Source organism: Haematobia irritans, chromosome 4 (genome assembly GCF_050003625.1).
Source record: "Haematobia irritans isolate KBUSLIRL chromosome 4, ASM5000362v1, whole genome shotgun sequence".
NCBI classification, from domain to species: Eukaryota; Metazoa; Arthropoda; class Insecta; order Diptera; family Muscidae; genus Haematobia; species Haematobia irritans.
Window position 1 is genome coordinate 32,042,650 of NC_134400.1, and position 71,130 is coordinate 32,113,779.

Sequence of the window (71,130 nt, forward strand, 5' to 3'; positions counted from 1 at the left end):
CATTTTTTGATCTTAGAAATAAGAGGCTTTTTTTTCTTAAGTGAAAGTCACAATATATGTTTATTATATTACTTAATTTATCATTATATATTATTTCTTACTGTATATAAACCATATTTCAAAGATCTTAACAAAAAATAATACACTACCAATTACTACACTCAAATGCGCTAATTGGTTGGGTTTCATTAATATAACGTTTGTGTTCATTTATACAACGTTCGCCTTTCATTCATACAATGAATAATTTTCATTCATACAACGTATAAGCTGCACCCATACAACGAATAAATTTCATTCATACAACGAATAATATTCGTTAATACAACGAAAAGGCTACGTGATAGCAACGTAATTATTCGTTAATACTACGAAATGTATTCCACAAAGTGCTTCGTAAATATAACGTAAAATTACGTTGTTATAACGAAATGCTACGTTGGCTGACTATTAATGAAGAATTTCGTTAATACAACGTAGAAATTCATCGTATTAACGAAACTTTTTCTACCAGTGTAACCACGTACAAAATTTCAACCAGATCGGATGAATTTTGCTTCTCCAAAAGGCACCGGAGGTCAACTCTGGGGAACGGTTTATATGGGTGCTATATATAATTATGGACTGATATGAACCAATTCCTGCATGGTTGTTGGATACCATATACTAATATCACGTACAAATTTTCAACCGAATCGGATGAATTTTGGTCTTCCAAGAGTCTCCGGAGATCAAATCTGGTGATCGGTTTATATGGGGGCTATATATAATTATGGACCGATTTCGACCAATTTTTGCATGGGTGTTTGAGGCTATTTATTAACACCACGTACCAAATTTCAACTGAATCAGATGAATTTTGGTCTTCCAAGAGGCTCCGGAGGTCAAATCTGGTGATCGGTTTATATGGGGGCTATATATAATTATGGACCGATGTGGACCAAATTTGTGTGATTGGGGATCGGCTATATATAACTATAGCCAAATTTGGCATGCCACCTTGCAATCAGATGAATTTTGCTTCAATATATAATTATGAACCGATATGGACCAATTCGTGTCCATATCGTGTTTGTTAGAGACCACACACTAACACCACTTTCCAAGTTTCAACCGGATCGGATGAATTTTGCTCCTCCAAAAGGCTCCGGAGGACAAATCTGGGGAACGGTTTATATGGGTGCTATATATAATTATGGACTGATATGAACCAATTCCTGCATGGTTGTTGGATACCATATATTAACACCACGTACCAAATTTCAACTGAATCAGATGAATTTTGGTCTTCCAAGAGGCTCCGGAGGTCAAATCTGGTGATCGGTTTATATGGGGGCTATATATAATTATGGACCGATGTGGACCAACTTTTGCATGGTTGTTAGAGACCATATACTAACACCATGTACCAAATTTCAGCCGGATCGGATGAAATTTGCTTCTCTTAGAGGCTCCGAAAGCCAAATCGGGGGATCGGTTTATATGGGGGCTATATATAATTATGAACCGATGTGGACCAATTTTTGCACGGTTCTTAGAGATCATATACTAACACCATGTACCAAATTTCAGCCGGATCGGATGAAATTTGCTTCTCTTAGAGGCTTCGCAAGCCAAATCGTGGGATCGGTTTATATGGGGGCTATATATAATTATGGACCGATCTGGACCAATTTTTGCATGGTTGTTAGAAACCATACACTTACACCATGTACCAAATTTCAGCCGGATTGGATGAAATTTGCTTCTCTTAGAGGCCTCGCAAGCCAAATTTGGGGGTCCGTTTATATGGGGGCTATACGTAAAAGTGGACCGATATGGCCCATTTGCAATACCATCCGACCTACATCAATAACAACTACTTGTGCCAAGTTTCAAGTCGATAGCTTGTTTCGTTCGGAAGTTAGAGTGATTTCAACAGACGGACGAACGGACGGACATGCTCAGATCGACTCAGAATTTCACCACGACCCAGAATATATATACTTTATGGGGTCTTAGAGCAATATTTCGATGTTCTACAAACGGAATGACAAAGTTAATATACCCCCCATCCTATAGTGGATGGTATAAAAAGGCCGACTAAATATGTTACGTATATAATTAAGTTTGACAAAATTTTTTATAGAAATAAAATTTTGACAAATTTTTCTATAGAAATAAAATTTTGACAAAATTTTTTATAGAAATAAAATTTGGACAAAATTTTATATAGAAATAAAATGTTGACAAATTTTTCTATAGGAATAAAATTTTGACAAAACTTTCTATAGAACAAAAAAAATTTACAAAGTTTTCTAAAGAAAAAAAATTTTGACAAAATTTTCTATAGAAATAAAATTTTGTTGGATTATTTTTGGCTCGAGTGGCAACCATGATTATGAACTGATATGGACCAATTTTAGTGTGATATGGGATCGGCTATATATAACTATAGATATCGGTCTACCAATTTTGGCTGGTTATTAGCGGCCATATACTAACACAAAAGGCTACGGAGGACAAATCTGTTGATCGGTTTATATGGGGGCTGTATATAATTATGGAGCGATATGGACCAATTCTTGCATGTTTGTTAGATACCATATACTAATACCACGTACCGAATTTCAACTGGATCGGATGAATTTTGTTCCTGCAAGAGGCTCCGCAGGTCAAATCTGGGGATCGCTTTATATGGGGGCTATATATAATTATGGACCGATATGGCCCATTTTACCATCCGACCTACATCGATAATAACTACTTTTGCCAAGTTTTAAGTCGAGAGCTTGTTTCGTTCGGAAGTTAGCGTGATTTCACGCTAAACCTATGGAAATAAAATTATGACAAAATTTTCTATAGAAATAAAATTATGACAAAATTTTCTATAGAAATAAAATTGTGACAAAATTTTCTATAGAAATAAAATTGACAAAATTTTATATAGAAAACAAGTAAGGAAAGTAGAAAGTCGGGCGTGGCCGACTATATCATACCCTAAACCACCCCTACTGAATTAGTAAACATAAGCATTTGTGGGGTATCATTGGTATAGGTTTTGGAGAACATAAGGGGGGTACATGTTTATGGGTGTCTTGAGCAGAAATGTCTAATATTAGGAGCTATAGTTTATTTTGCACCAAAAGAGTTAGTATGCCACTAATATTGAGTCCATTATTAAAAAAGAGGAAATCGGTCAATTAGTTGTGGGTAATAAATTCAAATTTCTGCAAATAGGGCAATAGATTTATGTAAGAGCTACATGTAAGTCTAAATACGATCAGCTAGTACATCAAAATTTGAAATTTGAATAACATAGGTTAATAAATAAGAGTATTATGGCCAAATATGACAAAATCGAGCGTTGCATATATATGGGACCTATATCTAAATCTGAACCAATTTGTATAATATTTTGCAGGTATGATTGATACCACAGAAGATCACTTTGTGTAAAATTTGAGTACGATCAGTTAATAAATGAGGCCCCTATGGTAAAAAATAAGGTTATTAGGGGCAAATTTTTCAAAATGGGGCGATACATACATATGGGAGCTATATCTAAATTTGAACCGATTTCGATGAAATTTTGCACATACAGTTAGTTCTATAGAAGATTACATTTAGCCAACCTTGGTTACGATCGGTTGATAAATAAGGGTTTTACGGCCAAATTTGGCAAAATCGGGCGATACATATGTATGGGAGTTTTATCTAAATCTGAAACGATTTCGATGAAATTTCGCACATACAGTTAGAGTTATAGAAGATTACACTTAGCCAACTTTGAGTACAATCGATTGATAAATAAGGGTTTTACGGCCAAATTTGACCAAATCGGGCGATACATATATATGGGAGCTATATCTAAATCTGAACCGATTTGGATGAAATTGCGCACATACAGTTAAAGGTCTAGAAGATTATATTTAGCCAACTTTGAGCACTATCGCTTGATAAATAATTGGATGAAATTGCGCACATACAGTTAAAGGTCTAGAAGATTATATTTAGCCAACTTTGAGCACTATCGCTTGATAAATAAGGTTTTTACGACGATACATATATATGGGAGCTATATCTAAATCTGAACCGATTTCGATTATTTTTGGCACATATTGTCAGTACCAGAAAAGACTAGAGTAAGCCAAGTTTGAGTAAGATCGCTTAATAAATAAGGTTTTTATGGCCAAATTTGGGAAAATCGGGCGATACATATATATGGGAGCTATATCTAAATCTGAACCGATTTCGATGAAATTTTGCAGACATAAAGGGTGATGAAAAACTTTACTATGTGCAAAATTTGATGACGATCGGTTTGTAAAAAAGCGCAACGTGACTCCATTAGTCGAAACCGGACGATACATATATATGGGAGCTATATCTAAATTTGATCCGATTTCTTTCAAATTCAATAGCGTTCGTCCTTCTGCCCTAAAAACACCCTGTACCAAATTTCATCCAAATCGGTTAATAATTGCGACCGGAATCCTGTGAACAACAAATACATGGACAGACGGACGGACACCAAGCGCTAGATCGACTCAGGAGGTGATTCTGAGTCGATCGGTATATATTTTATGGGGTCTAAAATCAATATTTGTGGTAGGCACATTTTTGGCCGATCAAACTTATTATACTCTGACCACTATGTGGTTTAGGGTATAAAAATTGTAGAAAAAAACATTTTTATAGAAATAAAATTTTGACTAAAATATCTATAGAACTAAAAATTTTGACAAACTTTTTTCAAGAAATAAAATGTTTACAAATTTTTTATAGAAATAAAATTTTGACAACATTTTCTATGGACTCAAAATTTTAACAAAATTTTCCATAGAAATAAAATTTTGACAAAATGTTCTATAGAAATAAAATTCTGACAAACTGTTCTATAAAAATAAAATTTTAACAAAATAGAAATAACATTTTAGCAAAATTTTCTATAGAAATATCATTTTATTTTAGCAAAATTTTCTATAGAAATAACATTTTAGCAAAATTTTCTATAGAAATAAAATTTTGACAACATTGTCTATACACACAAAATTTTTAGACAATTTTCTATAGAAATAAAATTTTAACAAAATTTTTTTATAGAAATAACATTTTAGCAAAATTTTCTATAGAAATCAAATTTTAACAAAATTTTCTATAAAAATAAAATTTTAACAAAATGTTCTATAGAAATAAAATTTTAACAAAATTTTCTATAGAAATAAAATTATGACAAAGTTTGCTATAGAAATAAAATTTTGACAAAATTTTGCAATAGTATTAAAATTTGGACAAAATATTATATAGAAATAAAATTTTGACAAAATTTCCTATAGAAATAGAATTTTGACAAAATTTTCTATAGAAATAAAATTTTAACAAAGTTTGCTATAGAAATAAAATTTTGAAAATGTTTGCTATAGAAATAAAATTTTAGCAAAATTTTCTATAGAAATAACATTTTAGCAAAATTTTCTATAGAAATAAAATTTTAACAAAATTTTCTATAGAAATAAAATTATGACAAAGTTTGCTACAGAAATAAAATTTTGACAAAATTTTGCAATAGTATTAAAATTTGGACAAAATATTATATAGAAATAAAATTTTGACAAAATTTCCTATAGAAATAGAATTTTGACAAAATTTTCTATAGAAATAAAATTTTGAAAATGTTTGCTATAGAAATAAAAGTTTAGCAAAATTTTCTATAGAAATAACATTTTAGCAAAATTTTCTATAGAAATAACATTTTAGCAAAATTTTCTATAGAAATAAAATTTTAACAAAATTTTCTATCTAAATAAAAATTTTTATTTAAATAAAATTTTGACGAAATTTTCAATAGTAATAAAATTTTGACAAAATTTTCTATAGAAATAAAATTTTAACAAAATGTTCTATAGAAATAAACTATTGACCAATTTTTCTATGGAAATAAAATGAAAAATAATGAAAAATTTTCTATGAAAATAAAACTTGGACAAAATTTTCTATATAAATAGAATTCCTACTTCATATAGGTTTTGGGGATAATTTTCATTGGGTTCATGTTCTTAGCGACACATATATCCCAATCTACGCCAGCTGTTGTCAGTACTAATTTCTCCCAATATATAGCCCGTCTAATTTTGAGGCCCTGTTAACATTTTTTTCCTAAAATATTTTAATGAAGGGTATAAAATATTCGCTATCATTGAATCTAATCTGCAATTTAAGCTTTTATCACGGGATGGGATAGAGATGGTGGGAAAAATCTGACTTCTCTTTTGAACTCCGGTAACAGGTTTGGTCTTTGGCGTGTCAACGAAATGCTGGACAATTGAGAAACAGAAGCAAAAAAAAAGTTGCCCGAAAAAGGAAACTTTTCCTTAACGGAAACTGTTGACTGTTTGAAGCTCTGTTGCCCACCATTGTAGTGTTAAACTGTATTGTTGGGGCCATGTTAATGTCATTGCTGCAACTATTTGCTCTAGGTTCTGGGTACTGGTTAAGGCAAAAGGCCTTTTGTGTATTGTTAAGAGGTCAAAATGTAAAGTTTCTGGTGAAAAAGGCATTTTTGGTTGCGGGTGATGGTGGTGGTGGTGGTATTTGTTGTTTCTGTTGGTCCTTTGTCGCCTGGTTCTCTTGTTAATCTGTAAGGACATCCGACAATCTCTCAAACTACAAGTAACACACACACACACACATACAGACACCAACACCCACTAACACATATACCCTCAACCAGCATAACATCTTTGGGTTTTCTTACTATGACTTGTGGTTGAATGCTGTTAACACCATCAGCTAGGACCATAGCGTTTTTGTTTGTTTTTGCTATAATTTTCAGTTTTTTTTTTGGGTAAAACGAATGGCCAACAAGATTCCTTGCTACAATATATCGCAATTTGGACAAGATTGTCAAGGCATGCTGTTGCAATTTGCCTAGCAAAACATATGAGTTTATTAAACTTTCATAAACAGACCTAGGAAGAAATTTTCTGGCAACATGGCCAAAAGAAACCGAAACAGAAACAGAAAGAAAACAAAAACAAATTCCAGCACTGTATAAAATGAAAAGGACATTTCAAATTTATAAAGTGTTGATTGCTATTATTTTTAGACCAAAACGAGAAAAATGTATGACACATGTTTTGCATTTGTGGTTTTGCAACTGTCTCATGTGGTGTTGTGACATTTAAGTAAAAATCTTAAATCTGGACACCACATGAACACATTTCACTTTGAAAAGACCATTAGAATGTCCAGAATATGAGCCAAACGACTTGTGCAACAAAATTTTCCTATTAGTATTGGTTGTCTTGATTTTTTGGGAATACAGAAATTTCTTATATGCTTCAACACTTATGGTAATAACAATGACTTAAGGTGGGTACTTGGTTTGTTGTTTCCCCCCTATAAACTCTTGTAATCAATCCATGGATTGAGAACTTTGTGTTCTACCAAAGACTGTGACCCGCAATCGGCATGAAAATCGGAAATGAAATTTGGACAAAATTTTCTATAGAAATCAAACGTTGACAAAATGTTCTATAGAAATAAAATTTTTGAGAAAATTTTCTACAGAATTAAAATTTAGACAAAATATTCTATAGAATTAAAATTTTGTGAAAATTTTTTTATAAAAATAAAATTTTGACAATATTTTCTAAAGAAATAAAATTTTGTGAACACTTTCTATAAAAAATAAATCATTGAGAAAATTGTGTATAGAAATAAAATTTTGGCAAAATTGTCTATAGGAATAATTTTGACAAAATTTTCCATAGAAATACAATTTCGACAAAATTTTCTATAAAAATAAAATTTTGAGAAAATTCTTTAAAAAAAAATAAAATTTAGACATAATTTTTATAGAAATAAATTTTCTATAGAAATAAAATTATGAGAACATTTTCTATAGAAATGAAATATTGACAACATTTTCTATAGAAATAAAATTTTGAGGAAATTTTCTATAGAACTAAAATTTTGAGAAAATTTGTAAGTCTGATATATACGACAAAGATAAATATCAGCTCGAAATAACAAATCTAATTTATGTCAAAAGACATATATTGGTACTACAATGACAAAACTCAAAACCAGACTATCTTCTCACAAATCTGACATTAAAGCCACTGACAAACCCATGGAGCAGAAAACAGCACTCGCGGCCCACTGTGCGCAGACTGGTCACAAGCCAAACTTAGAAGAGGTAGAAATTCTAGACCACGAAAACAAGTACAGACGCAGATTTACTCTTGAGATGCTACACATTATCAACACTCCACCTGACGAGAGAATCAATTACAAGAAAGACATTGAGAACTGCGCTCGAATATATAGACATACAATACAAAAGCACAATAGAAAGTTAAATTCAGTGTAAAACAGAGTGTAAATCTGTGCACACCAGAACAAATGTAAATTATAATAGTTTAATAATTTATTGTTTGGTTTTGTTTGTTAGTGATTATACCCTTCACCACTACTGTGGTACAGGGTATAATAAGTTTGTGCATTTGTATGTAACGCCAAGAAGGAAAAGTCTGAGACCCATCGTTTAGTATACCGATCGTCTTAGAATTAAATTCTGAGTCGATTCAGCGATGTCCGTCTGTCTGTCTGTCTGTCTGTCTGTCTGTCTGTCTGTCTGTCTGTCTGTCTGTCCGTCTGTCTGTTGATGTATTTTTGTGTGCAAAGTACAGCTCGCAGTTTTAGTCCGATTGTCCTAAAATTTGGTATAGGATCCTGTTTCGGCTCAAAGACGATCCCTATTGATTTTGGAAAAAATCGGTTCAGATTTAGATATAGCTGCCATATATATTTTTCACCGATCTGGTCATAATTGGCGTGTATATCAACCGATCTTCCTCAAATTCCGTACATCCAAATATTTTATGAGTCTCGAAAAACTTGCAAAATATCAGCCAAATCGGTTCAGATTTAGATATAGCTCCCATATATAGCTTTCGCCCGATTTACACTCATTTGCCCACAGAGGCAAATTTTTTGCTCCGATTTAGTTGAAATTTTGCACAGGGAGTAGAATTAGCATTGTAGCTATGCGTGCCAAATTTGGTTGAAATCGGTTCAGATTTAGATATAGCTCCCATATATAGCTTTCGCCCGATTTACACTCATATGACCACAGAGGCCAATTTTTTGTTCCGATTTTGTTGAAATTTTGCACAGGGAGTAGAATTAGCATTGTAGCTATGCGTGCCAAATTTGGTTGAAATCGGTTCAGATTTAGATATAGCTCCCATATATAGCTTTCGCCCGATTTACACTCATATGACCATAGAGGCCAATTTTTAACTCCGATTTAGTTGAAATTTTGCACAAGGGGTTGAATTAGCATTGTTGCTATGCGTGCCAAATTTGGTTGAAATCGGTTCAGATTTATATATAGCTCCCATATATATGTTTTTCTGATTTCGACAAAAATGGTCAAAATACCAACATTTTCCATGTAAAATCGCCACTGTTTAGTCGAAAAGTTGTAAAAATGACTCTATTTTTCCTTAACTTCTAATGCATATATATCGAGCGATAAATCATAAATAAACTTTTGCGAAGTTTTCTTAAAATTGCTCCAGATTTAAATGTTTCCCATATTTTTTTACTAACATTGTGTTCCACCCTAGTGCATTAGCCGACTTAAATTTTGAGTCTATAGATTTTGTAGAAGTCTATCAAATTCTGTCCAGATCGAGTGATATTTAAATGTATGTATTTGGGACAAACCTTTATATATAGCCCCAACACATTTGACGGATGTGATATGGTATCGAAAATTTAGATCTACAAAGTGGTGCAGGGTATAATATAGTCGGCCCCGCCCGACTTTAGACTTTCCTTACTGGTTTTTGTAATAAAATTTAAAAAAATTTTCTGTTTTTTTGTTTCACTTCAGCCTTGAAAACGGTTTTGACGAAGTCAGCCGAAATATTGGAAATAAAAATAAAAGAAAAACATCATATCTATGTTTTTTAATCGACCTATAGCCGAAACTATGAAAAATAATTCTTAAAGATAAATAAAAAGGTCAACGATAATCATCCAGAAATAAAATTTTCTATAGAAATAAAATTTTGAGAAAATTTTCTATAGAAATAAAATCTTCACAAAATGTTTTTTAGAAATCAAATTTTCACCAAATTTTCTATAGAAAAAAAAATTTAACAAAATATTCTAAAGAAACTAAGTGTTGGCAAAATTTTCTACAGATATAAAATTGTGACAAAATTTTCCATAGAAATAAAATTTTAACAAAATTTTCTATAGAAATAAAATTTTGATAAAATTTTCTATAGAAATAAAATTTGGACAAAATTTTCTATAGAAATAAAATGCTGAAAAAATGTTCTATAAAAATAAAATTTTGAGAAAATTTTCTATAAAATTAAAATTTTGAGAAAATATTCTATAGAATTAACATTTTTTGAAAATTTTTTATAGAAATAAAATTTTGACAAAATATTCTATAGAAATAAAATTTGGACAAAATATACTATAGAAATAAAATTTGGACAAAATTTTCGATAGATATAAAATTTTTACAAAATTTTTTTTAGAAATAAAATTTTGAAAAAAAAAATTCTATAGAAATAGAATTTGGACAAAATTTTCTATAGAAATAAAATGTTGACAAAATGTTCCATAGAAATAAAATTTTGAGAAAATTTTCTATAGAAATAAAATTTAGAGAAAATATTCAATAGAATTGACATTTTGTGAAAATTTTCTATAGAAATAAAGTTTTGACAAAATATTCTATAGAAATAAAATCGGGACAAAATTTTCTATAGATATAAAATTTTGACAAAATTTTTTTAGGAATAAAATGTTGACAACATGTTCTATAGAAATAAAATTTTGAGAAAATTTTCTACAAAATTAAAATTTTGAGAAAATATTCTATAGAATTAACATTTTGTGAAAATTTTCTACAAAATTAAAATTTTGAGAAAATATTCTATAGAATTAAAATTTTGTGAAAATTTTTTATAGAAATAAATTTTTGACAAAATATTCTATAGAAATAAAATGTGGACAAAATATTCTATAGAAATAAAATTTGGACAAAATGTTCGATAGATATAAAATTTTAACATTATTATTATTATTTTTTTTTTTTTTGAGAAATAAAATTTTGACAAAATATTCTATAGAAATAAAATTGTGACAAAATTTCCTATAGAAACAAAATTTTGACAAAATTTTCTATAGAAATAAAACTTGGACAAAATGTTCGATAGATATAAAATTTAAACATTATTTTTTTTTTTTGAGAAATAAAATTTTGACAAAATATTCTTTGGAAATAAAATTGTGACAAAATTTCCTAAGAAACAAAATTTTCTATAGAAATAAAATTTTGACAAAATTTTCTATAGAAATAAAATTTTGATAAAATTTTCTATAGAAATAAAATTTTGAAAAATTTTTCTATGGAAATAAAATTTTGAGAATATTATTTATAGAAATTATATTTTGACAAAATATTCTAACGAAACCAAGTGTTGGCAAAATTTTCTACAGATATAAAATTGTGACAACATTTTTCATAGAAATAAAATTTTGACCAAATTTTCTATAGAAAAAAATTTTGAGAATATTTTCTATAGAAATACATTTTGAGAAAATTTCTTATAGAAATAAAATTTTGACAAAATTTTCTATGGAAATAAAATTTTGACAAAATTTTCTATAGAAATAAACTTTTGACAAAATTTAGTATAGAAATAAACTTTTGACAAAATTTAGTATAGAAATAAAATTTTGAATAAATTTTCTATAGAAATAAAATTTTGACAAAATTTTCTATAGAAATAAAATGTGGACAAAATTTTCTATAGAAATAAAATGTTGACAAAATGTTCAATAGAAATAAAATTTTGAGAAAATTTTCTACAAAATTAAAATTTTGAGAAAATATTCTATAGAATTAACATTTTGTGAAAATTTTCTACAAAATTAAAATTTTGAGAAAGTATTCTATAGAATTAACATTTTGTGAAAATTTTTTATAGAAATAAAGTTTTGACAAAATATTCTATAGAAATAAAATGTGGACAAAATATTCTAGAGAAATAAAATTTGGACAAAATTTTCTATAGATATAAAACTTTGAAAACATTTTTTTTAGAAATAAAATGTTGACAAAATATTCTATAGAAATAAAATTTTGACACAATTTCCTATAGAAACAAAATTTTGACAAAATTTTCTATGGAAATAAAATTTTGACAAAATATTCTATAGATATAAAATTTTGACAAAATTTTTTTTAGAAATAAAAATTTGACAAAATATTCTTTGGAAATAAAATTGTGACAAAATTTCCTAAGAAACAAAATTTTCTATAGAAATAAAATTTTGACAAAATTTTCTATAGAAATAAAATTTTGACAAAATTTTCTATAGAAATAAAATTTTCTATAGAAATAAAATTTTGAAAAATTTTTCTATGGAAATAAAATTTTGAGAATATTATTTATAGAAATTAAATTTTGACAAAATATTCTAAAGAAACCAAGTGTTGGCAAAATTTTCTACAAATATAAAATTGTGACAAAATTTTCCATAGAAATAAAATGTTGACCAAATTTTATATAGAAAAAAATTTTGAGAATATTTTCTATAGAAATACATTTTGAGAAAATTTCTTATAGAAATAAAATTTTGACAACATTTTCTATGGAAATAAAATTTTGACAAAATTTTCTATAGAAACAAAATTTTGACAAAATTTAGTATAGAAATAAAATTTTGAAAAAAAAAAATCTATAGAAATAAAATTTTGAATAAATTTTCTATAGAAATAAAATTTTGACAAAATTTTCTAAAGAAAATTTATAGATATTTTTTTTGTTGTATAGAAATAAATTTTTGAAAAAAAATTCCTTTGAAATAAATTTTGAGTAAATTTCCTATGGAAATAAAATATTGACAAAATTTTCTAAAGAAAGTTTATACAAATTTTTTTTGTAAAGAAATAAAATATTGAAAAAAAATGTCTATAGAAATACAATTTTGAGTAAATTTTCTATAGTAATAAAATTTTGAGTAAATTTTCTATAGAAATAAAATTTTGACAAAATTTTCTATAGAAAATTGTCTCAAAATACTATTTCTATAGAAATAAAATTTTGACAAAATTTTCTATAGAAGTAATATTTTGAGCAAATTTTTTATAAAATAAAGTTTTGGGAAAACTTTTGATAGAAATAAAATTTCGACAAAATTTTCTATAGAAATAAAATATAAAATTTTGAGAATATTTTCTATAGAAATAAAATTTTGACAGATTTTCTGTAGGAATAAAATTTTGACCAAATTTTCTATAGAAATAAAATTTCGACAAAATTTTCTATAGAAATAAAATTTTGGCAAAATTTTCTATAGAAATAAAATTTTTGAGAAAATTTTTTATAGAAATAAAATTTTGAGAAAATTTTCTATAGAAATAAAATTTTGATAGATTTTCTGTAGGAATAAAATTTTGACCAAATTTTCTATAGAAATAAAATTTTGAGAAAATTTTCTATAGAAATAAAATTTTGAGGAAATTGTCAATAGAAATAAATTTTTGTTAGAAAATTTTCTATAGGAATAAAATTTAGAGGAAATTTTTTATAATTCAATATCTTTAAAATTTTCCCTTATTGGTGCCAGCTAAAATCGTTGAAACATATAAAATTCGACACATTTTCAATTCTATTGTCGCTAATAAGAGGGGTCATTGATTTTAGAGTAAAACATGTTTGCATAGTAACCACAAAGATTTACTCAAAAACGTCAAAACATGATTTTTTTAATTTGGTAGATTGTAGTCTAATATTTTTCAAATATTGGTAGATTATTTTTGGCACGAGTGGCAACGGTGTCCGCGTCTCGGCAACGCCATCTCTCGACGATGGCGTTTCCTCCCTCAACTGAAAATTAAAAAAAATGAAAAATTCCCTTAAATCTAATTACTGGGGAATTTCTCATTTTATAAATTCTGGAGATCCTGCCATATGAAAAATTACCCAATGCAATATTCCCCAAAAAAAAAAAAAATGTTATAGCCCCCCATGTTCGAAGATGAGCTATATCGGTCCAAGTTTTGATATAGCTTCACTATATAACCTTGCCAGATTTTAGTTGGGCAAAACCATGTACATGTTTTGAGTGTAGACTCCAAGGAAAACCCCCAACTAGATCTCCTCACACATTGCTTTTCTTTATCAAATCCATTTTACATTGTATTCCTTGTTTTGTTTATAATTTAAAAATTTCATAAATCTTTATTCTAATTTGTATGTGAGAGCAACAAACATATTATATATGTGTGTTTCCAAAAGGATACACATACAAAACCTATATCCCTATGTATATAGGGATGTGGTTTATGGTTAACCGCAATGCGAAAAATGTCAACTTGTGGTCGGGAAGTGAAAAAAATCACAGTCAAACACTCAAGCACTCATACACGCGCGCACACACACACGCACTCTTACTAACACTTTAGGCTCATAGAAGAAGAAAAAAAAAAATAAAACGAGATATGAAAAACATTTGGATAAAAGTTTACAAAAACATTAAATTCCTAAAAAACAACATCGAGACATGACTTGCCTATAGGGATTATGCAGTAGGTTGAGAGAGAGAGAGGAATGGAATACAACGAAATCAGTGCACAGTTTTTCCAAACAAATTTTATGGAGTACAAGTTCACAATTTCCAATAAGAATAATAAAGCCGAAAAATTAAAGTTGTGTTCTCTTACATTTTCTTTAAATATTTCACTTGCTTTTAAATTTCGCTTTTATTGTAGAAACACTTCATAATATCTAAATTTTAGGCATGCACAATTCGAAAACCGATTCTTTGTCTAATTGTCATTCTGACCCAGAAATAATCGAAACGGTGAGTTTAGTTTTTATACCCTCAACCATAGCATTGTATTAATATGAGTGTAAGGAATCGAAATATTGATCTTACACTCACTAAAAGATTAGTTGGAATTTTAAAGAAAATTTTGTCAAAATTTTATTTCTATAGAAAATGTTAACAAAATTTTATTTCTATAGAAAAATTTTGTCAAAATTTTATTTCTATAGAAAAAATTTTGTCAAAATTTTATTTCTATAGAAAAAAGTCTTTGTCAATGTTTTATTTCTAACATGTATATACGGCCGTAAGTTCGGCCAGGCCGAAGCTGAAGTACCCTCGACCATGGATTACGTAGAAACTGATAATAAAGACTGTCATCTACAATCGAATTACTTGGGTTGCCGTAACACTTGCCGATGGCAGGGTATCTTAAACAATCCTTAACACCCGTCTTCTAAATTGTAAGTTAGTCCATATGGGGGATATATTAAACAAAGAAAAGGCCGATTAAATACGTATATAATTCAGTTCGACAAAATTTTCTATATAAATAAAATGTTGACATAATTTTCTATAGAAATAAAATTTTGACTAAATTTTCTATAGAAATAAAATTTTGACAAAATTTTCCATAGAAATAAAATTTTGACAAAATTTTCTATAGAAATAAAATTTTGACAAAATTTTCTACAAAAATAAAATTTTAAAAAAATTTTCTACAGAATTAAAATTTTGACAAAACTTTCTATAGTAATAAAATTTTAACAAATTTTTCTATAGAAATAAACTGTTGGTAGATTATTTTTTGGCGATATGGACCAATTTTTGTGTGATTGGCCATTGGCTATATATAACTATAGACCGATATGGACCAATTTTTGCGTAGCTGTTAGCGGCCATATACTAGCGCAATGTACCAAATTTCAACCGAATTGGATGAAGTTTGCTCCTCCAAGAGGTTCCGGAGGTCAAATCTGGTGATCGGTTTATATGGGGTCTATATATAATTATGGACCGATATGAAGCAATTTTTGCATGGTTGTTAGATACTATATACTAACACCAAGTACCAAGTTTCAACCGGATCGGATTAAATTTGCTCTTCCAAAAGGTTCCGGAGTTCAAATCTGGGGATCGGTTTATATGGGGTCTATATATAATTATGGACCGATATAAACCAATTTTTGCATGGTTTTTAGAGACCATATACTGCCACCACGCACCAAATTTCAACCGGGTCGGATGAATTTTGCTCCTCTAAGAGGCTCCGGAGGTCAAATCTGGGGATCGGTTTATATGGGGTCTATATATAATTATGGACCGATATAAACCAATTTTTGCATGGTTTTTAGAGACCATATACTAGCACCACGTAGCAAATTTCAACCGGATCGGATGAATTTTGCTCCTCTAAGAGGCTCCGGAGGTCAAATCTGGGGATCGGTTTATATGGGGGTTATATATAATTATGGACCGCTGTGGGCCAATTTTTGCATGGTTATTAGAGACCATATACTAACACCATGTACCAAATTTCAGCCGGATTGGATGAAGTTTGCTTCTCTTAGAGGCTGCGCAAGCCAAATCGGGGGATCGGTTAATATGGGGGTTATATATAATTATGGACCGATATGGACCAATTTTTGCATGGTTGTTATAGATCATGTACTGCCACCACACAACAAAATTTCAACCGAATCGAATGAATTTTCCTCCTCCAAGCGGCTCCGGAGGTCAAATCTGGGGATCGATTTATTTGGGGGCTATATATAATTATGGACCGATATGGACCAATTTTTGCATGGTTATTATAGACCATATACTAACACCACATACCAAATTTCATACGGATCGGATGAATTTTGCTCCTCCAAGAGGCTCTGCAAGCCAAATCTGGGGGTCGGTTTATATGGGGGCTATACGTAAAAGTAGTCCGATATGGCCCATTTGCAACACCATCCGACAACCATGCAAAAATTGGTCCACATCGGTCCATAATTATATATAGCCCTCATATAAACCGATCCCCAGATTTGATCCCCGGAGCCTTTTGGAGGAGCAAAATTCATCCGATCCGGTTGAAATTTGGTACGTGGTGTTATTATATGGCCGCTAAACCATGCCAAAATTGGTTCATATCTGTTTATAGTTATATATAGCCGATCCCCAATCACACAAAATTTGGTCCATATCGGTTCATAATCATGGTTGCCACTCGAGCCAAAAATAATCTACCAAACTTTTATTTCTATAGAAAATTTTGTCAAAATTTTATTTCTATAAAACATTTTGTCAAAATTTTATTTCTTTAAAAAATTTTGTTAAAATTTTATTTCTATAAAAAATTTTGTCAAAATTTTATTTCTAAAAAAATTATGTCAAAATTTTATTCTTTAGAAAATTTTGTCGAAATTTTATTTCTATAGAAACTTTTGTCAAAATTTTATTTCTATAAACAATTTTGTCAAACTTAATTATATACGTATTTAATCGGCCTTTTTTAGTTTAATATATACCCCGTATGGATTAACTTACCATTTAGAAGACAGTGTTAGGGAGTTTTAAAATACCTTGCCATCGGCAAGTGTTACCGCAACCCAAGTAATTCGATTGTGAATGACAGTCTTCAGTAGAAGTTTCTATGCAATCCATGGTGGAGGATACATAAGCTTCGGTCGGTTTACTAACATTGTGTTTTATCCCATGACGTTAACCGTTTTAAATTTTAATTCTAGACATTTTGTAGAAGTAGAAAAAATTGTGTCCAAATCGTTTCAGATATAAATATTTGTATATGGAAATATAAACCTTTATAATAACCCCCAACAAATTTGAAGCAGTTGAGATGGTAACACAAATTTTGGTCTACATAATGGTGAAGGGTATAATATAGTCGGCCCCGCCCGACTTCAGACTTTACTTACTTGTTCTATAGGGGAGCCACCACGGTGCAATGGTTAGCATGGCCGCCTTGCATACACAAGGTCGTGGGTTCGATACCTGCTACGACTGAACACCAAACATTTTTCAGCGGTGGATTATCCCACCTCAGTAATGCTGGTGACATTTCTGAGGGTTTCAAAGCTTCTCTACGTGGTTTCACTGGAATGTGGAACACCGTTCGGACTCGGCTATAAAAAGGAGGTCCCTTGTCATTGAGCTTAACATGGAATCAGGCAGCACTCAGTGATAAGAGAAAAGTTCACCACTGTGGTATCACAATGGACTGAATAGTCTAAGTGAGCCTGATACATCGGGCTGCCACATAACCTAACTAACCTACTTGTTCTATAGAAAGTTTTGTTAAAAGTACTATAGAAAATATTATCAAAATTTTATATCTGCAGAAAATTTTGTCAAAATGTTATACCTGTAGGAAATTTTGGAATTCATGCAAAATTTTCTAATGAAATAAAATTTCGAAAAACAACTTTCAACAGAAATAAAATTTTGACAAAATTTTTTATAGAAATAAAATTTTGACAAAATTTTCTATAGAAATAAATTTTTGACAAAATTTTCTATAGAAATAAATTTTTGACAAAATTTTCTATAGAAATAGAATTTTGACAAAAATTTCTATAGAAATAAAATATTCACAAAATTTAGAAATAAAATTTTGACAAAATTTTCTAAAAAAATAGAATTTTGACAAAAATTTCCATGGAAATAAATTTTTGACAAAATTTTCTATACAAATAGCATTTTATCAAATTTATTTATGGAAACAAAATGGTGGAAAAATTTTCTATAGAAATAAAATGTTGGGAAAATTTTCTATTGAACTAAAATTTTGACAAAATTTTCTATGAAAATAACATTTTGACAATATTTCCTATAGAAATAAAATTTAGACAAAATTTTCTATAGAAATAAAATATTCACAAAATTAAGAAATAAAATTTTGACAAAATTTTTTATAGAAGTAAAATATTGACAAAATTTTCTATAGAAATACAATTTTGACAAAATTTTCTATGGAAATAAAAATTTGAGAAAATTGTATGCGGAAATAAAATTTTTGATAGAAATAAAATTTTAGCAAAATTTTCTATAGAAATAAAATTTTGACAAAATATTCTATATAAATAAAATTTGGACAACATGTTCTATAGAAATGAAATTTACAAAATTTTCTATAGAAATACAATTTTGACAAAATATTCTATATAAATAAAATTTGGACAACATGTTCTATAGAAATGAAATTTTTACAAAATTTTCTATAGAAATACAATTTTGACAAAATTTTCTATAAAAATACAATTTTGACAAAATTTTCTATAGAAACAAAATTTTCTATACAAATAAAATTGTAACAAAAATTTTCTATAGAAATTAAATTTTGAGAATATTTTTCTATATAAATAGTATTTTAGAAAATTTTTCTTTAGAAATATAATTTTAGAAAAGTTTTTGATGAAAATAAAATGTTTGAAAATTTTTATATTGTAATACAATTTTGACAAAATTGTGCGGAAATAAAAATTTTGATAGAAATAAAATTTTAGCAAAATTTTCTATAGAAATAAAGTTTTGACAAAATATTCTATATAAATGAAATTTGGACAACATTTTCTATAGAAATGAAATTTTTACAAAATTTTCTATAGAAATACAATTTTGACAAAATTTTCTATAGAAATACAATTTTGACAAAATTTTCTATAGAAATAAAATTTTGACAAAATTTTCTATAGAAACAAAATTTTCTATACAAATAAAATTGTAACAAAAATTTTCTATAGAAATTAAATTTTGAGAATATTTTTCTATATAAATAGTATTTTAGAAAATTTTTCGTTAGAAATATAATTTTAGAAAAGTTTTTGATGAAAATAAAGTGTTGGAAAATTTTTATATAGTAATACAATTTTGACAAAATTTTCATTAGTAATAAAATTTTTACAAAATTTTCTATAGAAATAAAATTTTGAAATGTTTTGTAAAGAAAAAAAAAATTTCAATAAAAATAAAATTTTGGAAAAATTTTCTATGAATATTTAACATTTTAGAAAGTTTTTCTATAGAAATAAATTTTTTCGAAATTTTTCTATAGATATAAAATTTTGGAAAATTTCTCTATAGAAATAGAATTTTGGAAAAATTTTGTATTGAAATAAAATTTTTGTTTTTCTATAGATATAAAATTTTGGAAAATTTCTCTATTGAAGTAGAATTTTGGAAAAATTTTGTATTGAAATAAAATTTTTGTTTTGTTATTGTTGGTTTTGTTCTTTAAGCATTGTTGTTGTTTTAGAGGATGCTGATGAGGAATGTGGTAATTCCGAAACGTGCCATCCAACCATCTTGCAGTCTATATATATAATTTGTATATATATATATAAATTTGACAAACATTGTTTTCCTCTGTTGGTTAAGCTACACTTGTATTTTAGTCAATAAAATTTTGAAAAAAATTTGTATAAAAATAAAATTTTGACAAAATTTTGTATAGAAATAAAATTTTGGCATAATTAAAAAAAAAATAATAAAAAATCATTTCATTTAAAGAGTAATTTTTTCATGAGCACATGGAAGTCACAGATGACCTAAGATTGCATCCGGTTGAATATTGGAAAACACATATTTCTAGAAATAGGCTTCATGGCTTTGTTTTAAAATTTGTCGGTTACAACTCACTGTTCGATGTTTATTTGCAATACACAGGTCGGCCGTTTTACTTGCCTTTGCTGATATGACATTTGATAGCTTCACACCTAAATAAACCAAAAACATGGACATGCACTATCCAATAGCAACACCGAATGGAATACGAAGAAGGAGCCAAAATAAAATCCATTTCGCACATATTAGAAAAGTGCATAGACTAAGGAAGATCCTTTGAAATATAGACACTAACATCCGGTTGGGAGTGTGACAGTGCGAAGAATGTAATTGTGAATGTTTGTTGGTTGTTGGATGTGTTAGTTAGTCAGTCTATCACTGAGGCAGACACAAAAACACAGACCGGAAGTCCTTGTTAGACAACAACAGAGCTGTAGCTCTGTAGCCGCTTCAATAAAATCACAATCGCTTTGGCAAACCACAAATATTATTTTGGCATTTCCCAAAAAAAAAAATCAAAGACCTAATCAAAGCACCCCTCACAGGATTTGAGGCCAGAATTTAATATTTTGAAAAAAAAAACAAGTATATATGGCCGTAAATTCGTCCAGGCCGAATCTTATGTACCCTCCACCATGGATTGTATAGCAACTTGTACTAAAGACTGCCATCCACAATCGAATTACTTGGGTTGCGGTAACACTTGCCGATGGCAAGGTATCTTAAAACTTCTTAATACCGTCTTCTGAATTGCAAGTTAGTCCATACGGGGTATATATTAAACAAAATAAAGCCAATTACATGACAAAATTTTCTATACAAATAACATTTTGATAAAATTTTCTATACAAATAAAATTTTGACAAAATTTTTTATACAATTAAAATTTTGAAAAATAGAAATAGATAGAAATAAAATCTTGACAAAATTTTCTATAGTAATAAAATTTTGACAAAATTTTCTATAAAAATAAAATCTTGACAAAATATTGTATAGTAATAAAATTTTAACAAAATTTTCTATAGTAATAAAATTTTGACAAAATTTACTATAGAAATAAAATTTTGGTAGATTATTTTTGGGGATCGGCTATATATAACTAAATATGGACCGATATGGACCAATTTTGGCATGGTTGTTAGTGGCTATATACTAGCGCAATGTACCAAATTTCAACCGGATCGTAATTTGCTCTTCCAAGGGGCTCCGGAGTTCAAATCTGGGGGTCGGTTTATATGAGGGCTACATATAATTATGGACCGATATGGACCAATTCCTGCATGGTTGTCAGCGGCCATATACTAGCGAAATGTACCAAATTTCACCACGTACCAAATTTAAACCGGATCGGGTGAATTTTGCTCTTCCAAGGGAATAACAAAGTTAATATACCCTCCATCCTATGGTGTAGGGTATAAAAAAAAATGTTGTGGATATGTCGAAACTGAATTTTATTGAAAGTCTAACGAATTTCTTCACGCCTTACATTTCCGTTTTACCCAATATACAGAGATAGTCAAGCCTGTACATAAGCATTATGTTTCTCAAAGCAATTTAGTAAACAAAATGTGGATTTTTATATCCCTGAGACATTTAGCAAGACATCCATGTCAACGGTTTGGTGCCAATAAGGATATGGGGATCATATTGTTGTAATCCCAATGGAGACAATATGGTATAGCTTAAAGAAAAATTCGATTTTTGAACATTTTTATTAGGGATCCACTACCCAGCAAAAAAAAGCGTCGCCAAAAAAGAAATGAAAATGTTCTTTTTGGATCCGGAAGTGGTGCAAAATTGACGCAGAAGCGATGAATTTAACATGGACTTGTCATAGGACGTAAGTCCTCCATTTCAACAGCCGTTGCACAGAATTTGTATCACTTCTTTAGGTGTCATTCGAATTTAATATTTTGGATGTAAATTAAAAAATTCTGTGCTATTTTGTCAAATAAATAATTCTTATAATTTTTTATAATTTTCAATGGGTTTTTACGGTTGTCGGAAACGTTTGACCTCAAATATTTTCAAAAATGCACAATTTTTTCAGATTGGATTTAGCATTTTTTCCGACAAAATTTAAATAATTTGTACCATTTTATGAATTCTTAAACTGTTTTTAACCAATTTGAAACAAAAAAGTTAAAATTACCACTTAAAAATATGAAAAAAGCATGTTATTAAAAATTTCAATGAAAATAACTTCTTGTGTAGTTAAAATAAAGAACGTCATTGGGAGTACATCTTCTGGAAATGTTTTTAAAGTTGTGCCTTTGGAAGAACTTCCAATTTTTTTTGTTGCTGGGTATATAAAGAACATGAAGAAATGTCCTAAAAATTGGAGTATTTTTCACATTGAAATAACTCCCCATATCAAATATGATATAAAGCCCCAAAATGTGAAATAACGCTCAAAATTTTGTCAAAATTTTATCTCTATGGAAATTTTATAAAAATTTTATTTCTATGGAAAATTTTATAAAAATTTTATTTCTAAATTTTATGTCTATAGAAATTTTTTTTAAAATTTTTTCCTATACAAAATTTTGTCAATTTTTTTTATACAGAAAATTTTCACAAATTTGAATTTCTACAGAAAATTTTCTCAAAATTTTATTTCTATGGAAAATTTTCTCAAAATTTTATTTCTATAGAAAATTTTGTCAATTTTTTTTTAGAAAATGTTGTCCAAATTGTATTGCCGTAGAAAATTTTTGTCAAAATATTGTTTTTTTTCTAAAAATTTTATTTCTTTAGAAAATTTTGTCAACAATTTATTTCTATTGCAAAATTTTGTCAAAATTTCTATAGAAAATTTTGTCAAAATTTCTATAGAAAATGTTGTCCAAATTTTATTTCTATTGAATTTTTTACTAAAATTTTATTTCTATAGAAAATTTTGTCAAAAATTTTCTTTCTATAGAAAATTTTGTCAAAATTTTATTTCTATAGAATATTTTGTCAAAACTTTATTTCTATAAAAAATCTTGTCAAAATTTTATTTCTATATGAAATTTTCTCAAAATTTTATTTCCATAAAAAATTTTGCCAAAAATTTATTTCTAATCCAAAATTTTATCAAAATTTTACTTCTATAGAAAATTTTGTCAAAATTTTATTTGAATAAAAAATTTTGTCAAAAATATTTTTCTAATCCAAAATTTTGTCAAAAATTTACGTCTACGCAAATTTTTGTAAAAATTTTGTTTCTATAGGAAATTTTGTCACAATTTTATTTCTATAGAAAATTTTGTCAAAATTTTATTTCTAAAGAAAATTTTGTCAAAATTTTATATCTATAGAATATTTTGTCAAAATTTTATTTCTAAAGAAAATTTTGTCAAAATTTTATATCTATAGACAATTTTTATCCAAATTTTATTTCTATAGAATATTTTGTCAAAACTTTATTTCTATAGGAAATTTTGTCACAATTTTATTTCTAACGAAAATTTTGTCAAAATTGTATTTCTATAGAAAATTTTGTCCAAATTTTATTTCTATAGCAAATTTTGTCAACATTTTATTTCCATAGAATATTTGGTCAAAACTTTATTTCTATAGGAAATTTTGTCACAATTTTATTTCTATAGAAAATTTTGTCAAATTTTATTTCTATAGAAAATTTTGTCAAAATTGTATTTCTATAGAAAATTTTGTAAAAATTTCATTTCTATAGAAAATTTTGTAAAAATTTCATTTCTATAGAAAATTTTGTCCAAATTTTATTTCTATAGAATATTTTGTCAAAACTTTATTTCCATAGAAAATTTTGTCAAATTTTATTTCTATAGAAAATTTTGACAAAATTTTATTTCTAAAGAAAATTTTGTCAAAAGTTTATATCTATCGAAAATTTTGTCAAAATTTTATTTCTATAGAATATTTTGTCAAAACTTTATTTCTATAGAAAATTTTGTAAAAATTTTGTTTCTATAGAAAATTTTGTCAAAATTTTAATTCTATAGAAAATTTTGTAAAAATTTCATTTCTATAAAAAATTTTGAAAAACTTTCATTTCTATAGAATATTTTGCCAAAACTTTATTTCTATAGAAAATTTTATCAAATTTTATTTCCATAGAAAATTTTGCCAAAAATTTGTTTCTAATCCAAAATTTTGTCAAAATTTTACTTCTGTAGAAAATTTTGTCAAAATTTTATTACTGTAGAAAATTTTTGTAAAAATTATGTTTCTATAGGAAATTTTGTCACAATTTTTTTTCTATAGAATATCTTGTCAAAATTTTATTTCTAAAAAAAATTTTTTCAAAATTTTATATCTATAGAATATTTTGTCAAAATTTTATTTCTACAGAAAATTTTTTCAAAATTTTATATCTATAGAAAATTTTATCTAAATTTTATTTCTATAGAATATTTTGTCAAAACTTTATTTCTATAGGAAATTTTGTCAAAATTTTATTTCTATAGCAAATTTTGTCAAAATATTATATCTAAAGAAAATTTTGTTAAAATTGTGTTTCTATAGAAAATTTTGTAAAAATTTCATTTCTATAGAACATTTTTTCCAAATTTTATTTCTATAGAATATTTGGTCAAAACTTTATTTCCATATAAAATTTTGTCAAATTTTATTTCTATTGAAAATTTTGTCAAAATTTTATTTCTATAGAATATTTTGTCAAAATTTTATTTCTATAGAATATTTTGTCAAAATTTTATTTCTAAAGAAAATTTTGTCAAAAGTTTATACCTATAGAAAATTTTGTCAAAATTTTATTTCTATAGAACATTTTGTCAAAATTTTATTTTTAAAGAAAATTTTGTCAAAATTTTATATCTATAGAATATTTTGTAAAAAATTTATCTCTAAAGAAAATTTTGTCAAAATTTTATATCTATAGAAAATTTTGTCCAAATTTTATTTCAATAGAATATTTTGTCAAAACTTTATTTCTATGGAAAATTTTGTCAAAACGTTATTTTTATAGGAAATTTTGTCAATATTTTATTTCTATAGAAAGTTTTGTAAATTTTATTTCTAAAGAAAATTTTGTCAAAATTGTATTTCTATAGAAAATTTTGTAAAAATTTCATTTCTATAGAAAATTTTGTCCCATTTGTATTTCTATAGAATATTTTGTCAAAACTTTATTTCCATAGAAAATTTTGTCAAAATTGTATTTCTATAGAAAATTTTGTAAAAATTTCATTTCTATAGAAAATTTTGTCCAAATTTTATTTCTATAGAATATTTTGTCAAAACTTTATTTCTATCGAAAATTTTGTCAAAATTTTATTTTTATTGAAAATTTTATTAAAATTTTATTTCTATAGAAAATTTTGTCAAAATTTTATTTCTAAAGAAAATTTTGTCAAAAGTTTATATTTATAGAAAATTTTGTCTAAATTTTATTTCTATAGAATATTTTGTCAAAACTTTATTTCTATAGAAAATTTTGTCAAAATTTTATTTCTATAGAAAATTTTGTCAAAATTTTATTTCTATAGAAAATTTTGTCAACATTGTATTTCTATAGAAAATTTTGTCGAAATTGTATTTCTATAGAAAATTTTGTCAAAATTGTATTTTTATAGAAAATGTTGTCTAAATTTTATTTCTATAGAAAATTTTGTCAAAATTGTATTTATACAGAAAATTTTGTAAAAATTTCATTTCTATAGAAAATTTTGTCCAAATTTTATTTCTATAGAATACTTTGTCAAAACTTTATTTCTATAGAAAATTTTGTCAAAATTTTATTTCTATAGAATATTTTGTCACAATTTTTTTTTTCTAAAGAAAATTTTGTCAAAAGTTTATATTTATAGAAAATTTTGTCTAAATTTTATTTCTATAGAATATTTTGTCAAAACTTTATTTCTATAGAAAATTTTGTCAAAATTTTATTTCTATAGAAAATTTTGTCAAAATTTTATTTCTCTAGAATATTTGGTTAAAATTTTATTTCCATTATTTCCATATTTGTCAAGATTTTATTTCTATAGAAAATTTTGTCAAAAATTTTATTTCTATAGAAAATTTTGTCAAAATTTTATTTCTATAGAAAACTTTGTCAAAATTTTATTTCTATAGAAAATTTTGAAAAACTTTTTCAAAATTTTATTTCTATAGAAAATGTTGTCAAAATTTTATTTCTATAGAAACTTTTGTCAAAATATTATTTCTATACAACAGTTTGTAAAACTTTAATTTCTATAGAAAATTTTTGTAAGTACATCTTATCAAATGCCAACTTAACTTCTCAGATAATTTGTTAAATTAACTTCCACAGGAATAAACCTGTCAGCTACCAGACGAGCGGCTTTGGAAATTACAGCAACCAGAAATTGGTTGCAATACATAGCAGCCACCCTATATTATATGCTATCCCCGGTGTAGGGTGGGTAGATACATTTCAGTCCGGCCGAATATTCGACAAAAGAAATTACACATATTATTTTTACATCATCTTCTATAGACATTAAATTGTATTTGCTCAAAAATTGTGTAGCATAACATTAGGCTGTTAGTAATATACGATGGTGAAAAAAATTTATACGCTATATGCTATGATTCAAAGCATAGTTTTGGGCATATGTATGAATTTCCGTTTTATACCCACCGCTATAGTGTGGAATCACTCTATAGCCTTCAATAGAGTGATTACATGTGACATTAGTCGGAAATCGATATTTCGATGCATTACAAACGGCATGGCAATAATATCATTATAAAGGGAGAGTATTATCATTATAAGGAGAGCATTATCATTATAAAGGGAGAGAAATGTTGCCCATGGGTAACATTTGACATGAAAGGGTTAAAGGGTTTTGTGTTTGGAGAGAAAACAATATTTCTGCGGCAACAATGTTCCGTGTTCCCCATCCAAAACTAACACTTTGCTCTAGTAGATGATCGCATTGCTTCCCTACTTGCAGGTAAATACTTTAGTTCCCTTTACTAAGTAAAATTCCCAGATCTTCAACTGTGTAATGTTGGTGTTTATTTTTTCATATAACAATAGGTCTATTTTCCTTGAGTGTAATGTATATATATTGGGGAAGTAAATTGTAGCTATATATTAAAATTTTAATTATTATAAAATATTCATTAAATATTTCCTAAGCAACATAAAGGAGAACACAGTAAACGTAGAAAAAAATTACCACTAAATTATTCCCTGAGATTCTACGACATTATGGCCTATGGACCACGTAATGGTGGTTCGGTAAAACCTTCACTCTTCGAATTACAGCGTTGGGCATCAAGGTCATTGTCAATTACAACATCAGCATTCAATGAAAGTAACTTTTCCAAGGGGCACTGAAAATCACAGCCAGGAACCGTCAAAGGTTGAGCAGGTTCTTTGGGATTATTACGGAAATATAACTGAAATAGGAAATTGTGTGAAAATATTTTTCAATAATGCGTAGCTACCAAATGTAGGACTCACCTCTACATAATATTCTCCACTTTCTTTATTTTTATGTAACTCCAAGAGAATCATTGCAGAATAACGAGGCAATTGACGTTTCCAGACTCTCAAGGCCTGCATTAAGTTGACAATTGTTGAATCATGACCCGTATAAATAAACATTTTACGCTCCTTGGGCGAAAGCATATTGCTTGCCTTGTTCTTCATTTCGGTAAACATTTTCGTTAGGAAGGGACCAGCTTTGATTTTTTGCATTTCCCTTGTATAGACATTGTAAATGAGAGCCTGTTCAGCTAAAAATTGAAGTTTTTCCGGATAGTAATCCTTGGTCCAAGCAGGTAGTTCAAGACCATATTCTTCCTATAAAGACAAATGAAATAGAAAGGAAATTAACACCAACAAGAATATATGGCCGAAATTTCGACCATGTCGAAGTTTGAAAGAAATAAAATTTTGACAAAATTTTCTATAAGAATAAACTTTTTTTCTATAGAAAAAATTTAACAAAATTTTTCTCTAGGAATACAATTTTAACAAAATCTTCTATAGAAATAAAATTTTCACAAAATTTTCTATAGGCATAATATTTTCAAAAAATTTTCTATAAAACTAAAATTTTGACAAAATTGTCTATAGAAATAAAATTTTGACAAAATTTTCTATAGATATAGAATTTTGATCATTTTTGTTAGACGTAAAAATTTGACACAATTTTCTAGAAATAAAATTATGACAACATTTTCTATAGAAATAAAATTTTGACAAAATTTTCTATGGAAACAAAATTTTCTATAGAAATAATATTTTGACAAAATTTTCTAAATAGAATTGTGACAAAATTTTCTTCTGATAATAAAATTTTGCCAAAATTTTCTAAAAAAATAAAATTTTACAAAAATTTTTTATAGAAATAAAATTTTAATAAAATTTTCTAAAGAAATAAAATTTTGCAAAAATTTTCTAAAGAAATAAAATTTTGCAAAAATTTTCTATAAAAATAAAATTTTGACAAAATTTTCTATAGAAATACAATTTTAGCAAATTTTTCTATAGAAATAAAATTTTGATCGTTTTTGTTAGACGTAAAAATTTGACACAATTTTCTAGAAATCAAATTATGACAACATTTTCTATAGAAATAACATTTTGAAAAATTTTTCTACAGAAATTAAATTTTTACAAAATTTTCTATAGATATAATTTTTTTTACAAAATTTTCTATAGAAATAAAATTTTGACAAAATATTCTCTAGGAATAAAATTTTCACAAAATTTTCTACACAAATAAAATTTTAACAAAATGTTCTATAGAAATAAAATTTTGACAAAATTTTCTATAGAAATGACATTTTGACAAAATTTTCTATGGAAATAAAAATTTGACACAATTTTCTAGAAATAAAATTATGACAACACTTTCTATAGAAATAAAATTTTGACAAAATTTTTTATGGAAACAAAATTTTGACAAAATTTTCTATAGAAATAATATTTTGACAAAATTTTCTAAATAGAATTGTGACAAAATTTTCTTCTGATAATAAAATTTTGCCAAAATTTTCTAAAGAAATAAAATTTTACAAAAATTTTCTATAGAAATTAAATTTTAATAAAATTTTCTAAAGAAATAAAATTTTGCAAAAATTTTCTATAAAAATAAAATTTTGACAAAATTTTTTATAGAAATAAAATGTTGACAAAATTTTTTATAGAAACAAAATTTTCTATAGAAATAAAATTTTGACAAAATTTTCTATAGAAATAAAATTTTGACAAAATTTTCTAAAGAAATAGAATTGTGACAACATTTTTTTCTGATAATAAAATTTTGCCAAAATTTTCTAAAGAAATAAACTTTTGCAAAAATTTTCTAAACAAATAAAATTTTGCAAACATTTTCTAAAGAAATCAAATATTGACAAAATTTTCTATAGAAACAAAGTTTTGACAAAATTTCCTATAGAAACAAAGTTTTGACAAAATTTTCTATCGATATAAAATTTTAACAAAAATGTCTATAAAAATAAAATAATTTCCCACACTAATAAAATTTTGATAAAATTTTCTATAGAAATAAAATTATGACAAAATTTTTTATACAAGTAAAATTTTGACCAAGTCTTCTATAGAAATAAAATTTTTACAAAATTCTCTATAAAAATAAAATTTTTACAAAATTCTCTATAAAAATAAAATTTAGAGAAAATTTTCTATAGAAATAAGATTTAGACAAAATCATTTATAGAAATAAAATTTTGACAAAATTTTCTATAGAAATAAAATTTTGACAAAATATTCGCTAGGAATAAAATTTTCACAAAATTTTCCACACAAATAAAATTTTAACAAAATGTTCTATAGAAATATAATTTGGACAAAACTTTCTATAGAAATACAATTTCTATAAAAATAAAATTTTGTTGTTGTTTTTGATTTCAGCTTAAAACCATGCATTGACTAAATTACAAGGAAAAGGGATAACTTTGTTTGTACGAATTTATTTCGGCATAAGCCGGCTATCATTTAAAACCTTTTTTCGGAAGTTTCAAGTGTGGTTTACTTTTGGGTTTATTGAACTGCCCGAATTTATTCTGATAACTGGTTGATAGTTTTGCTGCAAGTAGAGGATGCTGATGAGGAATGTGGTAATTTCGAAACGTGCGTCCACCCAACCATCTTGCAGTCTATAGGGCTTTGCCCAAATAAATTTGACAAACATTCTTTTCCTCTGTTGGCTAAGCTACACTTGTAGTTTAGCCAATGCATGGTTTTAAGCTGAAATCAAAAAAATAACAACAATGATTAAAGAAAAAACCAACAATAACAAAACAAAACGAATGAAATAAAATTTTGACAAAATTTTCTGTAGAAATAAAATCTTGACAAATTTTTCTATAGAAATAATATTTTTACAAATTTTTCTATAGAAATAATATTTTTACAAAATTTTCTATAGAAATAAAATTTTGACAAAATTTTCTGTTGAAATAAAATTTTGACAAAATTTTCTATAGAAATAAAATTTTGACAAAATTTTCTATAGAAATAAAATTACTTTAAATTCTTTTACAGAAATAAAATTTTGACAACATTTTTTACAGAAATCAATTTTTGGGCAAAATTTTATATAGGAATACAATTTTGACAAAATTTTCTATAGGAATAAAATTTTGCCAAAACCTTCTATAGGAATAAAATTTTGTAAAATTTTCTATAAAAATGTTGACAACTTTTTTTTTGACAAAATTTTCTACAGAACTAAATTTTTTCAAAATAAGATTTTCTTTGCTTTGGTAAATTTTTCTCCACATTTTGGAAGATTTTGTTCATTAATTTTTTTTTTGTTCAAACCCATATCCATACATACCTCGGCTAATAGCGTTAGATACAAAGAGTTAATATCTTCCGGCTCTGTCATATTCATTCCTGTAAGCTGTGATAGTTCGGTAAATAAATGCTCATGTGGTTTGATTTCTTCTTTGATCTCAGGTGAATTAATGACTTCATTGAAAGCTTCAAAGTAACGAGGACAGGGTGTACGCACCAGCAAGAGCTAAAGAAGGTAGAGGGTAACATTAGAATTTTTTATTATTTGGTGGGGGAGAGGGGGGTTAGCTTACATTATCCTCATTTAGTTCCTGAGAAAATACAGGTACTGGTTGCCAATTATATTTCGAGTTCCATTCCATGGGTGTATTTTTCGGGGGGAAGAGACTGGCCAAAACTGTTTGCATGGACATATGAGTCCGTACAACACCAGTACTTTGGGCATGGACCAACTAAACCAGCAACAAAAAATACAAAAACAAAAAAAGATTTTATTGAAATTGAGCCAAAGGAACTTTTCATTGATATAATGGAAATGTTCATAAATATTATGAAATAATTCATTAGTAAGTAAAAAACACATTACTATAATGAACAAGTGCATGATATTTATTAATTTTCTTATTTTTCATTTTAATTATGTATCACAAAACTTTTTCTATCAGTGTAAGACGCGTTTGTTTTTGTTTTCTTCACATGTACCATCATATACTTACATTTGGAAAATACATATTGCCCAAAAAGTTACCATAACGTTTACGCATCCATGTGCCTATATTAAATAACTCCCGTTTGCCACTCTGCATCATGGAATCGTTGAAAATGCCCGTCATTGTTTATTAGCCGTTCACAGAGTGTCCATAAATCCGTAAAATAAGTCGACGGGAATGTTTCGTTTGTGGAGAAGTCATCATCAAAAGGATTACATGCACATACAAGCCACACATTCATCATGCAGTGATTTATTTCCAAGTAGAAATGTAGGAACATCGTCATCACCATCATCATCGGTAGCCCCGGCAGGAACACAGTTGTACAACAGAAAGGAAGAAACAAAAAAAAACGTAAACATTTTTGCAAAAAAAAAGGAAAAGTTTGTTAACTGCAATAAGGGTTCCGAGAAATATTGAAAGCAGGGCCATAGCCAAAAAAATATGGTAAAGCGGATAGCAGGCACGGTTGACGCAGTTGGTAGAATTTCACAATAGAAATAAAATTTTGACAAAATTTTCAATAAAAATAAAATTTTGATAAATTTTCTCTAGAAATAAAGTTTTTGCAAAATTTTCTATAGAAATAAAATTTTGACAAAATTTTGTATAAAAATAAAATTTTGACAAAATTTTCTATAGAAATAAAATTTGACAACATTTTCTATAGAAATAAAATTTTGACCAATTTTATTTTTTAGAAATAAAATGTTGACAAAAATTTCTATAGAAATAATATTTTGACAAAAATTTTTATAGAAATAAAATTTTGACAGAATTTTCTAAAGACACAAATTGGCAAAAAATTTCGTTTCGAAATAAAATTTTGCAAAAATTTTCTATAGAAATAAAATGTTGATAAAGTTTCTCTAGAAATAAAGTTTTAGCAAAATTTTCTGTAGAAATAAAATTTTGACAAAATTTTCTATAGAAAAAAAAAATTTGACAAAATTTTCTATAAAAATAAAATTTCGACAAAATTTTCTATAGAAATAAAAAGTTGACAAAATTTTCTTTAGAAATAAAATGTTGACAAAGTTTTCTATAGAAATAAAATTCTGACAAATTTTTCATTAGAAATATATTTTAACAAAATTTTCTTAGAAATAAAATGTTTACAGATATTTCTAATAAACCAAAAAATATTCAAAATTTTCGATAGAAAAAAAATTTTGACAAAATTTCTATAGAAATAAAATGTTGATCAAATTTTCTACAGAAATAAAATTTTACAAATATTTTCTATAGCAATAAAATTTTGACAAAATTTTCTATAGAAAAACAAATTTAACAAAATTTTATAAAAATAAGATTTTTACAAAATTTTCTATAGAAATATAATGTTGACAAAATTTTCTTAGAATAAAAATTTTAATAGATATTTCTAAAAAACCAAAAAATATTAGAAAATTTTCGATAGAAATAAAATTGTGATCAAATTTTCTACAGAAATAAAATTTTACAAATATTTTTAATTTAATTTTGACAAAATTTTCTATAAAAAAATTAACTAAATTTTCTATAAAAATAAAATTTTGACAAAATTTTCTAAAGAAATAAATGACAAAATTGTCTAAAGGAAAAAAATTGTGACAAAATTTGCTCTAGAAATGAAATTTTGACAAATTTTTCTTTAAAAATAAAACTTGGACAAAATTTTCTAGAGAAACAAAATTTTTAGAAAATTTTTTATAAAAATAAAATTTTTAAAAAAATTTTCTATAGAAATAAAACTTTTCGAATAATATTTTGATAAAATTTTCTCTAGAAATAAAGTTTTAATAAAATTTTCTATAGAAATAAAATTTTGACAAAATTTTCTAAATAAATAAAATTTTGATGAAAATTTTCTATAGAAATACAATTTTAGAAACACAAAATTTAGAAATACAGTTTTAACAAAATTTTCTTTGAAATAAAATTTTAACAGAAAAAATTAAATTTTTCCAAATTTCCAATAGAAGTAAAATTAAAAAAATCCGTAGAAATAAAATTTTTACTAAATTTTCTATAGAAATACAATTTTGAAAAAATTTTCTTTAAAAATAAAATTTTGAAAAAATTGTGTAAAGAAAAAAATTGTGACAAAATTTGCTATAGAAATAAAATTTTGACAAAATTTTCTATAGAAATAAAATTTTTCGATTAAAATTTTGATAAAATTTTCTCTAGAAATAAAGTTTTAATAAAATTTTCTATAGAAATAAAATTGTGACAAAATTTTCGAAATAAATAAAATTTTGATGAAAATTTTCTATAGAAATACAATTTTGACAAAATTTTCTATAGAAACAAAATTTTGACAAAATTTGCTATAGAAATAAAATTTTGACAAAATTTTCTATAGAAATAGAATTTTGACAAAATTTTCTATAGAAATAAAGTTTAGACACAATTTGCTATAGAAATGAAATTTTGACAAAAATTTCTTTAAAAATAAAATTTGTACAAAATTTCCAATGGAAATAAAACGTTGACAAAATTTTCTATAGCAATAAAATTTTCACAAAAGTTTCTATCGAAATAAAGTTTTTCGGATAAAATTTTGATAAAATTTTCCCTAGAAATAAAATTTTAACAAAATTTTCTATGGAAATAAAATTTTAAAAAAATTTTCTATAGAAAAAAAATTAACAAAATTTTCTTTAAAAATAAAATTTTGACGAAATTGTCTAAAATGTTCACAATGTTTTCTATAGAAATAAAATTCTGACAAAATTTTCTTTAGAAATACATTTTTAACAAATTTTTTTTAGAAATAAAATTTTAACAGATATTTCTAAAAAACCAAAAAATATTACAAAATTTTCGATAGAAATAAAATCTTGACAAAATTTCTATAGAAATAAAATTTTGATCAAATTTTCAACAGAAATAAAATTTTACAAATATTTTCAATTTAATTGTGACAAAATTTTCTATAAAAAAAAATTAACTAAATTTTCTACAAAAATAAAATTTTGACAAAATTTTCTATAGAAATAAATGACAAAATTGTCTAAAGAAAAAAATTGTGACAAAATTTGCTATAGAAATGAAATTTTGACAAATTTTTCTTTAAAAATAAAATTTGGACAAAATTTTCTATGGAAATAAAATTTTCACAAAATTTTCTAGAGAAATAAAATTTTGACAAAATTTTCTAAAGAAATAAAATTTTTAGAAAATTTTCTATAGAGATAAAAGTTTTAGAAAATTTTCTATAGAAATAAAATTTTTCGAATAAAATTTTAATAAAATTTTCTATAGAAATAAAATTTTCTATAGAAACAAAATTTTGACAAAATTTTCTAAATAGATAAAATTTTGATGAAAATTTTCTATAGAAATACAATTTTAGAAATACAAAATTTAGAAATACATTTTTAACAAAATTTTCTTAGAAATAAAATTTTAACAGAAAAAATTTAATTTTTCCAAATTTCCCAAAGAACTAGAATTAAAAAAAAATCTGTAGAAATAAAATTTTGACAAAATTTGCTATAGAAATGAAATGTTGACAAAATTTTCTTTAAAAATAAAATTTTGAAAAAAATGTCTAAAGAAAAAATTTGTGACAAAATTTGCTATAGAAATGAAATTTTGGCAAAATTTTCTATAGAAATAAAATTTTTCGAATAAAATTTTGATAAAATTTTCCCTAAAAATAAAGTTTTAACAAAATCGAAATATCCGTTTTAACAACATGGCAACACTGGCGATGTCAAGTTAAAGTTTTTTTGTTGGCTGTGGAGTTCTTGTAGAAAAAGGTCAATAACTCGGGAAATTTTGTTTGAATTAGCATGACAACGGATGGAATGGATAGAACTTGAGTAGCTGCATCAAGGATATTACACAAACTTTAAGTATGAATAAAAATTCAACTGTAAAATGAGTTTTTATACAGTAGCCGCAACATAACCTCAATACTGCCAATTGAAGTTTCTTCATTTTGTTTTGTGTCATTCATTCTTGCGATTGCATTCACAACAAACAACAAAACATTTACATTTCGATTAGAAGTTATCTGGATTTCTTTATTTATACCATGGCGCCCAGTACTATTTGCTCTTTTTCAACTTGTGGTAAAAATATCAGCAAGACACAAACCAGTGTTAAATGTTCGAGCTGTCATAAGTGGTATCATGCTACCTGTTTGGATGTGCCACTAGAACATGTCAATTTCCTGTCTAAGTCGAAGGGTAAATTTGGAATTAACTGTTCCACCTGTGTTGACCTACCTCCAACTGATGCAAACGTTGGGTACATCGAACTGAGAGCTGAGTTTCGTGCACAAAATGTAGGAGTCAACAACAAGCTGGACAGTCTACTGTCAAAAGTAGAAGGAGTTGATGTTGATATTAATAACCTCAAAGTTGATGTGACCAATTGCCAGACAAAAGTGGTTGAAGTTGACCAATTTGCAAAGCGAGAGATTAAGGAGCTGAAAGATAGTAATGAAATTCTCCAGAGTCGTTGGAATAAATTTGATATCCTGATTGGTGGTTTACCGCGTAATGATACTAGGGTGAAAGAGACAGTAATGAAAACTTTCAAAGTTTTGAATGTTAATGTGGCCGAGAATGAGATGACCGTTTGCAAATTTATAAACAACAGGAAAAATGTTCTAATAAAGTTTCATTCAGTTCTTGTGCGAGATACTATAATGAAAAATTACTTCAGTAGGAGAAGTTTGCGGCTATCGGATGTGCTTGGTGGCAATGATCAAAGAAAGATTTATCTGAATGATCATCTTACGAAGAATGGTGGTAAAATGAGAAAACTCTGCCTTGTTTTGAGAAAAGATGACCTGATAGCAAAGTTCAGAATCCTTAACTCTGACCTGCCGAGAGTAAAGATACATTTTAAGGATAATTCCGAAGAAATTTTTGAGTACGACGAATTATTTAATCGTTTTGGTCATATCTTGGTGGATGCTCATAATAAAGGGGGTGACTCTAATCTACCTACAGCAAGTGCAAAGAACCAATCTGGGCGGAATATAGATAATGCGCGTATTGAGAGTGTAGTTTCCGCTTATGGATCTGAGACTAATAATGTTAGTATTGGTGCTGTTGCTGCGGAGTATGATGTTGCTGAGACGAATGTTGTTGTTGTTGAATCTAATGAAGACTTTTCCAATGTGGCTGATGTTGATGACTAATATGTTAGCATATATTATGCACTTCTCTTATTTATTTTTATTTTCTGTTGTACTTATTCCAGAGGTGTATCTCATTACTACTTATTTGTAAATTTTGCATTGATATTTTATAATATCCCTTTTCCTGGCTGTCAATTAACATAGTCTCTTTTTTAGTTGTTTTTGTTGCGACCTACACAGAAAAAAATCGCTAAAATTTTCCAAATAATTTTCCAGTTAATGTCTTGATTAGTGTTAAAATTTTTAAATCAAAAATTTAATTTAATTGATTCAACAAGTTTTTTTTTTTTCAATTGAAGCAAAAATCAATCACAAGGGGTAATGGTGTCAATTAAATTTTTTGATTGGATCAAATTATTGATTGGAACAATTAATTTCTAAATTGATTTTTTAAGTGAACTCATCATTTCTGGGATTGGAAACTTTTCAATTAAAGAATTAATTGGATCAATTAATTTCGCCATTGAATAAAGATTTTTTTTGTGTATGTTTGTTCCAAAAGAAGAGAACTTGTTGTTGTTGTTCTGACTACTTTTCATGCATTTGGCTATATTGGCATCCAGGTTGATACGAGAACCAGGAGAAGGGATAATATAATATATATAATTATATAACTGTCCCGCACTTCTTTTAGCTTAAGAAGTATGTGGATCAGACATTTATGGTCCCTGAGGTTTCTTACAAATTGAGCTATGAATTGAAATTGAATTATACAATATGTTGAAGCCTTGTATTCTTTTGGTTATTATATTGCTAGCCATAAGAATATTGTGGGATTTAGTATTTAGTTTTTTTTTTATGATCTCATTGAATTAAGACAACACCTTCAATATAATATTTTTAAGAACATATATTTTCCCGATTTCATTTATGCCTTTTTCTCTTGAATTTTGCTGTCGAGAACTTGGTTCATGTGTTTAGAGATATATTTCCAATTGTATGGCTTTTAAATACTCTTTCTTTTTCTTATTATTTCTTAAATGGCTAAAGGTTCAAATAATATTTTCTTACTATGATGTCCCTTAGTTCGAATTTGGGACCTACAATTGGCATTGATTTAGATTTCAATGAAGTATTTGCTAGTAGAGGGAGAGATCTCAATATAGCGCATATTAACTGTCAGAGCATTAACCCTTCTAATACATCTGTCAAATTTGATGAACTTAAGGACTTAGTCCTTAATTCTCATGTGAGTGTACTTGGTTTGACCGAGACTTGGCTCAAGCCTCATATTTCGAATAGGTCGGTTTCAATACCTGACTATACTTTTTGCAGAAATGACAGACCGTCTCGTCGTGGGGGAGGTGTTGGGATTTATATATCGAATTCGTTGAAATTCAAGACAGTTTATTTGGGCGACATGTATGGTATGTGTGAATCGATATTCGTTGAGATCACTTGTGGTAATAGTAGAATTCTTGTTGGGGTGGTTTACTTGCCGCATGGGAATTTTGATGTTATTGAGGATCAGTTGGGGGACCTTTTAATGACGTATGAGCAGGTAATAGTTATGGGCGATTTTAACATGAACCTGTTTAATATTAGTACTGCGTCTGGTGTTAGGTCGGTTTGTAGTAGATTGGGACTATCTATTGTCCATAACTCGATTCCGACACACTGGGACCCCTCCCACAATTCTACATCCTTGTTGGATTTTTTTCTTATAAGTGATGTTAACAAATTGTTATTCACTGGCCAGACTTCTGTTCCATCTCTATCTCACCATGCCCTTATTTTTGCATCATTTGCGTATTCTTTTTCACGGACATTTACATGCATTGAGTACAGGAATTATGATGCTATCAGTATTGAGGGTTTAAAGTCTTACATAGATGATTTTGATTTTACGTATTTTTACTTCACCAATGATGTTAATGAGAAGCTTCACGTTTTGAATTCCTTATTGAAAGTCCTTTTTGAACATGTTCCTACTGTTAGTTTTCGAGTTAGCGCAAAAGGTGACCCGTGGATGAAGAAAAGAGAGGTAGTAATTGCTAGACGTGAGCGTGACGCTGCCTATCGTGCATTTCGCAATGAACCTTCTTTGGAGAATAGGACATATTTCTGTAGGAAGAGAAACAAGGCTAAGTCTTTAATTAGGAAGTATAGGATGCGTCATCATCGAGATCTTTTTAATAGGGCAAATCAGAAAGAGATTTGGAAAATCTTTAATAGTAGATGTTCGGAGGACAGGAATGGTTGCTTAGGTGAAGTGGATGTTGATGAGATTAACAGGGCGTTTGTTGTAAATGGTGGAGCTGGAAGTATTGGTATTGATTTTGATATGACTTATATGGATTACTCGGGTGGCACTTTTTCATTTGACTGTATTGAAATGTCTGATTTATATATGGCTTTGGCTAGCGTGAAATCTGATGCGATTGGAACAGATGGGATTCCATTGAAATTTATAAAGATAGTTTTTCCCTACATCTCAGGTCACATTCTGCACCTTTGTAACTCCATTATAATGACTTCTACCTATCCTGATGATTGGAAACTATCGCGGATTGTTCCGGTGCCTAAAAGGGGCAAGTCATTTGTATGTGACAACCTCCGCCCAATAAGTATCCTCCCATCTCTCTCCAAGGTAATGGAATATATACTCAAAACTCAAATAGTTGAACGTGTTTTTTCAAGTGGAGTTCTCGGTGAGCATCAATATGCCTACAGAAAGGGTTACAATACAGCTGCAATGCTGTTAACTATGACGGAGTATGTCAGGGAGAGGCTGAATGCTGGCGATGATTGTGTTATGGTGTCCTTGGATTTGTCAAAGGCTTTTGACCGTCTGAATCATTCAATGTTAGTAAGGAAGCTGCATACGAAATATGGTTTTACGTCATCTGCATGTAAGATGGTTTGGTCATACTTAGTGAAAAGGTCTCAGTTTGTGCGTATGGGTGACCGTGATTCATATGTGGCAGATCTGTCTTGTGGTGTGCCCCAGGGCTCTGTGTTGGGACCACTGTTTTTCATAATGTTTGTTGATGACTGTGTGGATTGCCTAGATTTGAACGTGGTCAGACCCTACTTATATGCAGATGACGTTCAGCTGATCTTTACTGGCTTTAGGGGAATTTCACTTGTTCTTGAGTCAGGGATTAATGATAATTTGCGGTCTCTTTCTGAGTGGTTGACGGACAATGGCTTTGTTCCCAATCCGGACAAGACTAAGGCGGTTATGTTCCGTACCGGTCATCGTTTGTTTTCATATCCGAGGATTCATATGTGTGGTACTAATATTGAATTCGTTGACAGTACTAAGTGCCTAGGGGTGATGATTGATGATTGTTTGAACTTTAGTCACCATATTGATTATGTTTCCTCCAGGGTCACATTGGGACTTAGGAAATTGTACTGTTGTGGACTGAATTTGCCTCTTCCGGTGAGACATATGATGGGTTTTGCGTTCCTAATGACTCAGGTGAACTACTGCCTTGAATTGGTATCATGCACTCAACACTATAATAGAGACAGGATCAGGCTTATCGTCAATAGAATAGTGCGTTTTGTATACGGTCTTCGTAGGTTTGATCATGTCAGTGACTATGTCAGAGAATTCCTTGGATGTAATTTTGAACAATATGTTTCATTGCGTAAACTGATTTTTTTCTATAAGGCTATTCAGAGATCGTCACCCGCAGATTTACTCTCGAAATTTATTTTCTCCCATTCTGTTAGGAACCCACAGATTAACATACCTCAGATTTCCTGTTCTACATTCGAGAGATCGTACATAGTGTCCGTTGCTAGAATTTGGAATTCTCTCCCGTTAACACTGAGGTGCTTCAACTTTACTGTTTACCAATTTAAGCAATTCCTGTTACAGAGGTTTTTGAATGAATGATTTATATAATAAATTAATTAATAAAAATGTCTGTCATTGCCAATGGTAGTTATCCTTATTTTCTGGAATAAGTATTGGTGGATATTATTTGAACCTTTAGCCATATTTTTATTTTTATTTTTAGTTTTTATTTTTATTATTTGCTTTATTTTTGCTTATTTGGTTTGCACTTATATATTCTACACTTTTTCTAAAAATTCATTCATATTGTTATTTAATTAAATGATAAATTTACTTTAGATTTTATATAATTAATTAGTTATAGAGGCAATGCGCTATTATTGGCCTTTCTGGCTTATTGTATTGTCGTAAATAAATAAAAAAAAAAAAAAAAAATTTTCTATGGAAATAAAATTTTAAGAAAATTTTCTATGGAAATAAAATTTTAACAAAATTTTCTTTAAAAATAAAATTTTGACAAAATTGTCTAAAGAAAAAAATTGTGACAAAATTTGCTACAGAAATAAAATGTTTACAATGTTTTCTATAGAAATAAAATTCTGACAAAATTTTCTTTAGAAATACATTTTTAACAAAATTTTCTTAGAAATAAAATTTTAACAGATATTTCTTAAAAACCAAAAAATATTACAAAATTTTCGATAGAAATAAAATTTTGACAAAATTTCTTTAGAAATAAAATTTTGATCAAATTTTCTACAGAAATAAAATTTTACAAATATTTTCTATAGGAATAAAATTTTGACAAAATTTTCTATAGAAATAAAATTTTGACAAAATTTTCTATAGAAACAAAATTTTAGCAAAATTTTCTTAGAAATAAAATTTTGACAAAATTTTCTATAGAAATAAAATTTGGTAGCCTTTTTGTAAAACTTTCTTTCTTTCTCTCTCTCTCTATCTCAAAATCGGCTACTACGTCCGTGTTATTGAATATGTGCGGTGTTAAAAATGCAGTCGCATACGTCATCCTTATGAACAACGCATTTAATAACCTCAGAATGAATTGGAATCCTGCCATTTGTAGAACAACTATGCCACTTATACTTCATACTAGTGCTTGACGCATTCCAGTGGAGATGTTTTTTGTTACTTTTTCAAACCAAATTTCCATTTACATAAGGATTTATTTTTAGCTTTTCTTAAGTGATTGTTTCAAAAAAACATTGAATTGTTTCATTAAAAAGTCGACGATTTTCTTTAAATTCTTCACATATCTGAGAGACAGATTTGTAGAAAAAATTTTATTGTGATTGCTCTGTAATTAGAATTTGGTGAGTGAGTGTATGTTTCATACACTGAAAAAAATATTGTCGTGAGGTCGGACATGAAATATGTCTTTAAAAAACGAATACAAAAGTCGATAAATTTTTCAATGAAGTCGTATTGTCCTTATAATTAAGTGATTTGACTTAAAAATGGGTCATGTGATTTGACTTAAAAATATCTTAACATGAAAGAAAAAATTTATAGTCTAAGGTTAACTTGACTTTAATAATTCAGAAAAATTCTTTAAATTTAATGAAATTGTCTTTAAATTTGTTGTCTTTTTGCATCTTGACTACAAAGCAAAAAATCGTTCAAATATAGGACATGTTTTTCAAAACTTTATTTTAAAGAAGTTTTTTACTTCAATCATAGCATAATTTCTACTGGAAGTCGAGTCTTAATTTGGAAAATAAAGTTGCCGTTAACTCGTTTTTAAAGGTCTTTGATAGCATATGAAGAAAAAAAGCTGAGAAAGCGAAAAATTAAAATTTGCTTCCTAGAAGCAAGTACACAAAACCTAAATTTAAAAGAGAATTGTGTCTCAAAAGTATCCTTACTTGTATTCTCCGCTTCTTTGGCTCGGAATCAATACCAAATTTTTTAAAGAAAAGACAAAATCTTTGGAACCGAGTATGCTTTTTTTTCAGTGTACTTACATTTGTTATATGGCCCCATCCATAGGGGAAAAAGGTTTGATTGACATGGGGATCATTTGGATAGGTATCAGCTGGAGTTCGTGGCCCATGGCGGAATATCTAAAACACAGAAAGAAATGTATATCATTATTACCAGCATATTAAATTGAAATGCTTTAAATTTTTTTTTTTTAACATAATCTATACTTAGACTGAACTTTCGAAAGCAGTTAAAGTGCAATTTTTAACCGATTTTCTTGATATTTGACTTCTTGAGGGCATTTAAGTCTCAATTTTTATTCGATTGGCTTAAAATTTAAAAATTATTAATTAAACTCAAAATTTAAAATAACATCTTAACATATAAAAGGCAATCCATTACGAGTAGATGTTTTCAAAGAAACTGATCGTATGAGTTCCCTGGTCGAGAAAATTTAAGATTCGTCAAGGCCGCATATATTTGTTGAGAGGTCTTTTTTGCCAGTGCATTAATCTTTGTGACATTACCTTTGATAATTTTGCCATTATTCAAATACTGAAAAACTCATAGAAAATACTGGGGTAGTATATTAATGAATATACAATTTCATTAATCCACGAAATAAAAAAAAAATACAGAAAACTAATTTAAAATTCTTCCAACATTCTGGGGTGCACACACTTTGCCCTGCAAACAATTACACATACAGCCATACTAAGATATTTATTTATTTAATTTTTTTGTTTCAATCTGATAGGGGTAAAATTAAAATAATTTATTTTGAATTTGATAACGACCGCTCGTAATTAAAATAGACACTGCCTGCCGGCTATAACATTCACTAATTTACATATTAGTTTACCAGCCTCCAATATGTTTAGATGTTATCGGTAATTTGGATTTCATGCAAATGTGAATCAATGTCCATTTACTATTTTTGTTTTTTCTTTTTGTTTTACTTGCATATCAATTTATAAGCAAGGATTAAATTGATTCCATAATGACAAATAGAAAAAATACATAGAGAATAAAATAAAATCGATATTCGATAAACGTACAAAACAACTAAACAATTTGTAGATTTTTAACGGAAATTTTTCATAATCAAAGTATTTGAAAAAAAAAATTACCAAAAATTGGAAGAAATTGTACAAAAAACTACCAAAAATAATGTCAACATTTTATTCACAATTTTATTTCTATAGAAAATTTTGTTAAAATTTTATTTCTATAGAAAATTTTGCAAAAATTAATAACTATAGAATATATTGTCAAAATTTTATTTCTATAGAAAAAATTTTCAAAATTTTATTCCTATAGTAAAATTTGTCATATCTTTTTGGTATAGAAAATTTTGTCAAAATTTTATTATTTCTATAGCAAATAATTTAGCAAAATTTGGTGGAAATTGTACCAGAAACTATGATGTCCACATTTAATTTTTGTACATTTTGTCAAAATTTTATTTCTATAGAAAATTTTGTCACAATTTTATTTCTATAGAAAATCTGTTTGCCAAGATTTTACTGCTATATGAAATTTTCTCAAAATTTTATTTCTATAGAAAATCTGTTTGCCAAGATTTTACTGCTATATGAAATTTTCTCAAAATTTTAATTTCTATAAATTTTGTCAATATTTTATTTCTATAGAAAATTTTCTCAAAATTTTATTTTATTCCATAGAAAATTTTCTCAAAATTTTAATTTCTATAAATTTTGTCAACATTTTATTTCTATAGAAAATTTTGACAAAATTTTATTTCCATAGAAAAATTTCATTTCTATACAAAATATTTTCAAAACATTATTTCTTTAGAAAATTTTCTTAAAATTTTATTTCTATAGAAAATTTTGGCAAAATATTATTTCTAAAGGGTGACACGGTCAAAATTTGGTCAATATAAACTTGACGCATTTCTTTCAATTTTTCATTTAAAAAACCTGAACATCCCTCATTTTGAAGGTGTGTTTGTGTAGAATGTTGCTCCTATTTTGATTTTGGAATTCATACTTCAGTTGTCAAAATGCCGTCCAAGCAAGAAGAGCAGCGTATCAAAATTTTGCTCGCGCATCGCGAAAATCCGAGCTACTCGCACGCAAAGCTGGCAAAATCGCTAAAAGTTGCCAAATCAACCGTTACAAATGTAATTAAAGTGTTTGGGGAGCCACCGTGGTGCAATGGTTAGCATGCCCGCCTTGCATACACAAGGTCGTGGGTTCGATTCCTGCTACGACCGAACACCAAAAAGTTCTTCGGCGGTGGATTATCCCACCTCAGTAATGCTGGTGACATTTCTGAGGGTTTCAAAGCTTCTCTAAGTGGTTTCACTGGAATGTGGAACGCCGTTCGGACTCGGCTATAAAAAGGAGGTCCCTTGTCATTGAGCTTAACATGGAATCGGGCAGCACTCAGTGATAAGAGAGAAGTTCACCACTGTGGTATCACAATGGACTGAATAGTCTAAGTGAGCCTGATACATCGGGCTGCCACATAACCTAACCTAACCTAACCTTGGGGAACGTTTGTCGACAGCCAGGAAGTCTGGATCGGGGGGAAATCGAAAACCGGAAGCCGCTGAGACGACAAAGAGAGTTGCCGGTAGTTTCAAGCGAAACCCTAACCTCTCTCTCCGAGATGCCGCAAATAAGCTGGGTGTATCGTCTACAACCGTGCATCGAGCCAAAAAACGAGCCGGACTATCGACTTACAAGAAGGTAGTGACTCCAAATCGCGATGATAAACAAAATACGACGGCCAAAGCGCGATCCCGGAGGCTGTACACGACATGCTGACGAAGTTTGACTGCGTGGTAATGGACGACGAAACCTACGTTAGGCCCGGCAATTCGGATTTGAAAAAGCGAAAGCCTAACTGAATATTTTTCCTGAATTTTATACCAATTGAACTTGAAAAAGAAATTTAATTTGATTTTTTAAATAAACGATTTACACGCGTTTTCCCTTGACCAAATTTTGACCATCACCCTTTATAGACAATTTTGTCAAAATTTTACTTCTTTAGAAAATTTTTTTTAAATTTTATTTCTATAGAAAATTTTTCTCACAATTTTACATCTACTCGTATAGAAAATTTCGTCAAAAATTTGTTTCTATAGAAACTCTTGTCAAAATTTTATTTCTATACACAATTTTTCAAAATTTTATTTTTATAGACAAATTTGTCAAAATTTTATTGCTATAGAAAATTTGGTCAAAATTTTATTTCTATGCACAATTTTGTCATTATTTTATATATATAGACAATTTTGTCAAAATTTTATTTTTATAGAAAATTTTGTGAAAATGTTATTTGTATAGAAAATTTTGTCAAAATTTTATGTCTATAGCAAATTTTGTCAAGATTTTAATTCTATGGAAAATTTTTTCGAATTTTTATTTCTTTAGAAAATTTTCTTCATTTTACTAATAAGTTGTTATTTTGGTTGTTGTTGTTGTTTTTTGCCATACTATTTAGAAATTTTTGTCAAAATTTTATTTCTGTAGAATATTTTATCACAATTTTATTGCGAAAATTTGATTTCCATAGAAAATTTTATCAACATTTTATTTCTATAGAATATGTTGTCAAAATGTTATTTCTTTAGAAAATTTTGTTAATTTTACTGATAAGTTGTTTTTTGGTTGTTGTTGTTTTTTACCATACTATTTAACAATTACAGCCATCGTAGATGCTTCATTTCCTACAAACATGAGCTGTGTACGTTACGTTGTGTGAACATCTGTAGTGTTTTTGTTTTTTTATTCATATCAATTTTATTGTGGTTGTAATTTCACATTTTGTTTTCTTTTGATAAAAATTTGTTTATTGTAACCTTCAGCATTATCGAGTAAAGATACAACCGATTACTTTATCTACTTAAGAACGAATATTAATAATCTTTATACCATACACCGTGGGATGGGCGATATACTAACTTTGTTAGTATTTGTAACATATAACATAAAAATATTGGTGTAAGATCCTAAAATTATAGGTCTGATGGTATTGTAAATTTACGCTACCCTAACGTTGAATAAAATCCCAAAAATTGAATGATTTTTTGTATAATTTCTATATACTTGATTTTTATACCCTGCGCCAAACTGTAGAACAGGGTATTATAAGTTAGTCCATATGTTTGGAACACCAAGAAGGAGACGAGATAGACACATGGTGTCTTTGGCAAAAATGCTCAGGGTGGGCTCCTGAGTATAGCAATGTACGTCTCTCAGGGAACACATTTTTGTGATCAAAGTCTAGGTCGCAGTTTTAGTCCAATAGACTTAGAATTTGGTACAAGTATGTATTTTGTCTCAGAATAGAACCCTATTGATTTTGGAAGAAATCGGTTCAGATTACAGATATAGCTCCCATATATATATTTCGTCCCAGATTCGGCCCCAGAAGCCAGAGAAAAATTTTGCACAAGAAGAACAATTAGTACTATAGTCAAGTGTGCCAAATTTTATTGAAATCGGTTCCGATTTAGATATAGCTCCCATATATATCGTTCGCCCGATTTACACTCATATGACCACAGTGGCCAATCTTTTACTCCGATTTACTTGAAATTTTGCACAGGAAGTAGAAATAACATTCCAACTGTCTGTACCAAATTTGGTTGAAATCGGTTCAGATTTAAATATAGCTCCCATATATAGTTTTCGCCCGATTTACATTCATATTTTTTACTCCGATTTAGTTGAAATTTTGCACAGGGAGGAGAATAAGCATTGTTGCTATGCGTGCCAAATTTGGTTGAAATCGGTTCAGATTTAGATATAGCTCCCATATATATGTTTTTCTGATTTCGACAAAAATGGTCAAAATACCAACATTTTCCTTGTAAAATCGCCACTGCTTAGTCGAAAAGTTGTAAAAATGACTCTAATTTTCCTAAACTTCTAATACATATATATCGAGCGATAAATCATAAATAAACTTTTGCGAAGTTTCCTTAAAATTGCTTCAGATTTAAATGTTTCCCATATTTTTTTGCATTAAATTTTGAGTCTATAGCTTTTGTAGAAGTCTATCAAATTCTGTTCAGATCGAGTGATATTTAAGTGTATGTATTTGGGACAAACCTTTATATATAGCACCCAACACATTTGACGGATGTGATATGGTATCGAAAATTTAGATCTACAAAGTGGTGCAAGGTATAATATAGTCCGCCCCGCCCGACTTTAGATTTTCCTTACTTGTTTTTAATAAAGTGTTGTGTCTCCACGAACATATGTTACAAATCAATAATTATGAAATAGCGAAATCCCTTCATTGCAATGCTTTAAATTAATCTTGAAAAATTTTGCCTTGTATTTGTGTGCTAGTATCTTCTGATCAAGCTCCCATATATAGTTTTCGCCCGATTTACATTCATATTTTTTACTCCGATTTAGTTGAAATTTTGCACAGGGAGGAGAATAAGCATTGTTGCTATGCGTGCCAAATTTGGTTGAAATCGGTTCAGATTTAGATATAGCTCCCATATATATGTTTTTCTGATTTCGACAAAAATGGTCAAAATACCAACATTTTCCTTGTAAAATCGCCACTGCTTAGTCGAAAAGTTGTAAAAATGACTCTAATTTTCCTAAACTTCTAATACATATATATCGAGCGATAAATCATAAATAAACTTTTGCGAAGTTTCCTTAAAATTGCTTCAGATTTAAATGTTTCCCATATTTTTTTGCATTAAATTTTGAGTCTATAGCTTTTGTAGAAGTCTATCAAATTCTGTTCAGATCGAGTGATATTTAAGTGTATGTATTTGGGACAAACCTTTATATATAGCACCCAACACATTTGACGGATGTGATATGGTATCGAAAATTTAGATCTACAAAGTGGTGCAAGGTATAATATAGTCCGCCCCGCCCGACTTTAGATTTTCCTTACTTGTTTTTAATAAAGTGTTGTGTCTTCACGAACATATGTTACAAATCAATAATTATGAAATAGCGCAATCCCTTCATTGCAATGCTTTAAATTAATCTTGAAAAATTTTGCCTTGTATTTGTGTGCTAGTATCTTCTGATCAAGCTCGTAATTATTAAAAAAAATAAAACTCGTTTTCTAAATTATCAAATAATCTCATTGTCTTTTGGCTTCGGCTACTAAAAAGATTTTGTTCGTTTTATTTTTTTTTTACTTCGAAACTAAACGTGAACTATAGCTTTGATTTAACACACATCTTTACTTATATTTGCTATTAAAGAAACTTACATACATACTGGGTATAGACATACAAAAAAAAAAAAAATTTGATAGAAACTAATTAAAAATCGTATCTCACGTTGACTCATGTCAAATCTACGATCACTCTACGAATACAAAACAAACAAAACACCAAAGAGGGAAACACTAAGAGAGGGAGAGAGAACAAATATTCTTGAGTGACGATTAAATAACCGGGGTTGGCTTTGCTTTAATTCCGTGTTTAATTGCTCACATTATCTATGGCATACACAAAGCGTCTATTACATACTCGACACTGGAAATTGATTTTGTACACAAGTTACAAACACAAATCTAACTTTAGACATTTGTTCGTACATTAGGGTACAGTGAAGATTTATGACCGAGAAATAAAAATTCAATGTTTCTAATAAGAGGTGTTATTTTTGGTATTCAAAGAAAAATGTCATTTTTGTGGCCACCACAGTAGGATGGTGATGGGGGTATACTACACACAAAAAAATATTTTTTTGTCTTTAATCACGAAATTAAAATGTCTTTAATCACAGAAATGATAGTATCAATTAAAAAATTTAATTTAAAATCAATTAGAAAATTAATTAATCCAGTTAAAAAAATAATTGATACTTTTAATTGTTATACCCTCCACCATAGATGGGGGATGGGGGTATATTAACTTTGTCATTCCGTTTGTAACACATCGAAATATTGCTCTAAGACCCCATAAAGTATATAGATTCTGGGTCGTGGTGAAATTCTAAGTCGATCTGAGCATGTCCGTCCGTCTGTTGAAATCACGCTAACTTCATCCATCATGGATTGCGTAGAAACTTCTACGAAAGACTGTCATCCACAATCGAATTACTTGGGGTGCGGTATCTTAACCCTTGCACTACCGAAATAAACCTAATGATAAAAACATTTATTATACCCACCACCATAGAATGGTGACGGGGGTATAATAAGTTTGTCATTCCGTTTGTAACACATCGAAATATCGATTTCCGTTATCACGCTACAGTCTTCAATAATGAAGCAATCGTGCTGAAATTTTGCACAAACTCGTCTTTTGTCTGCAGGCAGGTCAAGTTCGAAGATGGGCTATATCGGTCCAGGTTTTGATATAGTCCCCATATAAACCGACCTCCCGATTTGGGGTCTTGGGCTTATAGAAATCGTAGTTTTTATCCAATTTGCCTGAAATAAGAAATCTAGAGGTACTTTATGGCCACAAAGAGGTGTGCCAAAAATTGTGAGTATCGGTCCATGTTTTGGTATGGTCCCCATATAAAACAACCTCCCGATTTGGGGTCTTGGGCTTATAGAAGCCGTAGTTTTTATCCAATTTGTCTGAAATTGGAAATCTAGAGGTATTTTAGGACCATAAAGAGGTGTGCTGAAAATGGTGAGTATCGGTCCATGTTTTGGTATAGCCCCCATATAGACTGATCTCCCGATTTTACTTCTTGGGCTTATAGAAACCGCAGTTTTTATTCAATTTACCTGAAATTGGAAATCTAGAGGTATTGTAGGACCACAAATACGTGTGCCAAAAATTGTGAGTATCGGTCCATATTTTGGTATAGCCCCCATGTAGACCGATCTCCCGATTTTACTTCTTGGGCTTATAGAAACCGCAGTTTTTATTCAATTTACCTGAAATTGGAAATCTAGAGGTATTGTAGGACCACAAATACGTAGGACCACAAATACGTGTGCCAAAAATTGTGAGTATCGGTCCAAGTTTTGGTATGGTCCCCATATAAAACGACCTCCCGATTTGGGGTCTTGGACTTATAGAAACCGTAGTTTTTATCCAATTTGTCTGAAATTGGAAATCTAGAGGTATTTTAGGACCATAAAGAGGTGTGCCGAAAATGGTGAGTATCGGTCCATATTTTAGTATAGAAGGCGCACTGATCATGAAAAATGCTTGAAACTCAATGTAAACTTTCCAGATTTTACTTCTCGGGTGAAAATCTACAGATTTAAGATTTCAAGTCAAGACGTTATTTTATAATTTTCTTGTACACTTACAAGAAATGTTAATGATTCCTCTAAAACTCAAACAACAATGGTTCTTATAAATCCAGAATCTGATATAGTCCTCATAGGTGAAATCTTTATATTTATCTTCGGGAAGTGTCCTCAATTCCTCAAGCCCTCCTGAAATTTCAAAGGAAACCCTAATATTTAGTTCATGGTGGTGGGTATTTAAGATTCGGCCCGGCCGAACTTAGTGCTTTATATACTTGTTTTTCTTCTGTTTTTACTTGTACTAACAGAATGTATATATATCATTTATAAGATTTTATGTCTTGTTGTACTAAAATGACACAAATAAATAAATAAAAAAAAAAAAATAAAAAATAAAATTGAAATAAATTACTTCAAGAACTATATGAGCTTGTTCTGAAAATTTGATTCTTGAATTGTGACCAAATGGCCTTGTGAAAATAAGCGCTATTTGGCCTATAATATCTTTCATAGTGTGAGAAAAAATACAAAAAACATCCCGTAAAAGTATCAGTTATAGTTTTTGTTATGTTTCTAGTAAATGGACGTTTACATTTACTAGAAACATACAGAACAAAAATTGTCTCAAATTTTCGTTTTTTTCGTTTATTGTTAAAGAAGTTTATAAAAATGTATTTTAGACCTCACCAATATGGACAATATTTATAGCTTATTTAGATTAAAGCCTCTACTTTAAAATAACATCGAGAAATAAATCGAAACTAAGTGGAAAAATCGAATTTGGTGTCTTTTTCGAATGTCCTTCTAAGTGGACATCGGTAGTGAAAGGGTTAAAACTTCTTAACATCGTTTTCTAAATTGTGAGTTAGCCCATACGTGGTATATATGTTATTAGACAAAAAAGTTATGTATAGGTAAGTCTACAAGTAATTACGAATCGACATGGACTTTTGCACGGTACGTAGAGAGCCAGAATTGAAATATGGGGGCTATATAGAATTATGAACTTGATATGGACCAATTTTTGTGTGATCTATCTGAGGGCTATATATAACTATAGACCGATATGGACCTAGTTAGGCATGGTTGTTAACGGCCATATACTAGCACAATGTACCAAATTTCAACTGACTCTGATGAAATTTGCTCCTCCAAGAGGCTCCAAAACCAAGTCTCGGGATCGGTTTATATTGGGGCTATATATAATTATGGACTGATATGGACCACTTTTGGAATGGTTGTTAAATATCATATACTACCACCACGTACCAAATTTCAACCAGATCGGATGAATTTTGCTTGTCCAAAAAGCACCAGAGGTCAAATCTGAGGATCGGTTTATATGGGGGCTATAAATAATTATGGACTGATATGAACCAATTCCTGCATGGTTGTTGGATACCATATACTAACATCACGTACCAAATTTTCAACCGAATCGGATGAATTTTGCTCTTCCAAGGGGCTCCGGAGGTCAAATCTTAGGATCGGTTTATATGGGGCCTATATATAATTATTGACCGATTTCGACCAATTTTTGCATGGGTGTTTGATGCCATATATTAACACCACGTACCAAATGTCAACTGAATCAGATGAGTTTTGGTTTTTCAAGAGGCTCCGAAGGTCAAATCTGGTGATCGGTTTATATGGGGGCTATATATAATTACGGACCGATGTGGACCAATTTTTGCATGGTCATTAGAGACCATATACTAACATCATGTACCAAATGGCAGCCGCATCGGAGGAAATTTGTTTCTCTTAGAGGCTCTGCAAGTTAAATTGGGGGATCGGTTTATATGGGGGGCTATATATAATTATGAGCCGGTGTGGACCAATTTTTGCATGGTTGTTAGAGACCATATACTAACACCATGTTTGCTTCTCTTAGAGGACCCGAAGCCAAATTTAGGGGTCCGTTTATATGGGGGCTATACGTAAAAGTGGATATGTCCCATTTGCAATACCATCTGATCTACATGAATAACAACTACTTGTGCCAAGTTTCAAGTCGATAGCTCGATCGGAAGTTAGCGTGATTTCAACAGACGGACGGACATGCTCAGATCGACTCAGAATTTCAACACGACCAAGAATAATATATATACTTTGTGGGGTCTTAGAGCAATATTTTGATGTGTTACAAACGGAATGACAAAGTTAATAAACCCCCCCATCCTATTGTGGAGGGTATAAAAATTTCGAATCTGTTGTTGTTTTTACAATTCTACGATCTGACTTCCGGAAATATTTTATTTGACATGTACTACAACAGATTTAATAAAAACTTTCAGCATTTAAGTTGTAATTTTTGAAAAAAGTCACGTGTATAAAAACCTCTTTTTAAATTCGCACATATTTTTTTCTTGAGGCACGTGCGTATTTATGAAAAAAAAAAATTGCTAATTGACAACCAAATTAGCTTTATGAACGAAAAACAAAAAAGCGCTGACAGTGAGTTTCAAAATACAAAAAGTTGCCCACAGGTTCGTAAGGGTTAACCGATAAAGAACTAAGGTGTCTTAAATAGGTATTTAATGTGCAGTAACTTACACTTACTAAGAAAACAATGTTAAGGCAACATTTACAATAACCGAAAAAATTCGATTGTGGATGGCCGTCTTTACTAAAACTTTGTACGCAATCTATGGTGGAGATTAAGCGAAATTCGTCCTTGCCATATTTCGGTCCCTGATCATTTAAAATTTTATCGAATCTCTTCTGAATACATTGCCATTATAATCAATATTAGTACTTAGTTTTAAATGTAGGCCCTACAAAATTTAAAATTGTCAATATCGCGTAACGCATATTTCATAAAACTGTTGATATTACCAAGTAGGTTATATTGTCATGGAGATAAATTCATTGGAATTCATGTATATAAAATAGATCATGCTGGTTGGATTTCATGTGACATTTTACTTGTTGTACAAATGCAAAATATAAAACAAATATATGATAAATTAAAATATTTTTTTTTTTTTATAAATGATCTTGAGAATATCATAGTGTCATAATTCTAATGTTCTCTATATACATATGTGGAAATTAAAATTAGGTTATAATTTTCGTTTCGCAATACAATGATACTTTACATGATCGATTTTCAATTACTTATGTGCCCCTAAATGCCAGGCATTTTACAATTTTTGTGTTAGTTTTTTTTCATATTGTTTGTAAAATGTCGAAATTATTTATTGATTTATTTATTACTTTTTAATAATTCCTTTTTCTAGTGCAATAGTTTTCATACATTTTGATATCGGAGTCCGGATGTGATCCATGCCTTAACATAAAGTCTAACTAATGCGTCCAATACTCTAATTTTGAGCGCTTCTTCTTTTCAAATCATTGTGTTATCAAGTGGACAATTGTAACGCCTGAAAGTATGCAATGATTTTTTCTGTAGTACGTAAACCGGGTTCTTCATGCACTCTTTCAATTCAAGTATTAATTTTCAATTAAATGAAGATGAAACGATTGTTGGGTTTATTTACATCTAATCATAAGAAAACACTTATTTTTTCCGTTATTAAAAAGTGTGCCTCTTTTTTGAAATTTGTGTGCCACTTTTTATTGAAAGTGATACATTTTTAGAAATTATTAGGAGTAACTCTCTAAAGTATACATATTTTTAAAATTCTATTATTTGAAATTGTAAGACGATCTAGTTGTAATAGGTACCTATTACGAATTTGGGACAGTTGTGCAGTGACCATCGACCATCATGATTAGCGGACATGGCAATATTAACCCTTTGGCAAATAGAACTTTTGCTAAAACAAATCACATAAAAAGCAGGCAATTATTCAAGCAAAATGTTTGAGAAATGCACATTGTCTACTAAAGAAATTCCTCAAAAATGAATGCAAGCAATGTTTGAAGCCACTACAAGAGAACCATCACTGGAAGAGTTGTCATCATCACAAATGGCTTAAACATCGTTTGCCTCAGTATTATAAAATTCATTTATTTTTATTTCCATTTATTTAAGCAATTCATAGCCTTTACAGGGCCAATTTAACGAATTACAATGTACTACTCTTTTGTGCTACTTTTTTGGAAATTTTTAAGAGCAACGCTTTAAAATATACATATTTAAATTCTAAGAGGATCTACCAGTAATAAGTACCTATTACGCATTTTGGGACGTTGACCAACGACCATCATAGTCTGTAGACGTGTCAAGTAGAACTTTTGCTAAGACAAACAACATCAAAAGCTGGCAATTCTTCAAGTAAAAGGTTTGATGAATATACATTATAATAGAAACATGTATATACAGCCGTAAGTGCGGCCAGGCCGAATCTTATGTACCATCCACCATGGATTGCGTAGAAACTTCTACGAAAGACTGTCATCCACAATCGAATTACTTGGGTTGTGGTATCTTAAAACTTCTTAACATCGTTTTCTAAATTGTGAGTTAGTCCATACGTGGTATATATTAGACAAAAAAGTTATGTATAGTTAGGACTACAAATAATTACGAATCGATATGGACTTTTTGCACGGTACGTGGAGAACCAGAATTGAAATATGGGGGTCGCTTGTATGGGGGCTATAATTATGAACTTGATATGGACCAATCAGTGCTGCCGCTACTACTTCAATCGAAGTATTTTGCTTCATTTTCATAAAATTTACTTCGTCACTCCTTCTTCCAAAAATCTGCTTCACTTTTTGTTCTGCTTCAAATTTTAAAATTTTTCCCCATATTACCTAATTGTTTTTCCTATTCCTTTAATTACCATGAACATATCGGCTTAAATCATTGAATTATTAACCGATGTGGACAAATTTTTGCATGGTTATTAGAGACCATATACTAACACCATGTACCAAATTTCGGCCGGATCGGATGAAATATGGTTCTGTTAGAGGCTCCACAAGCCAAATCTGAGGGTCCCTTTATATGGGGCTATATGTAAAAGTGGACCGATATGGCCCATTTTCAATACCATCCGACCTACATCGATAACAACTACTTGTGCCAAGTTTCAAGTCGATAGCTTGTTTCGTCGGGAGTTAGCGTGATTTCAACAGACGGACGGACGGACGGACGCACATGCTTAGATCGACTCAGAATTTCACCACGACCCAGAATATATATACTTTATGGGGTCTTAGAGCAATATTTCGATGTGTTAGAAACGGAATGACAAAGTTAATATACCCCCATCCTATGATGGAGGGTATAAAAAGTTATGTATAGTTAAGTCTACAAATAATTACGAATCGATATGGACTTTTTGCACGGTACGTGGAGAACCAGAATTGAAATATGGGCGTCGCTTGTATGGGGGCTATAATTATGAACTTGATATGGACCAATTTATGTGTGATTGGGATCGATTTATCTGAGGGTTATATATAACTATAGACCGATATGGACCTAGTTAGACATGGTTGTTAACGGCCATATACTAGCACAATGTACCAAATTTCAACTGACTCGGATGAAATTGGCTCCTTCAAGAGGCTCCAAAACCTAATCTCGGGATCGGTTTATTTAGGGGCTATATATAATTATGGACTGATATGGACCAATACCTGCATGGTTGTTAGATACCATATAATAACACCACGTACTAAATTTCAATCAGATCGGATGAATTTTGCTTATCCACCGGAGGTCAAATCTGGGGATCGGTTTATATGGAAGCTATATATAATTATGGACCGATATGGACCAGTTTTTGCATGGTTGTTAGAGACCATATACTAACACCACGTACCAAATTTCAATCAGATCGGATGAATTTTGCTTATCCACCGGAGGTCAAATCTGGGGATCGGTTTATATGGGAGCTATATATAATTATGGACTGATAGGAACCGATTCCTGCATGGTTGTTGGATACCATATACTAACATCACGTACCAAATTTCAACCGAATGGGAAGAATTTTGCTCTTTCAAGGGGCTCCGGAAGTCAAATCTGGGGATCGGTTTATATGGGGCCTATATATAATTATGGACCGATATCGACCAATTTTTGCATGGAAGTTTGAGGCCATATATTAACACCACGTACCAAATTACAACTGAATCAGATGAATTTAGGTCTTCCAAGAGGCTCCGAAGGTCAAATCTGGTGATCGGTTTTTATGGGAACTACAGTATGTCAAGAAAGTCTTTTGACATTGCCAACTATTTCAAATTCTAGAAATAATTGAAATATTAAATATTTTATTAAATTTTTAATTCTGTGTACGTATGTATTCTTTGCAAAATACATAATAAAATATTTTTTTAAAATTTCATTATATTTAATTTTGGAACAAAACATAATTTTTATCCCATTGTCAAAACACTTTCTTGACAAACTGTATATATATTTATGCACCGATGTGGACCAATTTTTGCATGGGAGTTTGAGGCTATATATTAACACCACGTACCAAATTTCAACTGACTCAGATGAATTTTGGTCTTCCAAGAGGCTCCGGAGGCCAAATCTTGTGATCGGTTTATATGGGGGCTATATATATTATTATGGACCGATGTCAACCAATTTTTGCATGGGAGTTTGAGGCCATATATTAACACCACGTACTAAATTTCAACTGAATCAGATGAATTTTGGTCTTCTAAGAGGCTCCGGAGATCAAATCTGGTGATCGGTTTATATGGGGGCTATCTATAATTATGGACCGATGTGAACCAATTTTTGCATGGTTGTTAGAGACCATATACTAACACCATGTACCAAATTTCAGCTGGATCGGATGAAATGTGCTTCTCTTAGAGGCCTCGCAAACCAAATTTGGGGGCCCGTTTATATGGGGGCTATACGTAAAAGTGGACCGATATGGCCCATTTGCAATACCATCCGACCTACATCAATAACAACTACTTGTGCCAAGTTTCAAGTCGATGGCTTCTTTCGTTCGGAAGTTAGCGTTATTTCAACAGACGGACGGTCGGACATGCTCAGATCGACTCAGAATTTCACCACGACCAAGAATATATACACTTTGTGGGGTCTTAGAGCAATATTGCGATGTGTTACAAACGGAATGACAAAATTAATATACCCTCCATCCAATGGTGGAAATTCTTTTTTCTACGTTTTAAAATTTTTAAAAACTTCATTTTCCGATTTTTTTCCTGTTATGAATTCTCGAGCTGACATTTAAGAGTAGCACTGTAAAATATACACATTTAAATTCCAAGATGATCTACCAGTAATAAGTACCTATTACGAATTTTAGGACGTTGGCCATCCATCATCATGATCTGTAGACGTGTCAAGTCGATCTATTGCTAAGACAGGCATCAAAAATTGGCAATTCTTCAAGTAAAAGGTTTGAGAAATAGGCATTGTTATATAAAGAAGGAAATTCCTTCTTCTACGTTTTAAAATTTTTAAAAACTTTATTTTCCGATTTTTTTGCCATTATGAATTTTCGTTCTGATAGTCGCGATTTATTGCCGCGTATGACAGTATTATTATAATTATTTTTTTATATTATAACATTTTCTACACCTTCGACGCATACGAACTTAAGGCTAATGCACCAACCTCTTTTTTATATCTTCCTACGCTTGCTCCCAATGTCCACTCGAATGAACCACGAGTATAGCACGAGACTTGAGAATGATGAGTGTGATAAGCTTCATTGATTTAATACGAACGCGCGCTACGCAGAGTTATCGGTCAATTTCAAAAGAACTGATATAATGCCACAACAACAAAACGACTTCGCTCATAAGATAATGCAGATATATGTAGAGGTACTTAACTTTCTCTCTCTCTCTCAAATTGAGACACTCACTTAACTTAAGTACTCACCACATGTAAAAGTTCCAGCGTAGACTTATCATCATTGGCAGATGCCGTATTTTGAAATAATAGGCCCAGCACGAAAAACGATAGAACGAGTAGAGAGGCAGAGGCCGTCATTGCGAGACAAAGATTTCGAGTGAAATGTGAACGCGCCATAATGATTAGAGGTATTTTATATTTTTAACAGAAATAAATAAATGCCAACCAAAAAAACAAAACAATAATAATAATAATACACTCGTATTAGAGTAGAAATAGACGGGAAAAAAAGAAACACCAAAGTAAAACCAAAAAGGTTTGACCACACACACACACTCGCAATAGAAATAAAATAAATACGGCAAACAAACGCAAACGCAAAAGTTACCAACAATTTACAAGAATTTTGTGTAAATTTGCTGGTTAAAATTTCTTGTTGCCTGCTCTCTTTGACTTTGAATCCATAGTTGTTTTTACGTCAACGATTCACAACAAATACATGGCATTAGTTTGTTAACATGAATGTGTCATATCCACTGGTTTCCAATTTGCGTTGGTTTCTTTCGATAAGGCCCATTTGAAGGGAGTTTTTTCTTTGGGTGTATTAATTAATTGGTGTTTTTTGTTATTCGTTTCTTGTATTGTGTGTTTATTGAAACTGTTTTATTTTTCTGTTTTGTTACTCATCTTCTTTAAATATACGAGTACACATGGAAATGTTTATAATTAAAACAAGCTTTTTAAGTTAGGGCAATGTTTGGTCAGGTTATATTATCGTTGGTCGGCATAACAAATAAGTTTGTAATATACCATAAATTAAATTATTTTTTTTTAAACTAAAATTAAAAATACATTTATTTTAATTTAAACTTAATTTTATTTTATTATATTTTATTTGATTTGATTTGATTTGATTTGATTTGATTTGATTTGATTTGATTTAATTTGATTTAATTTAATTTAATTTAATGTAATTTAATTTAATTTAATTTAATTTAATTTAATTTAATTTAATTTAATTTAATTTATTTTAATTTAATTTAATTTAATTTAATTTAATTTAATTTAATTTAATTTAATTTAATTTAATTTAATTTTATTTTATTTTATTTTATTTTATTTAATTTAATTAAATTTAATATAATTAGATTTAATTTAATTTAATTTAATTTAATTTAATTTAATTTAATTTAATTTAATTTAATTTAATTTAATTTAATTTAATTTAATTTAATTTAATTTAATTTAATTTAATTTAATTTAATTTAATTTAATTTAATTTAATTTAATTTAATTTAATTTAATTTAATTTAATTTAATTTAATTTAATTTAATTTAATTTAATTTAATTTAATTTAATTTAATTTAATTTAATTTAATTTAATTTAATTTAATTTAATTTAATTTAATTTAATTTAATTTAATTTAATTTAATTTAATTTAATTTAATTTAATTTAATTTAATTTAATTTAATTTAATTTAATTTAATTTATATAATGTTTTATTTTTTATGGAAAGCCATTTTGACCTCGCATTATTATTACGATAGTATATAAGTTATCACATATTTATCCAGATTCCATTCCAAAATATTTTTCAATTTTTTGAGTTGACGATTCTATATAGACATAAGTCTTTAAGGCACTGAACTTTACTTATAACCATTTTCTATTATTAACAAAAAAAAAAAACAAACAGCACACCCTTCGTATACAAAAGTATATTACCAACTGAATAAATAAATAAATGACAAATTCTAAAAAAACAGCAATAATCATATGTGCAAATTCCAAATCGACAGCTTGACTTTATCACCCATCGCGATGTATATCATTTAGTTGTAAATATAATTTTTTTCTAGTTTTCTAAATATAAGGCTACAATATGGGCTATAATCGAAAATTATATTTCCATGGAAATAGCACTATTTCAATGTCGATTAATTCGTGTAATTATCAAACAAATTTCATGAGCAAGGATAAACTATGAGAATATTGCATAAAATAAAAATATTGGGTTGTCATTTTCAATCTGTCTAAGATTTTGAGATTTCACCGCAAGAAATGTGGTAAATACGCTTGAAATTTACCATGAAAAGGCGAAGCGATAATATGGTAACTTCATCTTAAATCATTGATATTATTTTTGGAAAGGGTTATCAACTATAACATCGCATCGAAATAACGGCTTTAGAGACCATAAAGTATATATATGAAGCTATCATTAGGAACGTAGGACGAGGTGGGTTTGCTTTCCCCTGATATTTTTTCGCCCCCATAGAATAAAGAAGAAAATTTTATGAATTTTCAAATTTCAAGAAGCTAAAAATTAAATTTTGATCAAATTTTCTATAGAAATAAAATTTTGCCAAAATTTTCTATAGAAATAAAATTTAAACAAAATTTTCTATAGAAACAAAATTTTTACCAAATTTGCCATAGAACTAAAATTTTGACAAAAGTTTCTATAAAAATACAATTTTGATAAAATTTTTCTATAGAAATAAAATTTTGATAAAATTTTTCTATAGAATATTTGGCAAAAATTTTCTATAGAAATACAATTTTTGACAAAAATTTTCAATAGAGATAAAATTTTGACAAAATTTTCTATAGAAATAAAATTTTATTTGTTGTTATGATCTCAGCTTAAAACCATTGCTTTGACTAAACTACAAATGTAGCTTAACCAACAGAGGAAAAGAATGTTTGTCACATTTATTTGGGCAAAGCCCTATAGACTGCAAGATGGTTGGATGAACGCACGTTTCGGAATTACCACATTTCTCATAAGCATCCTCTACTTGCATCAAAACTGTCAACCAATTATCACAATGAATTCGGGTAATTCACTAAACCCAAAGTGAACGACACTTGAACCATCCGAAATTTTGATAAAATTTTCTTTAGAAATAAAATTTTGATAAAATTGTCTTTAGAAATAAAATTTTGATAAAATGTTCTATTGAAATAAAATTTTCAAAAAAATTTCTATAGAAATAAAATTTTGACACAATTTTTTATACACACAAAAAAGTTTTTCTGATTCAATCATGCAATTAGTTGATCTAATTAATTTGTTAATTGAAATGTCTTCAATTACGGAAATGATAGTATCAATTAAAAAATTAAGACTTTAATTGGAAAAAATTTTGGTGAATTTTTTTTTTGTGTAAAAATAAAATTTTGACAAAATTTTCTATAGAAATAAAATTTTGATAAAATTGTCTATAGAAATAAAATTTTGACAAAAGTGTCTATAGAACTAAAATTTTGAAAAAAATGTTCTAATGAAATAAAATTTTGAAAACATTTTCTATAGACGAAATTTTTGACAAAATTTTCTATAGAAATAAAATTTTCACCAAAATTTTTTTTAGAAGTAAAATTTTGACCAACATTTCTACAGAAACCAAATTTTCTATAGAAATAACATTTTTACAAAATTTTCTATAGAAATAACATTTTTACAAAATTTTCTACTGAAATAAAATTTTGCAAAAAATTACTATAGACGAAATTTTTGACAAAATTTTCTATAGAAATAAAATTGTGATCAAATTTTCTACAGAAATAAAATGTTGACCAAATTTTCTATAGAAATAAAATTTTGACAAAATTTTCTATAGAAATAAGATTTTGAGAAAATTTTCTGTAGAAATAAAATATTGACCATATTTGCTATATAAATAAAATATTGACCAAATTTTCTATAGAAATAAAATTTGTTAACATTTAGATTTTTTTTTTCAAAATTGTCAAATTTCTATAAAAACAATATTTTGACAAAATTTTCTACAGAAATAAAATTTTGAAAAAATGTTCTAATGAAATAAAATTTTGAAAAAATATTCTATAGAAATAAAATTTTGACAAAAGTTTCTATATAAATAAAATTTTGACCAAATTATCTGTGGAAATAAAATTTTTTACAAAATTTTTGACAAAATTTTCTAATGAAATAAAATTTTGAAAACAAATTTCTATAGAAGAAATTTTGACAAAATTTTCTATAGAAATAAAATTTTGACAAAATTTTTTATAGAAATAAAATTTTGACCAAATTTTCTACTGAAATAAAAAATGTTCACCAAATTTTCTATAGAAATAAAATTTTGACAAAATTTTTTATAAAAATAAGATTTTGAGAAAATTTTCAATAGAAATAAAATTTTCAGTAGAAATAAAATTTTGACCATATTTTCTATATAAATAAAATATTGACCAAATTTTCTATAGAAATAAAAATTTGTTTTTTTTTCAAAATTGTCAAATTTCTATAAAAATAAAATTTTGACAAAATGTTCTACATAAATAAAATTTTGATAAAATTTTCTATAGAAATAAAATTTTTTTCTGTGGAAATAAAATTTTTTACAAAATTTTCAATAGAAACAAAATTTTTGACAAAAATGTTCTAATGAAATAAAAGTTTGAAACCATTTTCTATAGACGAAATTTTCTATAGAAATATTTTTTTTTTTTATAGAAATAAAATTTTTACCAAATTTTCTACAGAAATAAAATGTTGATCAAATTTTCTATAGAAATAACATTTTTACAAAAATTTTTGACAAAATTTTTTAATGAAATAAAATTTTGAAAAAAAATTCTATAGAAGAAATTTTGACAAAATTTTCTATAGAAATAAAATTTTGTCAAAATTTTTTATAGAAATAAAATGTTCACCAAATTTTCTATAGAAATAAAATTTTGACAAAATTTTCTATAAAAATAAGATTTTGAGAAAATTTTCAATAGAAATAAAATTTTCAGTAGAAATAAAATTTTGACCATATTTTCTATATAAATAAAATATTGACCAAATTTTCTATAGAAATAAAATTTTGATTTTTTTTCAAAATTGTCCAAATTTCTATAAAAATAAAATTTTGACAAAATTTTCTACATAAATAAAAGTTTGATAAAATTTTCTATAGAAATAAAATTTTGACAAAAGTTTCTATAGAAATAATATTTTGACAAAATGGTCTAAAAATTTAGCTAATTTTGAGTAAGATCGGTTAATAAAAAAGGTTTTTATGACGTAATTTTGGAAAATCGGGCGATACATATATATGGGAGCTATGTCTATCCACGCTGTTCTGGTTTATGAATTCGCAAAACGCAATTTTTTCATTTTATTTTTATACTCACCACCATATAATGGTGACGGAGGTATAATAAGTTTGTCATTCCGTTTGTAACACATCGAAATATCGATTTCCCACTATATAAAGAATATATATATTCTTGATCAGGGAGAAATTCTAAGACGATATAACCAAGACAATAATGTCCGTCTGTCTGTCTGTTGTAATCACGCTACAGTCTTCAATAATGAAGCAAACGTGCTGAAATTTTGCACAAACTCGCCTGAAATTGAAAATCTAGAGGTATTTTAGGACCATAAAGAGGTGTGCCAAAAATGGTGAGTATGACAAAATTTTCTACAGAAATAAAATTTTGAAAAAATGTTCTAATGAAATAAAATTTTGAAAAAATATTCTATAGAAATAAAATTTTGACAAAAGTTTCTATATAAATAAAATTTTGACCAAATTTTCTGTGGAAATAAAATTTTTTACAAAATTTTTGACAAAATTTTCTAATGAAATAAAATTTTGAAAACAAATTTCTATAGAAGAAATTTTGACAAAATTTTCTATAGAAATAAAATTTTGACAAAATTTTTTATAGAAATAAAATTTTGACCAAATTTTCTACTGAAATAAAAAATGTTCACCAAATTTTCTATAGAAATAAAATTTTGACAAAATTTTTTATAAAAATAAGATTTTGAGAAAATTTTCAATAGAAATAAAATTTTCAGTAGAAATAAAATTTTGACCATATTTTCTATATAAATAAAATATTGACCAAATTTTCTATAGAAATAAAAATTTGTTTTTTTTTCAAAATTGTCAAATTTCTATAAAAATAAAATTTTGACAAAATGTTCTACATAAATAAAATTTTGATAAAATTTTCTATAGAAATAAAATTTTTTTCTGTGGAAATAAAATTTTTTACAAAATTTTCAATAGAAACAAAATTTTTGACAAAAATGTTCTAATGAAATAAAAGTTTGAAACCATTTTCTATAGACGAAATTTTCTATAGAAATATTTTTTTTTTTTATAGAAATAAAATTTTTACCAAATTTTCTACAGAAATAAAATGTTGATCAAATTTTCTATAGAAATAACATTTTTACAAAAATTTTTGACAAAATTTTTTAATGAAATAAAATTTTGAAAAAAAATTCTATAGAAGAAATTTTGACAAAATTTTCTATAGAAATAAAATTTTGTCAAAATTTTTTATAGAAATAAAATGTTCACCAAATTTTCTATAGAAATAAAATTTTGACAAAATTTTCTATAAAAATAAGATTTTGAGAAAATTTTCAATAGAAATAAAATTTTCAGTAGAAATAAAATTTTGACCATATTTTCTATATAAATAAAATATTGACCAAATTTTCTATAGAAATAAAATTTTGATTTTTTTTCAAAATTGTCCAAATTTCTATAAAAATAAAATTTTGACAAAATTTTCTACATAAATAAAAGTTTGATAAAATTTTCTATAGAAATAAAATTTTGACAAAAGTTTCTATAGAAATAATATTTTGACAAAATGGTCTAAAAATTTAGCTAATTTTGAGTAAGATCGGTTAATAAAAAAGGTTTTTATGACGTAATTTTGGAAAATCGGGCGATACATATATATGGGAGCTATGTCTATCCACGCTGTTCTGGTTTATGAATTCGCAAAACGCAATTTTTTCATTTTATTTTTATACTCACCACCATATAATGGTGACGGAGGTATAATAAGTTTGTCATTCCGTTTGTAACACATCGAAATATCGATTTCCCACTATATAAAGAATATATATATTCTTGATCAGGGAGAAATTCTAAGACGATATAACCAAGACAATAATGTCCGTCTGTCTGTCTGTTGTAATCACGCTACAGTCTTCAATAATGAAGCAAACGTGCTGAAATTTTGCACAAACTCGCCTGAAATTGAAAATCTAGAGGTATTTTAGGACCATAAAGAGGTGTGCCAAAAATGGTGAGTATCGGTCCTTGTTTTGGTATAGCCCCCATATAGACCGATCGCCTGATTTTACTTCTTGGGCTTATACAATCCGTAGTTTTTATCCGAATTGAGTAAAATTGAAAATCTAGAGGTACTGTAGGGCCATAAAATGGTGTGCCGAAAATGGCGAGTATCGGTCCATGTTTTGGTATAGCCCCCATATAGACCGATCTCCAGATTTTACTTCTCGGGCTTATAGAAACCGTAGTTTTTATCCAATTTGCGTGAAATTGGAAATCTAGAGGTATTTTAGGACCATAACGAGGTGTGCCAAAAATGGTGATTATCGGTCCAAGTTTTGCCAAGTATAGCCCCCATATAGACCGATCTCCAGATTTTACTTCTCGGGCTTATGTTCCCTGCCAACATTTTTTGAATTTCGGGGCGCTTCTGAGAATCCCCACTACGTCGAAAACAGTCGTATACGATATCCAAAACTCCTCGGAAAAGAGCCGTCACTATTGGGAAGTTGTACCACGCCAAGTTACTAAAAAAAAGTATCGCATGAGTGCAATTATGAGGTGCCCTTTAGAAGGACGCCAATAAGAGCCCCTTCAAACAATCAGACAAAGTGCATTTTAAGATAGTTGTAAAAGAAACATTGTGGTCAAGTAAAAGACGATTGTTTAGATGTTTATTAATTTTATTAGACATTTATAAATTCTCATAAATATGTTATAACATTTATAAGACTATCACATCACATTTAACATATTTTTATGCATTAATAAAAGATTGATGTTGAGTTACAAGTTGCAAGTTTCATGTTGTAGCGTCTATCAGCCAGTGCTTTTATTCCCAATGGAGGCAGCGTGTCTGGAAAAATATTTGAAACACTATCACTTTATTATACCCTCTACCATAGGATGGGGGTATATTAACTTTGTCATTCCGTTTGTAACACATCGAAATACTGCTCTAAGCCCCATAAAGTATATATATTCTGGGTCATGGTGAAATTCTGAGTCGATCTGAGCATGTCCGTCCGCCCGTCCATCCGTCCGTCCGTCTGTTGAAATCACGCTAATTTCCGAACGAAACAAGCTATCGACTTGAAACTTGGCACAAGTAGTTGTTACCGATGTAGGTCGGATGGTATTGCAAATGGACCATATCGGTCCACTTTTACGTACAGCCCCCATATAAACGGACCCCCAAATTTGGCTTGTGATTGCTCTAAAAGAAGCAAATTTCATCCGATCCGGCTGAAATTTGGTACATGGTGTTAGTATATGGTCTTTAACAACCATGCAAAAATTGGTCCACATCGGTCCATAATTATATATAGCCCCATATAAACCCATCCCCCGATTTGGCTTGCGGAGCCTCTAAGAGAAGCAGGAACAAAAATGTTGGTATATGTTCTCTAATGACCATGCAAAAATTGGTCTATATGGGTCCATAATTATATATAGCTCCCATATAAATCGATTCCCAGATTTGCCCTCCGGATCCTTTTGGAGGAGCAAAATTCATCCGATCCGGTTGAAATTTGAAACATGGTGTTAGAATGTGGTCTCTAACAAACACGCAAGAATTGGTCCATATCGGTCTATAATTATATATAGCCCCCATATAAACCGTTCCCCAGATTTGATCTCCGGATCCTCTTGGAGGAGCAAGTATAAGGCCGCTAATATACATGCCAAAATTGGTCCATATCGGTCTATAGTTATATATAGCCGATCCCCAATCACACAAAAATAGGTCCATATCGGTTCATATCCATGGATGCCACTCGAGCCAAAAATAATCTACCAAAATTTTATTTTTATAGAAAACATTGTCAAAATGTTATTTTTATAGAAAATATTGTCAAAATTTTATTTCTATAGAAAATTTTGTCAAAATTTTATTTCTATAGAAAATTTTGTCAAAATTTTATTTCTATAGAAAATTTTGTAAAAATTTTATTTCTATAGAAAAATTTTTCCAAATTTTATTTCTATAGAAAATTTTTTTCCAAATTTTACTTTTATAGAAAATGTTGTCAAAATTTTATTTCTATAGAAACTTTAAACTTAATTATATACGTATTTAATCGGCCTTTTTTAGTTTAATATATACTACGTATGGACTATGTGGTATATATTACGGTGTTAGGAAGTTTTAAGATACCTTGCCATCGGCAAGTGTTACCGCAACCCAAGTAATTCGATTGTGGATGATGACAGTCTTCAGTAGAAGTTTCTACGCAATCCATGGTGAGAGGACATAAGCTTCGGCCTGGCCGAACTTACGGCCGTATATACTTGTTCCATTTGGAAAGTCAAAAATTGTTCACCAATATACCTTTCACAATTTTTTATCATTTTTATTTAAATAAATTATAAGAAGCTAGTTGTGCTTGGTGTTTCACAAAATATAAAATGACTCTTGTAACAATAGTGATGGCAAAATACTTTCATGCGAATAGTGATGGCAAAATACTATCACAGTTGACGATTGTTGCAGTGTCACTTACAAGTCTGTGGTAGCGATGAGGATTAAATGGAACTTTGAAATGCTGGCAGGGTTTAGACTCCACTTGGTAAGGCCTCCATATAGACCGATTTCACTTCTTAAGGGTACAGAAGCAATTTTCATGATCAGTGCGATCATGAAAATTGCTTGAAACTGAATGTAAAATTTGCAGATTTTACTTCTGGCAATCATTTAAATAATGGGGTGAAAATCTACAGATTTCAAATCCAGGCGTTATTTAATCATATTCTTGCACACTTACAAGACATGTTAATCATTCCTCTAAAACTCAAACAAACATTTTTCTTATAAATCCAGAATCTGATATTTTCTTGATAGGTAAAATTTTAAATTTTATCTTCGGGAAGTGTACTAGTTGAACTGCTCTGCTTTGGAGAATATCTGTCATCAAAACCCCCCTGAAATTCTATGTTTTATGAACCCGCTATGACGAAGAGTTTTCCATGGAAACTATTATATTTGATTCATGGTGGTGGGTATTTAAGATTCGGCCCGACGAACTTACTGCTGTATATACTTGTTCGAACTACATTTATTTATAACACGAAATTGTTACACACTGTTTTTCGTTATTCGTTATTGGATTACGTCCTTGTAACAACGATTTGGTGAAATAGGTAAATATTGTCTCCCAAGAAATTCATTGAAAAATTAAAATTTTGCGTTTTGCGAATTCGTAAACCAGAACATGGGGGTAAATCTGATATGGGGGCTACATCTAAATTTGATCCGATGTCCTTGTTCGTCCTTGTGCCAAAAAAAACATACCAAATTTCATCAAATTCGGTTAATAAATGCGACCGGAATCCTACGAACACCAAATGCGTGGACGACCGGACGGACACCAAGCGCTAGATCGACTCAGGAGTACGGCTGCCACAATTGGTAGAATACTACCAAAAATGGTAGTTTTTTGTTGTTTGGTAGATTGGTAAAACTCTGGATGTGTTGGTAGATTTTGCAAACTATTCCTTTCCAACTATGGGGTACTTTGCAAATTTTTATGGAAATAAAATTTTAAGAAAATCTTTTATGGAAAAAAAATTTTTGAGAAAAATTTCTATGGAAATAAAATTTTGAAAAAAAAATCTATAGAATAAAATGTTGAGAATTTTCTATAGAAATAAAAAGTTGATGAAAATTTTCTATAGAAATAAAAATTTGGTCCAAAATTTTTACAGAAATAAAACTTTGACCAAATTTTCTATAGAGATAAAATCTTGAAAAAATTTTCTATAGAGATAAAATTTTGACAAAATTTTCTATAGAAATAAAATTTTGACAAAATTTGCTATAAAAATAAAATTTTTACCAAAATTTTCTATAGAAATAAAATTATGACCAACATTTTCTTTAGAAATAAAATTTTCCCAAAATTTTCAAAAGAAATAAAACTTTGACAAAAATTTCTATAGAGATAAAATGTTGACAAAATTTTCTATGGAAATAAAATTTTGACAAAATTTTCTATAGAAATAAAATTTTGACAAAATTTGCTATAGAAATGAAATTTTTAAAAAATTTTCTATAGAAATAAAGTGTTGACAAAATTTTCAATATTATAGTAAAATTTTGACAAAATTTTCTATAAAAATAAAATTTTTACCAAAATTTTTTATAGAAATAAAATTATGACCAACATTTTCTATAAAAATAAAATTTTTACCAAATTTTTTTATAGAAATAAAATTATGACCAACATTTTCTATAGAAATAAAATTTTGCTAAAATTTTCTAAAGAAATAAAAATTTGTCAAAATTTTCTATAGAAATAAAATTTTGACAAAATTTTCTATAGAAATAAAGTTGTGACAAAATTTTCTATAGTATAGTAAAATTTTTACAAAATTTTCTATAGAAATAAAATTTTCTGTGGAAATGAAATGTTGACAAAATTTTCTATAGACATAAAATGTTGACAAATTTCTAAAGAAATTTTGATGAAAAATTTCTATAGAAATAAAATTTTGACAAAATTTGCTATAAAAATAAAATTTTTACCAAAATTTTCTATAGAATTAAAATTATGACCAACATTTTCTTTAGAAATAAAATTTTCCCAAAATTTTCTAAAGAAATAAAACTTTGACCAAATTTTCTATAGAGATAAAATTTTTACAAGATTTTCTATAGAGATAAAATTTTGACAAAATTTTCTATAGAAATAAAATTTTGACAAAATTTGCTATAAAAATAAAATTTTTACCAAAATTTTCTATAGAAATAAAATCATGACCAACATTTTCTTTAGAAATAAAATTTTCCCAAAATTTTCAAAAAAAAATAAAACTTTGACAAAATTTTCTATAGAGATAAAATGTTGACAAAATTTTCTATGGAAATAAAATTTTGACAAAATTTTCTATAGAAATAAAATGTTGATGAAAATTTTCTATAGAAATAAAGTGTTGACAAAATTTTCAATAGTATAGTAAAATTTGTACAAAATTTTCTATAGAATTAAAATTTTTACAAAATTTTCTATAGAAATAAAATTTTTACAAAATTTTCTATAAAAATAAAATTTTTACCAAAATTTTTTATAGAAATAAAATTATGACCAACATTTTCTATAGAAATAAAATTTTGCTAAAATTTTCTAAAGAAATAAAAATTTGTCAAAATTTGCTATAGAAATAAAATTTTGACAAAATTTTCTATAGAAATAAAGTTGTGACAACAAAATTTTCTATAGAAAAATTTTACAAATTTTTCTATAGAAGTAAAATTTTCTGTGGAAATGAAATGTTGACAAAATTTTCTATAGAAATAAAATGTTGACAAAATTTTCTATGGAAATAAAATGTTGACAAAATTTTCTAAAGAATTTTTGATTAAAAATTTCTATAGAAATAAAATTTTGACAAAATTTTG

The 71,130-nt window shown here is 28.1% G+C and overlaps 1 protein-coding gene across 4 annotated transcripts; it reads right to left on the minus strand.

Moving 5' to 3' along the window:
- Positions 1-27,368: 27,368 nt before the first annotated feature.
- On the minus strand, positions 27,369-60,330 carry LOC142233684 (venom acid phosphatase Acph-1-like). Of its 4 annotated transcripts, none has more exons than XM_075304683.1 (8): positions 60,316-60,330; positions 58,687-59,349; positions 42,740-42,838; positions 31,867-31,950; positions 31,444-31,602; positions 31,191-31,376; positions 27,842-28,183; positions 27,369-27,777 (listed from the first exon to the last, which is right to left on the minus strand). In XM_075304683.1, the coding sequence occupies exons 2-8, from the start codon at positions 58,834-58,836 to the stop codon at positions 27,592-27,594; spliced, it is 1,206 nt and encodes a 401-aa protein (XP_075160798.1). In that variant the 5' UTR covers positions 58,837-59,349; positions 60,316-60,330; the 3' UTR covers positions 27,369-27,591. The 4 variants fall into 4 exon arrangements, with proteins under 4 accessions (XP_075160798.1, XP_075160797.1, XP_075160799.1 ...); XM_075304682.1 differs by lacking the exon at positions 60,316-60,330 and adding an exon at positions 60,225-60,240; XM_075304684.1 differs by lacking the exons at positions 58,687-59,349; positions 60,316-60,330 and adding an exon at positions 47,789-47,827.
- Between the last annotated feature and the right edge of the window lie 10,800 nt (positions 60,331-71,130).

Excerpts from the sequence above, each read along its gene's own strand:
- LOC142233684 (XM_075304683.1), bottom strand. The coding sequence starts at position 58,836 with ATGGCGCGTTCACATTTCACTCGAAATCTTTGTCTCGCAATGACGGCC. Across the intron at positions 42,839-58,686 it reads CGCTGGAACTTTTACATGTG|ATATTCCGCCATGGGCCACG; the intron begins GTGAGTACTTAA and ends TCTGTGTTTTAG. Across the intron at positions 28,184-31,190 it reads ATCTAACGCTATTAGCCGAG|GAAGAATATGGTCTTGAACT; the intron begins GTATGTATGGAT and ends TTGTCTTTATAG.